This window comes from Megalopta genalis, unplaced genomic scaffold (genome assembly GCF_051020955.1).
Source record: "Megalopta genalis isolate 19385.01 unplaced genomic scaffold, iyMegGena1_principal scaffold0041, whole genome shotgun sequence".
NCBI lineage: Eukaryota > Metazoa > Arthropoda > Insecta > Hymenoptera > Halictidae > Megalopta > Megalopta genalis.
In genome coordinates, this window is record NW_027476110.1 from 542,244 (window position 1) to 614,332 (window position 72,089).

Consider the following 72,089-nt stretch of genomic DNA (forward strand, 5'->3'; position numbering starts at 1 on the left):
GCCGCCGCAGTGGCCTTGGCAGCCGCCTTTTTGGCCTTCTGGCCAACCACCTGGGACCACGCCTCCTGGGGTGGAGGCGCGGCGGAGGGTGGGGCCAATTCTGCTCGAGGTCGAGCGGGCTCCGTCTGGGCCGCTATAGCCGCCCCAGCCTTCCCACCTTTCTTCTTCTTCTTCGCCCTCCGCCCCACCCTGTCCGAAGACTGTGAGGGGACGGACGGCCCAGGGGCCACGGATCGTAGGGCCGAGTCCGTTCGCGGCGCGAGCTCCTTCCTGAATGACGCCAATTTGGCGTCTATCAGGGCGCCTATTTGCGCCAGAAAATCTGCGGGCGCAGCCGCAGGTGGTGGCGAGGACTTTTCTTGCCCAGAGCGATGGCAATCCCGGGCGCCGACGATCGGCGGCGATACTGAGCCCTCTGCCGGGCGCGGCGGCGGAGGCATTGCGGCAGCAGCCGTTCTCGCCTCCACCACCTGCCGGAGCCGGGCCACCTCCGCCTGCAGCTCCGTCATTTGCCCCCTGAGGACGGCATTTTCGGCCTCCAGGACACGCGTGGCTCCGGTAGCCGATCTCACTGCCAGCTCGGACACCCCTACCCTGCCGTTTAAGGCGGCCACCCTCAGGGCGCTGGCCAAGTTGCCCTTCAGCCCCTTCGAAACGCCGGAGATCCTGGCCACCTCATCCAGGCTCTCCAATATAGCGGCCGCGACATCCCGCGTCGGACGGTTGCGGAAATTTTCCGCGATATCCGTCTCGTCCGGAAGCGGGACGCTCGATCGCGATGGTCTCGGCACGGGGGCACCCGGGTCGAATATCGCCGCCACCTCCCTTGCCTCGGCCTCCAGCTGCGAAGGCTCGGCCAGCCTAAGTTTGGCCTCTGCGAGGCCAACATATTCGCCGGTCGTCGGCGGCCGTCCTCTCTTCCTCGCCGACGAAGAGCCCGGGACACTCTGCGATGAGTGGTGGGAGGAGACAGAGAAATCTGACTCCTCCCCGTCATCGCACTCACCAAGGCCCGCAGCGGTCCTCTTTTTACCGCGTGTTGCAGAATGCCTCCGCGACACCGGCTCTGCACATCTTTTGAGGCGCACGATAGGCCCGCGCACCTCCACCTCACGCTCGTTTCCCCCCTCCCCGGTTATTTGTTTAAAAGAATCCATAATTGGTCCCACGAGTGTGGTCGGAAAGAAGGTCACCCCGGGCAGAGCCGCCATACCCGGGGAAGGCTAATACACCCGGGGGTCGCCAGGTACCCCGGGGTTGTCCGCTAAAGATTGGTGCACCCACCAACCATAGCTGACGCTTACTCCAGCTACACCCTCATCACCGCGCAACACTGCTTGGGGCTAGGGATTTTTTAGAGAGGTTGTCATCCTCGCGGCCCGGCCGGTTAAGGCAAGACCCCCGTTCCTGTAAAACATGACCACAGTTAGTGTTGCCGTCAAACTGTTGTCTCTGAGAGACGGGCCGTACCTAAGTCCTTGGTGGACCATACCGGCCGCTCTTGCGACTTGTGCCTGATGTTCGGGCTCTACCTTCGTTCACCATCGTATCAGGGGAAGACAGCGTGCTACTCCCACTGCCACCTCGAGTCCAACCCAATCCAGGCACTCTTACGGAGTAGTGTTAAAGTCTTTTATCTCCGCAAGAGGGGCTTCAGCCTGGCCCGAGGGGACGAACCCCGAGGGGTTCGCCCAGCATGCCGTACATCAATGGAGCTGGACGAGTCCACGCTCCGTATGCAGTTTCGTTCTATGTTCGCTTCTTAGTCTTGCTTACGGATCGTGCGAATTTTCGGAACTCCTGAAACAGCTGCTCTGACACCAGGCTGGCTTTGTCGATTGGCCACTGAAATCCTTCTCGAATCGCCGCCTGGCGTAGGTGTTCCCTGTCCTCTACGTAACGCTGACAATCGTAGAGGACGTGGTTTGGAGTTTCCTCCTCCCCACATTCGCACAACTCGTCGTCGACCAGGGCGAACGTCTTGAGCTTCGCACGGAAGTCTCCGTGTCCGCTCAAGAACTGCGCTACATCATGGTCGACTCTGATCCAGCTCGCTGAGAGACGGTCTGATACCTCGCCGAAGTATTGGAAGGTTTCCCTACCCTTCGTCGAGGACGACCATCTCTGCTGCCACATCTCTAAAGTCGCCTCCCTCAGCCTTCTGCGAACTTGGGCTTCGGTGACGACTTCGTCAGCCAATTCGGCCTGACTCACTTGATAGGTTCCATGTTGGAACCCGAGTTTCTTTCTGGCTTTGTACACGCAGCTGAACTCCGCTTTCGCCAAGTCCACAGGTATCTCCCCGGCGATCACGGGGATCGCATCAGTGGAGACTGTCCTGTAGGCTTTGACGCAGCCAAGCAGAACATGCCTCTGCGCCCTGGTGAGCACTTTACTCGTCCCAGAGGTAAGGCGGTCTGCCCAGCCCGCGGCAGCATACGTGACGATTGGGACAAACAAGCCGCGGTACAAAGTACGCATCGTCCGATATCCCAATCCCCAGTTCGACTTAGCAATCCTTGCTAGCGCATTAAACGTTCGCAAGGACTTAGCATTCAAATACTCGACATGGGAATGGATACCCAGTCTAGAGTCAAAATGCACGCCAAGGTAACGCACAGAGTCCTTGACGGCAATATTCCGACCTCCTACTTTTATCACAGGTGGCCTCTCTCTGTCGAGAGAGCCTTTTAAGAATAACATCTCGGTCTTGGTCGCAGACAGCGACAATTTCTGCTGGTCGCACCAGCGAGAAATGGTGTCCACAACCAATTGGCCATTGCTTTCTAGACCCTTCCTGCTGTTCGCGAAGATCAGGACAAGAAGGTCGTCTGCATAGGCGATGGGCTCGCAAGCGAGCCCGGCGTTCGATAAGAGCTGTAGAACCTCGTCGAAGACTAAGTTCCAACAGCTCGGACCAAGAATTGATCCCTGTGGGCAGCCCTTAGTGACTTTCTTCCGCACTGCACCGCGATCAGACACCATAGTCACCACGCGGCCGTCGAAGTAGTCGACCACCAATCTAAATAGGTTTTTTGGGCAGCCTCGCTTCCTCAACGCGTTGAGTATGCTTGGCCACCAGACATTATCAAAGGCCGCAGCAATGTCGAAGAGCAGACCCACGACGTACTTTTCCTCTCGACCGGACGCAAGCTCCCTCATCTTTACCACGGCATCAGTCGTGGATCGATGCGGCCTGAATCCGTGTTGCCGATCGGAGGCGTAGTCGGGGTGCAAAAACGAACTAGCTAATCGCGTAGCGATTAGCTTCTCCAAGACTTTGCCTACGACCGAAAGCAAGCATATTGGTCTGTAGGACTTTATCTCCGTTTCAGGTTTCTCGGGTCCTTTAAGGATGGTAATGATGGACCCGACTTTCCATTCCACGGGAAAGACTCCGTGTGCCAGGCATCCGTTGTAGAGTCGGAGGAGCTCGCGTGAGATTGTATTACACGAACGTTTTAAAATCTCCGGCTCGATCCGATCTAGGCCTGGACACTTGCCGCTCTTCAGTCGGTTGACCGCCGATCTGAGCTCCGAGAGGGTGAAGGGACTGGCGTCCTCACTCTCCGGCTCGATGGCAGCTTCCCTCCTGACTCGCGCATGATCCGGGGAGTCATTCGCGGGGCTATCGTCCGGAATTAACCCCTCCAGCAGCGCGGAAGCGGTGGAGTCCCAGTCTGTGGTGTAACCCTGGGCAGTGTTACGATTTATATTAGAGATGACCGTGCTGGCTGTCATCTTCTGCCTCGTGATCTTATAAATGAGGCCCCAGGGTTCCTTGTTTCCCTGCTCGGTCACGAATGCACGCCAGCTGTGCGACCGAGCAGTTTTGATGGCGGCTTTGTAGGCCTTTCTCTGTTTAAGATATTCGGTCCTCTTGGCCGCCCTCTGCTCCTCTGAACATGCTGCGTTCTGCGAGGCTCGTCTAAGTTTGTAGACTCGCCTCTTTTGCCTCGTCAGGTCGGCCGTCCACCATGGGACGGATTTTGAATGCCACTGCTTGGTTGGCATCGAGGAGTCGCACGCTTGGACGATCATTCTTTCGATCTCCTGTGCTAGATGTTCGACATCCCCCTTATTGTTCAATGGATTGGGGGATATACTCCTCTTACTTTCCTGCAGCGCCTTGTCGAACTCGGGCCATTTTGCGCTTCGGAGTCGGAACCTTGGTAATAATCCGTTCCGGTTGGTGCTGCTGTTGCTACTAATTTCGGCAGCACCGTCCTCGGCGCAAAAACTCAAAGAAAACTCTATGACTCGGTGGTCGCTGGTCGTCAGGTCCTCGCGGACCTTCCAACCTCGCACCTTGTCGCAAATATCAGGTGTCGATAGTGTGACGTCGATGTATGACTGTCCACTAGGGCTGGAAAACGTCGGAGCGTTTCCAGCCTCGTTCAAGACAACCAAGCCATGGCTCACGATAAACTCTTCGAGTTTACGGCCTCTCACGTCCGTCTCCGCGCTGCCCCACTGGGCTGATTTTGCGTTAACGTCGGCAGAGATAATGACTCGGTTATGCTTAAGTGCGGAAAGAGCTCTCTCCAATCGCGCCAGACCTGATTCAACGTCATCGGAGCATTGAAAGTACTGGCTGATCAGGAAGAAGCTCCCAAACGAACCCGAGATGCTGACACAGGACAAATGCGTGTCGCACAAGTTAGAGACTTTGACCACGGTTAGATCCGGGTTTCTGACCGCTATTGCAGCCATCACCTGTTCGCCTGCCGTGATCAGCCTCGTTCTCAAGCCTAGCCCGGGCACAGTACCCCGCCAGCTATATGGCTCTTGTGCAAGCAACACATCTACCCCTCGCCTATGCATCTCAGTCCGGACTTCGTCGGTCACGTTTCGGGCCCGCTGCATGTTATGCTGCATGACCCGTATGACTCTCGAGCGTCGCCGGTCGTTTGTACTATCCATTCGAGATTCAAATTATTATTCCTGTCTAATGCGAGACATCTCCAAAACCAGCGCTTCCTGATAGGAGGCGCAGGCCGGGTCTCGCGACTTATGGTCGTGTGGCCGCCCTCTGTCTTTGCAGTTGGAACAAACCGGAGGCTTGCTCTTCCTGCTGCAGAGCGCATATCCGTGCCCTTTTTCGGCACAATGTCCGCAGACATCCTCTTTGAATTTACAGCGCTTCGCGGTGTGCCCGAAGCGCTGGCACTTATAGCAACGGGTGACCTGTATGAAGTCCCGCACACGGCAGGAACTCCACCCAAGGTACACCCGGTCCCCTCTCTGCGCCAGCCGCCGACGAATCTGCGGACTGACGGCCACTACCCAGTTGGCTGTCTCCGGGGTCTTGCCAGCCATGCGACTGACCCGAACACCCGAAGGCACATCCTTCTGGGACGCCTCAGAGAGGTTTTGCCTCCAAAGACTGGAGGCAATTTCCTCCTTGCCCATCCCTTTCGGAATGTCATAAATCAGGACCTCGGGGTCCCGTTTGCTGGGCAAGGAGACGGACAGTCCCGCACTCGCCAGCTTCTTATTGCCTACGAAGGCTTTTAGGTCCTCCTTGCGATCGGTTTCGACGACGATGCCACCGGAGTGGATGCGTCGAACCGATCTGACACGGATCGCCTCCTTCGCAGGTTTTACGATCGACAGAACAGCTCTCTTAGTAGCATCGCTGTTCTGTCCTTTATCCTTTGGCGGGAAGATACGCACCACGTATTGTGTCGGTGGTCTTCTCGCCTCCGGAGTCGCTGACTGGTTGACCTTTGCCACTTGGGCGTAGGTCAACTGCGCGGCATTGGAGACCGTCTTCGGGAGGGATCCCTTGGACGGCCCAGGTCGCGCCGCACTCATTACGGCAGGGCGCGCTTTTAGGTCCGCCCTGACCGCGGCGAGTTGCCCTTCGACGAAGCTGTTTCTTTGAATCAGCTCCTGGACCAACTCGTTGAGTGCTCCGACTTCTGCTAGTATCTTCGACCCGGACTCCTTGTTGACTTTCGACTCGGGTCGAAAGCAAAAGGTCCGTATCTCCGATACTCGCCAAACATGACCACAGGTTTACGGTATGTGTCCGACTTTAGTTGGCCCCTCAGCTCAAGCCACTCCGGCATGGTAGAACCTGCCAGGGAATAAATTCCCCGCCGGCACAGCCTTGAGGATCATTAGGGCACGAAGCCCCCCCACCACGACAAGGTAGCGGACTCGGGGGGGAACCTTTTTTTTTTTTTTATTTTACGTGGAGGAAATCTGCTCGCCAGACACCCCCGCCCCGTCCGGGGGAGCGGGACGAGGGTAGTGTGGGGTTTGACCCACTAAAACCTCCACGGCGACCTGAGGACGCAGGACCGATCGCTGGCGATTCAACGGGGGAGCCACGGGAACTCTTGAAGAACACTACCGCGGCCCCCCCTCGCCTGGCCGGCCATCAGGATGGTAACGTTGGCCGGCCGCGTCCAGGGGGGAGATAAATCCTCCCCCCTAGAATCCATTTAAATTCGGCGGCGCGAGGGGTCGCACCCCGCACCGCCCCGACACGGCGACCGCGCGATAGGTGACCAGAGCCCCCGCCCTGATCACAGCGGCCGCCGGGGGGACGACGAGTATACCGGAGGAGGATTACAATTAGTCCTCCAGGCTCTCCAATATAGCGGCCGCGACATCCCGCGTCGGACGGTTGCGGAAATTTTCCGCGATGTCCGTCTCGTCCGGGAGCGGGACGCTCGACCGCGATGGTCTCGGCACGGGGGCACCCGGGTCGAATATCGCCGCCACCTCCCTTGCCTCGGCCTCCAGCTGCGAAGCCTCGGCCAGCCTAAGTTTGGCATCTGCGAGGCCAACATATTCGCCGGTCGTCGGCGGCCGTCCTCTCTTCCTCGCTGACGACGAGCCCGGGACACTCTGCGATGAGTGGTTTGAGGAGACAGAGAAATCTGACTCCTCCCCCTCATCGCACTCACCAAGGCCCGCTGCGGTCCTCTTTTTGCCGCGTGTTGCCGAATGCCTCCGCGACACCGGCTCTGTACATCTTTTGAGGCGCACGATAGGACCGCGCACCTCCACCTCACGCTCGTTTCCCCCCTCCCCGGTTATTTGTTTAAAAGAATCCATAATTGGTCCCACGAGTGTGGTCGGAAAGAAAGGTCACCCCGGGCAGAGCCGCCATACCCGGGGAAGGCTAATACACCCGGGGGTCGCCAGGTACCCCGGGGTTGTCCGCTAAAGATTGGTGCACCCACCAACCATAGCTGGCGCTTACTCCAGCTACACCCTCATCACCGCGCAACACTGTTTGGGGCTAGGGATTTTTTAGAGAGGTTGTCATCCTCGCGGCCCGGCCGGTTAAGGCAAGACCCCCGTTCCTGTAAAACATGACCACAGGTTTACGGTATGTGTCCGACTTTAGTTGGCCCCTCACCTCAAGCCACTCCGGCATGGTAGAACGTGCCAGGGAATAAATTCCCCGCCGGCACAGCCTTGAGGATCATTAGGGCACGAAGCCCCCCCACCACGACAAGGTAGCGGACACGGGGGGGACCTTGACATAACCTTTTTTTTTTTTTTTTTTTTTTTTTATTTTACGTGGAGGAAATCTGCTCGCCAGACACCTCCGCCCCGCCCGGGGGAGCGGGACGAGGGTAGTGTGGGGTTTGACCCACTAAAACCTCCACGGCGACCTGAGGACGCAGGACCGATCGCTGGCGATTCAATGGGGAAGACACGGGAACTCTTGAAGAACACTACCGCGGCTCCCCCTCGCCTGGCCGGCCATCAAGATGGTAACGATGGCCGGCCGCGTCCCGGGGGGAGATAAATCCTCCCCCCTTAAATCCATTTAAATTCGGCGGCGCGAGGGGTCGCAACCCGCACCGCCCCGACACGGCGACCGCGCGATAGGTGACAGGGCCCCCGCCCTGATCACAGCGGCCGCCGGGGGGACGACGAGTATATTGGAGGAGGATCACAGTTAAACCTCGCCTCCCTCAGGCGACTCGTCATCCCCCACTCCCAACAGTGGACGTCCTCCTCTGTTGGCGGGCGGCGGGCAATGAAACCAGCATGTTCTGGTACACCCGCCGCCCGCCTACTCTCAGCTGCCCGGGGTTTCTCGGCGTGGGCGCGCACGCCGTCCCCAGACACGTCCGGCGGGATCTGTAAGCTCCCGATCCCGCTCGGCAGCCTCCTTCAGCGACATAACCTCCTCGCAGAAAGAGATTGCTGCCGCCCACTTCCCCGGGCACTCCAGCATGGCCCCAACTAGGCTGGAGAGTGCGAGGTCGTGGCCGACTTCTCGTTTTAGGACTCGGCGCAGCGCTGAAAAGGCGGGACATTCCTCCAGCGTGTGCTGCGCCGAGTCTTCCTCCGCGCCACAATGGTGGCACACCGTCGTCGCTTCCCGCCCGATGCGACACAGGTAGACACCGAAGCAGCCATGCCCGGTGAACACCTGCGTCGCTCGGTAGGAGAGCCTGCCATGCCGTCTCTCCCGCCACGAGGTGAAGTGCGGCAGGAGAGCCCCGGGGACGCGCTCGCCGGCGTGGGAGCAAAGCTCGGCACGCCATCTGGCGAGCGCTAGTCGCCGGGCCTGGAGCTCGAAGCCCTCGACCGTCTCACGCTCCGGCGGGGCCCCTCGAGCACGGCTGGCGATGCTAGTGCGCCTATAAACATTGGCGCGCACCGCCGCTTGAAGCTCGAAGGGAAGTTCTCCCGTCAGAGCAAGCGCCGCCACGGTAGACGTGGTGCGGTAACCTCCTATGAGGCGGATGGCCATCCGCCTCTGCAGCCGGCGCAACAACAGCGTGTTGCGCCGGCTGGTCATCACGTACGGCGCCCAGATTGGGGCACCGTATAAGGCCATAGACCGCACCACGCCCAGGTATAGGCGGCGCACCAAATCTCCCGGTCCCCCGAGGTTGGGCAGCAGGCGGCCCAAAGAGGCCGCCGCCTTTTCGACTCGGGGGACGAGACGGTCGAGATGCGCATCGAAGCTCCAGCGGCTGTCGAGTATCAGTCCGAGATATTTCAACTCGGACTTCACCTCGACGCAGGCTTCTCCAACCCGGATCCACGATCTGGCCGGTGGCCGAGACCGAGGCCGTCCGTGGAACCAGACAGCCTCGGCCTTCTCCGGGGCTATTTTCAGCCCCAGATCGCGGATCCTCGCGACGACGGCTGCCACCGCAACCTCTGCTCGTCGGATGGTCCTCTCGAAGGTACTCCCGACGGCGACCACCAACGTGTCGTCCGCGTAGCAGACGAGGGTGGCACCGTCGGGCAGGGAGGCCTTCTCCAGGACCGCGTTGTAACCCAGGTCCCACAGGAGCGGTCCTAAAACGGACCCCTGCGGGACCCCGCGGTCCACTTCCCTCCGTATCATCCCGTACCGGCCCGGGTATTCGACCCACCTATCCCGCAGGTAGGCCCCGATCACCCGCATCAGATAGGGAGGCACCTGGTGATAAACGAGGGCCTCCCTAATGGCGGACCAGGGCAGGGTGTTGAACGCATTGACGATGTCAATGGACACCGCCAAGCACACCCCGCCCCTTGCCACGGCATTGTCCGAGAGGGACTTGACACGGTCGATAGCATCGACCGTCGATCGCCCCTCCCGGAAGCCAAACTGGCAGTCCGCCAGATCTGGGCCGTCGCGGGACAGGTGTCTGGAGAGGCGGGCAACAATGATCTTCTCGAAGATCTTGCCCGCCTCATCCAGGAGACAAATGGGCCGGTACGCGGAGGGAGAATCCCCCGGCCTCCCATCCTTCCTCAAGAGGACCATCCGACTTTCTCTCCATAGGTCGGGGAACGTCCCCGACCTCAGGAGCCCAGAGTAGAGGCTCCTCAGCCTCTCCCCCAGGACGCTCGCGGCGAGCAACCAGACCCGGCCGGGGATACCGTCCGGCCCCGGGGCGGTATTCTTGCCCCGGAGCCATTTGACGACCCCGGCCATCTCCTCCGGCGCGACCTCAAGATCCGGGGACCACTCATGTTCCTCTGGCTCAGGGACGAGCCGGGACGCCTCCCCGCTAACGGGGAATAAAGCGTCCACGACCCGCACGAGCAGCCCCGGATCCAGGCTCTCCGTCACGGGGGGCGCCCAGGGACGCAATCGTCCCAATGCCATCTTATATGGGCGCCCCCACGGATCTCGGTTCAGAGAGCCGAGGAGATCGCGCCAGGCCTGGTCCTTCGCTCGCCTGATGGCCAGCTGCAGGGCGACCACCTTCTCCCGATATCGCCCGTACAGTTGGGCAGCCAGCACGTCGTCCGTACGTCGTCGTCGACGGGCGCGAGCGTACTGGCGTCGCGCGCGGACGCACTCGGTGCGTAATTCCGCTATCGCGCGCGACCACCAGTACACCGCCTTCCTCGGGAAGACCCTGGCCCGTGGCATGGCGACGTCGCAAATCGACGTCATTGCGCCCCGGAACCAATGGGCCTCCCCATTCCCGTCGACTGGCCCGGCCGGTGTTGCTGGCCAGGCCACGACGTGTGCTGCCGCCATCAGAGCGTCCTGGTCGAGGCGCTTCAGCGCCCACCGCGGCTGAGGCGAACCTTCATCGGCGGGGCGACGACGGGGTGTCGATGGTGGGGCTGCGGTGAGGTCGAGAACTATGTATCTGTGGTCAGACAACGTCTCGACCCCTTCCGCCACCCTCCACCCCGTAATACGGCGCGCGGCCGGGGGCGTTGCCCACGAAAGGTCAACGATGGACCCCCCGTTATGCCGCACGCACGTATGGACCGAGCCCTTGTTCAGGAGACGGAGCTCCAGTCCCGCCGCCCAATCCAGCACCTCCCGGCCCCTCGAGTCAGTCCCGGGGGAACCCCAAGCCGTGGCCTTGGCATTGAAGTCCCCCAGGACCAGCACCGGACGGGGATGGCAGCGGGAGACGCATCTCCCTACCCCGTCCAGATACTGCTCAAACTCTTCGAGGGACCACCTTGGAGGTGCGTATATCGCCACAACCGCGGTTCCGCCCCAATCAACGGCCACGTATCCCAGGCCGCGCTCGATAACCGAGCACGGCGGGGACCCTGGCCTCCCAGCCCAAATAATCGCGGCGGAGCCAATCGAGTCCCCCATCCAGTGTGGATGTTTGGGGACCCTGTGCGGCTCCGCCACGACTGCCAACCCGGCACCCCGCTCGGCCAGGCATTGAAACAGGAGATCCTGCGCTCTGGCCGAGCAGTTGAGGTTAACTTGTATTATCGGGCCCGGGGGCCCCATTACACAGCCGTGTCCATCGCCGTCACGGCCGCGGGTGCGGTGGCGTCAGGGACATTAGTGGCCCCATCCGCCCTCGTGGGTGCGGCGGTAGCATCAGGCGATGCTACCTTTTCGTTGCTGGACACGGTGGTCGCTGCCTTGGCCATCGTGGTTTCCCTCCCCTTTTTATTATACCTGGCAGACGGCCTTTGGCCGCCTCCCCTGCCCCGCCCCGCACTGGCAGGACAAGCCCGGCTGCCGAGGCGGTGACCAGACGGCTTGCCCGCGCCCGCACAAAGCGGACAATTGGGCGTGGCCGTACAGGCTGCCACCTTATGGTCCCGACTGCCGCATCTATAGCAGCAGTCGGACCTATCCTCGGCAGCAGTGCACCGCTGACTGGTGTGACCAACACCAAGGCAACGGTAACACTGCAGAGGCCGGGCACTCAGGGCCTCCACGGCTGCCTGGGTCCAGCCGACGGTTATCCGGCCGGCGACAGCGACCCTGCGAGCGGCCGCGGCAGGACATCGGACCCAGAGGGTGCCCAATCCCGAGGGGGAAGCCCGGATTTCGCCGGTATTGATGTCGCCCTCGCTGCACCCTCCCACGCGGGCAACAGCCGCAGCGATCTCCGCCGTCGTGGTCGAATCGACTAGGCCGCGCACCCTAAGGTCAGCTTTTTTGACCGGACGCGCGACCTTTACGCCGGTGCCTGCCAGCGCTTCCGCCACTTTTGTGGCGAGGACGGTGGCCTTGGCGGCCCCATCGGTGCCAGGGACCTCCAAAATTAACCCCCCAGTCACCGCCCTTCGCGGCCTCAGCGAGGCGATGCCAATTTCAGCCAGGTCCACCTTGGACCTGGCAGTGGCCATCGCCTGCGCGTAAGTAATGTCCACGCCAGACGGAACCGTTATGGTAACCGCTGCTGTGCGTGGCGGTCGAGGAGGCAGGTGTGTCTTCCTGGGGGCCGCCGGGACCACCCGTCCATTTTTATTCGCCGCCGCAGTGGCCTTGGCAGCCGCCTTTTTGGCCTTCCGGCCAACCACCTGGGACCACGCCTCCTGGGGTGGAGGCGCGGCAGAGGGTAGCGCCGATTCTGCTCGCGGTCGAGCGGGCTCCGTCTGGGCCGCTATAGCCGCCCCAGCTTTCGCACCTTTCTTCTTCTTCTTCGTCTTCCGCCCCACCCTGTCCGAAGACTGTGAGGGGACGGACGGCCCAGGGGCCACCGATCGCAGGGCCGAGACCGTTCGCGGCGCGAGCTCCCTCCTAAATGACGCCAATTTGGCGTCTATCAGGGCGCCTATTTGCGCCAGAAAATCTGCGGGCGCAGCCGCAGGTGGTGGCGAGGACTTTTCTTGCCCGGAGCGATGGCAATCCCGGGCGCCGACGATCGGCGGCGATACTGAGCCCTCTCCCTGGCGCGGCGGCGGAGGCATTGCGGCAGCAGCCGTTCTCGCCTCCACCACCTGCCGGAGTCGGGCCACCTCCGCCTGCAGCTCCATCATTTGCCCCCTGAGGACGGCATTTTCGGCCTCCAGGACACGCGTGGCGTCGGTAGCTGACCTCACTGCCAGCTCGGACACCCCCACCCTGCCGTTTAAGGCGGCCACCCTCAGGGCGCGGGCCAAGTTGCCCTTCAGCCCCTTTGACACACCGGAGATTCTGGCCACCTCATCCAGGCTCTCCAATATAGCGGCCGCGACATCCCGCGTCGGACGGTTGCGGAAATTTTCCGCGATATCCGTCTCGTCCGGGAGCGGAACGCTCGACCGCGATGGTCTCGGCACGGGGGCACCCGGGTCGAATATCGCCGCCACCTCCCTTGCCTCGGCCTCCAACTGCGAGGCCTCGGCCAGCCTAAGTTTGGCCTCTGCGAGGCCAACATATTCGCCGGTCGTCGGCGGCCGTCCTCTCTTCCTCGCTGACGACGAGCCCGGGACACTCTGCGATGAGTGGTGGGAGGAGACAGAGAAATCTGACTCCTCCCCCTCATCGCACTCACCAAGGCCCGCTGCGGTCCTCTTTTTGCCGCGTGTTGCAGAATGCCTCCGCGACACCGGCTCTGCACATCTTTTGAGGCGCACGATAGGCCCGCGCACCTCCACCTCACGCTCGTTTCCCCCCTCCCCGGTTATTTGTTTAAAAGAATCCATAATTGGTCCCACGAGTGTGGTCGGAAAGAAGGTCACCCCGGGCAGAGCCGCCATACCCGGGGAAGGCTAATACACCCGGGGGTCGCCAGGTACCCCGGGTTTGTCCGCTAAAGATTGGTGCACCCACCAACCATAGCTGGCGCTTACTCCAGCTACACCCTCATCACCGCGCAACACTGCTTGGGGCTATGGATTTTTTAGAGAGGTTGTCATCCTCGCGGCCCGGCCGGTTAAGGCAAGACCCCCGTTCCTGTAAAACATGACCACAGGTTTACGGTATGTGTCCGACTTTAGTTGGCCCCTCACCTCAAGCCACTCCGGCATGGTAGAACCTGCCAGGGAATAAATTCCCCGCCGGCACAGCCTTGAGGATCATTAGGGCACGAAGCCCCCCCCCCCCACCACGACAAGGTAGCGGACATGGGGGGGTGGCGAGCGCAACCTTTTTTTTTTTTTTTTTTTATTTTACGTGGAGGAAATCTGCTCGCCAGACACCCCCGCCCCGCCCGGGGGAGCGGGACGAGGGTAGTGTGGGGTTTGACCCACTAAAACCTCCACGGCGACCTGAGGACGCTCTACCGATTGCTGGCGATTCAACGGGGGAGCCACGGAACTCTTGAAGAACACTACCGCGGCTCCCCCTCGCCTGGCCGGCCATCAATATGGTAACGATGGCCGGCCGCGTCCCGGGGGGAGATATAATCCTCCCCCCTAAAATCCATTTAAATTCGGCGGCGCGAGGGGTCGCACCCCGCACCGCCCCGACACGGCGACCGCGCGATAGGTGACCAGGGCCCCCGCCCTGATCACAGCGGCCGCCGGGGGGACGACGAGTATATTGGAGGAGGATCACAATTATCCCTCGCCTCCTTCAGGCGACTCGTCATCCCCCACTCCCAACAGTGGACGTCCCCCTCTGTTGGCGGGCGGCGGGCAATGAAACCAGCATATTCTGGTACACCCGGCGCCCGCCTACTCTCAGCTGCCCGGGGTTTCTCGGCGTGGGCGCGCACGCCGTCCCCGGGCACGTCGGGCGGGATCTGTAAGCTCCCGATCCCGCTCGGCAGCCTCCTTCCGCGACATAACCTCCTCGCAGAAAGAGATTGCTGCCGCCCACTTCCCTGGGCCCTCCAGCATGGCCCCAACTAGGCTGGAGAGTGCGAGGTCGTGGCCGACTTCTCGTTTTAGGACTCGGCGCAGCGCTGAAAAGGCGGGACATTCCTCCAGCGTATGCTGCGCCGAGTCTTCCTCCGCGCCACAGTGGTGGCACACCGTCGTCGCTTCCCTCCCGATGCGACACAGGTAGACACCGAAGCAGCCATGCCCGGTGAACACCTGCGTCGCTCGGTAGGAGAGCCTGCCATGCCGTCTCTCCCGCCACGAGGTGAAGTGCGGCAGGAGAGCCCCAGGGACGCGCTCGCCGGCGTGGGAGCAAAGCTTGGCACGCCATCTGGCGAGCGCTAGTCGCCGGGCCTGGAGCTCGAAGCCCTCGACCGTCTCACGCTCCGGCGGGGCCCCTCGAGCACGGCTTGCGATGCTAGTGCGCCTATAAACACAGGCGCGCACCGCCGCCTGAAGCTCGAAGGGAAGTTCTCCCGCCAGAGCAAGCGCCGCCACGGTAGACGTGGTGCGGTAACCCCCTATGAGGCGGATGGCCATCCGCCTCTGCAGCCGGCGCAACAACAGCGTGTTGCGCCGGCTGGTCATCGCGTACGGCGCCCATATTGGGGCACCGTATAAGGCCATAGACCGCACCACGCCCAGGTATAGGCGGCGCACCAAATCTCCCGGTCCCCCGAGGTTGGGCAGCAGGCGGCCCAAAGAGGCCGCCGCCTTTTCGACTCGGGGGACGAGACGGTCGAGATGCGCATCGAAGCTCCAGCGGCTGTCGAGGATCAGTCCGAGATATTTCAACTCGGACTTCACCTCTACGCAGGCTTCTCCAAACCGGATAATATTTATTTCGGTATAATATTTATTTCTATATAATATATTTATAATATAATATTTATTTCTTTAAAAACAATCTGGGAGTAATGATGAAAAGACCAAGAAAATATGTAGGCCGTGCAATAATGGTGAAGTAGACAGTAACATTCAGCGTGCGAGATCACTGTTATACTAACTACCGTTTGCGTTGCGCTTTTTTTTAATCTGTTTGTCGATGCGATTTTATTACCAATATTATTGAGAGGAGGGAAAGCATCTTCGGCTGTTTAAAACAAAGCGTTGATGCATGACAATAAAGCAACGATTACATTAGGGTATGGAGTTAATCAAAATGACTTCTGAAATAAATTACTTATTTTTCAATGGCCAAAAAAATGTTGCCGTTTAATGGTGTTAATTTTTATTATTCAGGGAAGTTATTATAAATATAAAAAGTTATGACTATAGCAAGTGCTTTGACACATAAATTTAAAATTTTTCAAAAAGTGGAGTTAATCGATGTATGCACTGAACGGCTCAAATAGCACGCAGTAGTAAACTTTTCATTCTTACAAGGCACAGTAACTCGATCGAAAACTACTATTTATATTTTGTTAAATATTTTATGTTCCTTATATATTTCAATTATAATAAAATTAGTAGTTATGTAAAAGACATCAACATATATGACATCAACAACATAAAAGACATCAACATAGAAAACCATATAATTTATCGAAAACTTCAGACGCCACTTTAATGGGCACAGTAAGTGACATACTAATCCTATCTGGCTATCATACAGAACTGAAAATTAACAGTTATGGACCTATATACATAATATCGATTTTAAATGTCGGCATTCAACTATCGCATTTCTCCTTGGTGCTCGAAGACATCGTCGCTACTCGGCAGTTATTTTGTGTGCGTTGAGTTTTTTGTTTCAATTGATGGGTCAAACAGCGCGTTCTAGTCAGCCTGTCGCAGTTACATAAACGGATATAAAGGACATAAAATAGCACGTGTGCATACTTCGAATAAAATATCATTATTTAATTGGATACGCGGTATTGCTTTTTGTTTATTTCCATCATTAAACAATGGAAACTGTTTGATGAGAATTTTTGGATTCTCCATAATTCTTTCACGAACTGAAACCGATGTCATAATTGTTTTCAATCTCTGCTTTATGAAGGTATATTCAAGAATGTAAAAGTTTGAATCTTCAAAATTCTGGCAAAAGTTATCCGCAAATCTATTCGTAGCCTTCATATAAAGATAAAGATAAAAGATGAAAATTATATTCAACGCCACGAATAAATACGCTTTGAATAAAAAATATATGTATTGGAAATGGATGTAAAAAGAAATGTGCACTGATACTTTCTGGTAGAAAAATATCTTTACTTCGCGACATGTGAAGAAGCTTTAAAACCTGGTTTTCTCAAAAACGAAATCCTAAAAAAAAAGAAGTCACTCTATATCTTTTTCATTTCTTTTTTATGAAGAATAACCCGGTGACCGCTTGTATATACTTTCAGGAATACCCTGTACATATTTTTCAACAGGGTGATGCCGCGAATTTTTTTCTCGAGGATTAATCAGCAAGATCATATCGTTGAAAATTGTTGCGAAAATCATAACCATGCATTATGCAAATGGCAGATAATTTCAAAAGATTGCCGAATGATAAAAATGTATTTAAGATGATAAGAAACAATTAGAACAAAAAACTAATAAAGAAACTTCGTAGATAATGACGACTGTTAATAAGTGGAAAGATGAAGCCACAAAACATTAGGCATTCAATATTATTGCTTGATTTATTGACATACATAATTTTTAGTTAAGTGTGCTAACATTTTGTCTGACTGTATTTCCATAAAAATTCTCTTTTTTTAAATAAAATTGTTTACACTTGCGAAATGCAATTTTATTTCATTTGTGTATGTTTATAGTGGTATTTTGCCAATTTATATAGAAACAGTATTTTAGTTGTAATGTTACATAAATAAAAATTACATTAGTTTTAAAGTATGTTATCTTTTTGTTAGATACTGTATTACCCCGAAATGAAAACTAGAGAGCATAATCGGAAACTTGAGACCAAGCATCCACATATTCGACACTTTCCTATCTTTATTTGAAAAACGATTCTATGAATATTGATTTGTTTTTGTTCTGGAACAATGTAGTTACGTGTTGATAATTAAGTGGTATTTTTATTTGTCGGACAAATTCTCGACTAATAAAATTATTTATTTCAAACACATCGAATAAAGATACTTATTTTATTAGGACCCTCCACAATATTGCATAAAGATGAAGAAATATCTTTTGTTCGTAACGTTTCTATAATTTATTATCTAAATAATGTACAACTCTGCTAGGTTGTCATTTGTTTCGCAATTACAAGATGCAAATGAATTTCAGCATAAATTATACTGCAAAAATATCGTACAGTATTTATGATGAAATAGTTGAAAATGTTAAATGCTAGATGTTTTTAATCGAGTAGTACATATATTTAATCGATCCAAAAGTTTCAGTCATATTACTACGAGATCGATTAATATTGTATAAAAAAATAATGCACCGTCAGACATAATAAAATTCGTTTATTAGAAGTAAGTTAAAAAGATTAAATATTTTAATTATGGAAAAAATTATAACTTGAATTACATTGCACAGCTACTACAGTAACTCGAAATTTTATATTATTTTCACGATTCCCTTAGTTTCGTTAATATCATTTATTCCAAGTAGACTAACAAATATACGATCAAACCCTACTAGAAAATCTGAAAAATTTGGAACATTGATTGCAATAGATTCTATGTTGTTGAGGAACAGTCTTCTCTCTATTCCGGTGAAAAAGAAACATATCAATTATTTTTCTTCCTCATTATTTTGAACCACAATTTTCAACAAAGAAGAAGCTGACAAAATTCTTTAATATATTAGGAAAGGTCTATGGTTTATTTAGAAATGGTTTCATAAAAAAGAAACGAAATACGTCGAGATACACCATATGCTGTGCAATGCTTCGTAATTCTCGTTTACGATAAGCATAGTTTCAGGACAGTCCTTCCGTCCTTGACAGCAATTGCAGCGAATACTATTTTATGGCATCTTCAAGTGGCTTTCTCGTTTAGGGTCTCCGACGAGAAGAATCAAGCCGTTAGAGGAATGATTCACAGACGACTCGAGACAATAGATACGAACATGTGTACACTAGAGGCGAGCAGGACAAGGATGGCTCGCAACATCGAGATCCCATCGAATTAGGAAAGGACGAAAGAAATAGTATAAGCTTCTGATAGAATTGTTCGGTACCTACGAATGCATAGAAACATACGCCGCTTAAGTTATATAATCACTTTTAATGAAAAACAGCGATGTATCATTGACTGTAGTTTTCATAACAGTCTAATAAGTTATTGGATAACCCTTGGATTTGAGGACTGCATTGCATCTGTGTGGCATAAATTCAATTAATCGAACACAAAACTCAGTCGGAATTTCTGACCATATTTTCGTGATTGTTTCCATTAATTTTGCTTTATTGTTAAAAGATCCCATTCCCTTGTGATAAATAACCAATTGTCGGATTTCAAAAGACGTATTTCTTCCTTTTCATCCCATTTTCACAAGTAAAGCGTCTGATATCACCAATAATTTCTGTGGTACCGAGTTCTTACAACGAATTTTTATTTATTTATATACAATATGTGTTAGCGGCGTCGTCAATGTAATACAATATTTTACTCTGCCATCTAAGATGTTGTGTCCGAATATTTTTGCGACGTTAAATTTTGTCACAATCTTGTTTATCGCTTATTATACAAAAGAACATGTGCAATAACTAAACAAAATTTATTTTTCTACTTACTTTAAGAAGTGCTTTATTATATGAGAAAACGATTCAATAATACTGCCATAAACAATAAAAGGGAGCAATAATTTTTCTAATAATATCGTGTCCGAATATTAATGGGAGTCACGTGTATCTATTTAATATAAAGAATGTGAAACAAAACTGTAATAAGAAGTATATACATTCGGGTAAACGATGGAATAAAAAATGCTCAAAAATTACTTTTGCCTATATCTTTATCCGAAATATATTTAAAACATTAAGAACTTAATTTTGAAAAAAAATCGAGAAAGAGCAATACTTATGAAAAAAATTAGCCTCATCGGCGCTCGCACAACGTTCAAAAGACTCGTATCTCGCTCGCTCCATCAACCAACGACGTTGTAATCATAACGAAGATTTTGTATATCACGCATATCATAGTTTCATATCTTGAATTTCGTGTTCCTAGTTAAGTAATCGTTTCTTTAAATGTAAAACCGTTTCATACTGCATAATATACTTATTAAGTGGACAATATTATACTTAACCAAGTTAAGTATGGAGAAAATGTCGAAAGTTTGGTTTTTATTTTTTATAACATTGTTTCACCCCCTCAAAAAATCTGGCAGAGATTGCTGACAACATCAGAGATTGCTGCTTTTGGCAATATCCTCCGATAGAATTAAAATGGCGAAGACAAGATTTGTCATTTCCGAAAAATTTGCAACTTTCCGATTTGTTTTTTCGTTCTTTATTTTTTTGTAACCATATTTTACGATCGAAAAATCTGAAAAAATTCTCTAACATGTGGCCTGTTATACAAAATGGATCAAATCTTTTTAAAAATTTTAAAATGCCGTTGTTCATCAGTTGGTAAATATGAACAAAACTTTGAAACTGTTTTAAGTAATTATATTTAATTACATATTTTGAGGTTAGCAATCTGTTGTTAAGAAGATAAAAATTTTTAGGTTAAATCACTGCATACTACGTCGACGTATTTTTCGTTTGCTCTCTAATGCGGCTCGGATTGCGCCGAATGACGTGTTTATGATTAATCTATTAATTTCATCATTTTCCAGTTATTTTACCTTATTATTAATAAAAATATTAATACAACTTCGACAAACACAAAAGTAGACAGCAAATAAAGGACGGATATCATTATAATGCAATGCGACACTTTTTTATTTCTTATTTTTTCTTAACGGTAATTGTAAGATTTTTCTCACTGTAATTGTGAGGTTTTTGTGATTAAATTAAGATCAAATACAATATAATTTTTGTAAGATTATATCTTATAAAATTACAAATTTTATAAAAAATATAAATATACTTTTCATATTAATACTTACTTGATTATAATTTATGGTAAAAAATTTGTTTGTTCTTATTTTAATCAGAGAGAAAAATCTTACAAACACATTTACGCAAATTTTATTTAAAAATAAACAAAAAGAAGGATGTTTCGTCTTTGCATTATGTATTTTGTACCTGTTGTCCCATATTCAAGCCCAGATTAGATTACGATCCATGTGACTCGTTCGACTTTGAATTTTTTCGGCATGTCAAGGGGAGCCCCCAACCCCCCTCAGTAGTAAGTGAGAAACTACCTAGAACTACCATGCCATAACTACACCAAACAAAAATTACGTGTTCTAAGCAAAATGACCTATGCAAACGTAATAAGTGGTACCACTCAAGAAGGAATTGAACGAATTTTCAAGAAACCAATCACATTTCAAGATAGGCGTATACAATCCTGTATGAGTGGAGAGTATTCACAGTCGCGATAACGTGGGAATGATTGGTCTCGAATGTATTTAGAATGTTGATTGTTCGAATGTTGATTCAATTACGAATTATTTTAATCACGAGTGTAATTGAAATACAATATATATTTATGTATAATTATTTGTTGTTTGAAAGTTTAAATGAAAGAGAAAACAATTACATATTAATTATTTGAAATAATAAAATTTGTTTATTAATTACGAATACGATTTCAATTGTTACTTATTAATTATCATTTAATGGTTAAGTATTTATTATTCATGCGGTATACCGTGTCCAATAAATAATAATTACGTCGTAGTTATTAATAATATTTTAATTTATTTATTAAGTACATTGTAATTCGTAATTAATGTAATTGAAATACTTAGTATTTTGTAATTATACTCCTATTGAATTACAAATCACCTTGTATTTTAATTAAATGGCGATCTCAATATCGAATTACATTGTAATTATAATTCCTTGAGAAATTCAAATGTTCACCAGATCCTTATCCTTAACCGATAAGGATTTGATGAATTGTCCGCAAAAGACCGCAATTTCTAAAAAGCATTCAATAAATCGCTCAAGTACTTTTCCAACTAAGGAAAATCCACTGTAGGTTGGTTCCTCAACTTTCTCAACTCAACTTCCAAAGCTATACATTTACGCGCCACGTCGCTGTGCGGGACTCTCGCACATGCGTCGCTTGTCCTCACTCCTTGCGTAGCCTTTTTCGTGAACAGGTTGGTCGTAACATATAAATTCCTTACAAACAACAAATACAAATATGGGAGTGTGGTGACATGAAACAAACATCTGACTTGCAGAATGTCTTGTCGAGCACTGTCGTTCGAGTACGTTCAAGTAGACGCAAGTGTAGCGCGAGGCTACGCCTGCTAACAATGCTGCATGCTCGATAATTTCAATCCCCGATTTACATGGATGGATCTCGATAGGAGTCATATAGTATTACATAAAAGTCATTGACGTACCATATCAGCCGCAAGTTTCGAATTGTTATCCCATTAAAAATAGTATATCATTCCCATTCCTAATTAACCCGCACTTTTTTGCTAATTTTCCTTTCATACGTCAAAATTCAAGTGTTTACCCATTATTTCGTCTATAACCACTAATTCTCCGACTCAGAGAGAGATTTGCTTCGCAAATTCCACTCTCTTTGTTTTATTCACTTCACTGATGTACGGTTGCTTCCTCACAATTTTGCTTTTAAATCCTGCCCAATGTAATCTGAATCGTTCTTGTATGCATTTGATTTTTATTTCGTTCCTGGACTTTTGATACAATCTCAGACGCACTTATATCTGGCTTCTTTTTAATAATCCTAAGAATTTCATGTTTTTGTACTGTTAATTTTTTTGGTCTGCCACTCGGTGCAATATTCTTTCTTTTCTATATTTATTTACTAGGGTAAGTGGGTTATTTACTGTGTTTGTTCCGGCCGAATCGCGGACCGCGAGTCAACGCACGTTCGACATTCGATGTACGCCGTCTCGCCGTTTTTGTCGAATAAACGGCGAGGCGGCAAGACAATAACACGATCGACGTGCGTTGGCCCGACCGTCAAACGCTCGCCTCGGCCATTGTAAACACGCGGCGTTTTGCCTTAGGAGGCAATGACCCGGCCTTCGACGCCTAACGATGCTTCTCCTTGAACATCGGCCAGGTGTCTATATATACTGCCGCAAATTTGATAACGGGGGATTTTTGGTAGACAACGTTATCGCTTATAGACCAGTATTATTCAGCGCCCATGCGCCCATACGAAGCCGTGCTTCCATTTCATAGTCTCAGTGAAGCCGTGCTTCACTTCGTAACAAATTCGTAGCCGTGCTGCAATTTATACGTCGAACGGAGCCGTGCTCCAAGAATTGTAAACGAGGAATGCGGAGTCCAACAAATAAATCGTTGTCGTCTCCTCACGACTTCCGGCGGTTATTTTGTGCCGTGCGCAACAGTGTTCATTAAAGTGTCGTCCTAAGTTTTCGACAAATTAAATGGTTTTCTTAACCCTTATCGCAATTCTTAAAATATTTAAAATATATGTTGATTAGTGGTGTGCGTGAACTCGAGATTTCCCGAAACCCGATGCTTGGAACGGGATGAGAAGATGTGTATCGGGTCGTGACGAGATCGGGACGACAATATTCAAGATTCCTGAAAACATTCGATTTCCTATGCTACCAATTATTACAAAACGACACATCGCCGTACCTAGTACAAAATTGACTAGCGAAAAGATGTTTTCAACAATTGGAAATATCGTTGCAATCGAGAGAACCAAGCTATTACATACTGTCATACGTAGAGAATTTTAAATCAAACTATACATATCTTACTTTTCTGGTTTGTTAAAAAATATAAAATTTTGCAAAATAAACTGCAACAATGGAAATCAAAAATTTTTAACTAGGACCGTATTAAAAAAAAGACACGCTCCCAGTATTTTAAGAAGTACTCGCACACCTCTAACATTGATGTCTATTATATAATATAAATACAAATTTTATGATAACCGAAATATATAAAGAACACAAAATAATTAACAAAATCTAATATAAAAATCAGTTTTCGATCGAATTACTGCGCTCTTAAAAAATGAAAAGTTAATTACTATGTGCCAGTAACTGAGCCTTTTCTAATTACCATGTGCCAATTTCTGATCACTCATCTAGTTACCGTGTGTCGATTTCTGTGCACTGATCTAATTAGATCTAATTTGATGTAATCAGTTCTAGGTAAATACTAAACTTCGAAAATTGTATGAGCTTTAGGTATCATAACTTATTATACATGTTTCAGTACTTGCAATATTATTTTAAAAAAGGAAAGAAAATTACGTGCAGTGTCCATACATTTCACAGACCAAGAAATTAACGTTAAATGCAATACGCAGTTTGTCATAAGAGGGCTCTGTAATCACAACGCACACATAAAAAAAGACATGAAAACTTAAAACAAGACGTAAATGTATCTAGGCAGTGGATTATTTATTATTTTTCTGTAATTTTGTCGAGTTTTATAGATATAATAGTTTATTCTTTTGTTTTGGAAAGCATGTTTTTTGTATCTCTTTCGTCTTTATTTGCAACCTGATTCATAGGGCAAAATGACGTCAAACCATTATTAGAAATTTAAGAAGCTAGTTTCCGCATTTCATAAATCTTAGGATGTTAAACTTTTGATTCGGTTGTGAAAATTACAGATGAAGGGAACTAGTCAAATAAAATGGTTTTAGTTCTGTGACACTATGTTTCCTGAAGCATTCTGTTATATATCTAGAATATATTAGATCAATTGAGAATAAACATAAGAAATTATCGTAAGATCGGCAGTACCCCAAAGTAGCCATGTTGCAGTAACGAGGACAATCGTTTCCGACTTCAAAATGTCGCGGCCACTTAACATATAAGCGCCTTTTTAGTCGACATTTCGAGCTCTACATTTAATTATTATACAATGCACTAAAACACTTGACTGAGCATTCATCGCAGGTAGCTGTTAGGATAGCTGTTAAAGTGATAAGGTACCCTGCGAGTTATTGACCTAAAAATATAAAAATAACTGTCTGTTAAATATGAGTTACCTAGAATCATATGATACAGCAACCATTAACTGCTATTGTAAAAAAATACTTAGTACCTAGAACTGTCGTAATGGGAACGTCAACTTCTGCCAATGAAATTCTTATTCAATGAAGAACGGCTCCATTCCATTCGTAAAGTAATACATTCAAAAATAGCATATCAGTCATCCCTTTCACAATACATACCTGGTTTGTGAGAAATAATATCCACAGCCTGTCTGTAATTTAAATGTCTATAAGCGAAAAATAGTTTATCAAGAAACTTATAAGAAACAGGAATGCCTTGCAGCGACACACGGTCGGCGATCAAATATCCATTCGAACTGTCCGCTTTCAGATGTGAGAAATATCTAATATTTAGGTGAGAAATATTTTCCCTGATGTTTATAAGCCTGGAAATGACTTTATTCTTTTACTATTTTCACGTGTACAGCAAACTTCGCTGATGAAAACGTCGCCAGCCGTGTACCGATACGGAATTATAGTCGTCAATTGTCAACAACTATAAAAACAAGTCGAGAGGATTAGCCTAGCTTCCGATGTAGCTGAGTAGAATCCATTCTTCTTTTAGTTTAATAGCGAGGTTAGGACCTCGTCATCCGGTCTGGTAACGGTCAGATGTAGTTCAGAACAACACTTTTCCGTCAGCCCGGCCGTCTTACGGCGAGGCCATGTCTGTGGACCGTACTGATCTGTTGGTGTGAGTTTTACGATGTACCCGCGGTGACGTTTGTATAAATGGACCTCAAAGGTCGTTACGTTACCTTTCATTTGGCATCCTTATGGGCATTCTTACACTATTGTTTCAGATGCATCGTAATCGGCTGATATTGGCTAATGAGACCGGCGATACCGATGCTGCAACAAAGCATCCCGGAGGATCGAGAGCTTCCGAAATATTGAACCGAAAGAAACAGAACGTTGCGATCATTCTCCAGCATTCCAGGAACGTGTCCAGGAAGAAATAAAAGAAGATCGCGGAGACACCGCAGATATGTATCAGTTTCGATCGTGAATGTACACATGACCATTTTTATATCTTTACATTTTTACATTTTTATTAAATTATTTCGTCATTAAAGTTATACTTCGAATACGCCCATCCCAATCCTACAAATACTCTGGCGGACAAAATGATAAGGAACCTCAAGATTTTTGAGTATGAACATCTATTTGTTCATATACATGGAAAATGAATACACGACAAAATATGGTAGCAATTTTGACGTAATACATGAAGAAATTAAATAAATCGTTCGATTCATTTGTTATTTATGCAAAAAAGTGAAATTTTGTGTGGACGAAATGATAAGGTACTTTAAATATGAAACGAAAATGCTTTGACGTTGTCCCCGTTTTGACCGGTGGTCAAGCTGGAAAATAAGGCCAACTCCGGGATTTTACAGGCTCCTAGACAGACCACCCGACATAATGCACGATATTCGGGAATTCGATTCGTGACGCAGGAAAATTCGTTCGGGTAGAGTGCCAGGCGAGCCCACCTGAGACGCATTCGATCAGCCTATCTTTCGGACATCCGATCCCTTTTACCTGCGCTATCATGTACGCCGTTATAATTGTACATGCATTCGATCACGTACGCCACAATGACAAAAGGTATAAAGAGTAATAAAACAGTCGTTCATTGGTAATCAAGCATAATAAATTTCTTACCTTACTTATTAGCTCTGTATTATTACGCCACGGCTAACATACATAAATTACTGAATAAAACCGCGCAAGTAACATGCAAATACGAGGCATAATTCGCTGATCACAGCACAATACACGTGTGCCAATAATTAGGCCAGTATCCTCCCCCTCCCCTATATGTACTTCGTTTATGCTAAAGTAGCGACTACCATTTGGGACCAATTGTTTTTTTCCACCTTGTGCCATCCACGTAGACCGAGAATTTTTCTCATCAAGTATACTTAAAACCATTTATTTGTTGATCGCGTCTGCGATTCTGTAATAAAGACTCGACGTGTTTACATATATTTAATCGTTTATTTAGGTTCAACCATTCCGACTAACAGTCTCCCATTCTGGGATAGTTCCAGCCCCGAACAGAAATGAATAACACATGGAAGGGATGAAGCTGGGTTATGTTAGAGGAGGAGGAAACACAAATTTTTTGAAAAGATGATTATTTATTGTATAATAAGGATGACGAAGAATTATGACAGAGGAAGAAAATTGTAACTTTGTTTTTAAAAATTCATTATTTAATTATTTATTTTTATTGGGATTATGGCTTGGATTATTTATTTACTGTACAAAGTTTTACTAAAACTTTTATTATAATTTTTATTTTAAAGAAGATATATGTACGTTATGCACGAACGACTGATCGCCCAATTTCAACTAACAGACCGCGACTGAATATCGTCCGCGTATATACCTTTTTGATGTGATCCTCTCCACCAATTAAAGACGGTCATTTATTGCGTTTTACATTGTATGCTACCGCTGGTGTGCTCTAACCACACCGGCGATAATGGGTGTGTATCGCGGTGTGTATTTATAAGTTACAGTTTATATTACCGCCTGTGCGCGCTTAAGAAACCGGCGCAATGAAATCTGATAATTTCGAACTTCAGTCCCAAGTAAAGTATAAATTAATTTTTGTCCGAGGCTACAGTTACTTTTTCAACAATTTTAGATTACAACTATTACTACTACTACTACTATTGGTTGTCCTTTTAATAAATATATGTACTATTAACTCTGAATACACTGGGTAATGATATAATGAGTAAAAGAAAAGTGATAATAATAGAGTACATCTATATCGGCCATGAATTGAATTTTGATGAAATCGAATCGATTATGAATTGGGTACGAGGTGTGAAATCCAATCGAATAAAAAAATGGATCGTGTGCTACGAATTAGTTCGCGGTCAATTAGTATAACAACAATCCACCACCGTCCCTGATAGATCCGCATTTTTTAAAAATTGCTACGCAATACATCGTTCATTTCTAGCACATGTTTATATATTTTGCATGTTTGTATTTTTTCAGAAGTAAACAAGCTGTAGGAACAAAAATGATGCGCAACGCAGGAGTCGACGAAATGAAGATTATGCAAGAAATGCTCGAAAAATCTCAAACCCATATTCATTGCCAGAAAGCATTTCATCATCGAGGCAGGGATGCAGAAGAAATCACGTGCACGATCCATCATCGCCGAAGGATTCAACATTGTGGACTTACGGTCCGTGGTCGAACAAGCTTAGTGATAGGATATTACTCACGAACGTTTGCGTGTTCCACCGGTTTAAGGAGCTCAGGATTAACAACAACAATGTGCGTCCCGACATTTCACCGGGACGTTCGAGCGACTCAAATGAGTTGCGAGCTAAGATATCTTGACGCAGTATTGGAACCTAATACTTTAGAAGAGACATTGACAATTAAACAATATCAAGACCATACGATTCGTGGATTAAGAAATAGATTGGAAACAAGCGAGAAAAAACATTATGAATTAAGGGACGGTTAGTTTATAGGAAAATAGAAAAATTAATAATGATAAATTGTTATTTTACGTACCCGCGTGTTTAGAAAATAATATTATTAGGCTAATGACAATTATATAAATATATATAAATATATATAAATTAAATAATATATAAGTATATATAGATTATTAGGCTCATGACAATTTGGGGCATGTAGGTATTGACAAAGTCATCGATGACATAAGACAAATATACTGGTTTCCGGAAATGCGACAAAAGATTAAACAATATATTAACAATTGTTTGAAATGTATTGAATTTTAGCTAATTAGTGGTAGACAGGAGAGGTTTTTGCATAGTTTACCTAAAGGTGACCTACCATTTCAGACAATTCATGTGGATCATTACGGAGAAGTGTGGAAAAGGTTTTATATATGTTTTGGCAGTAGTGGATGGGTTTATACCAAATTCGTTAGACTGTTTGCTTGTAGATCGACAAGATCTGAAGAAGTGATTCGAAATTTGACAGAGTTTGAAATGAAGCATTGTGTCAGATTGTTCGAAAACTAAAACGATACCGCATTGTGAATAAGTTTAAGTTTGTGTGTGTTTGTATGCGTATTTGTTGCATTCCGTAAGACTTATTTTTATTATTTCTTATTTACGTTTTGTGTAATATGAATTGTATATTTTTTAAGATCTAACTCTTGGAAATAAAGTTGTGATTCTTTGGTGACCATGGATGTTCATTCTACAGTTCAGGATTGGCCGAACTGTAGAATGAATCGTGTTAGCTGTTTGATGCGATCGATAAGAAGATTGTTTAATACATTACGATGTTTATTCGAGCCGAGCCTTTGTGAAATAAACAATTTAAAACTTCGACTCAGAATAATAAATTTGCCGATTCATTTCCTACAGTATCATGATACAAATGTCGAGCGATCAGATCTGGGATGAGATCCTGACTACAGGAATCCTTCCCAACTCCCCAATAGTTCAAGAAATCGAGCCAACAACAAAACTATATCAGTCACCTCCTACGAAAATGCCAAACGAGAATACGCCCCAACCAAGGACCAAGCCATAATACTGCATGCTGTAGATGGTATTACCGTCAGGGACTATACATTAGCCATAGGAAAGATAATAGGCCCCAGATCTATCAAATACATATCGAGAATTTCAAACGGTAGGGTATGCACATACCTAGATAACAAAGAAACTGTCAGCAACATAACAGCAAAATTTAAATCAATTACTATCAGCAACACAAATATTGAAATCCGTCCTATGATTTCGCCGACCCAACGTATCGAGCTGTCAAATGTAGCATCGATCATCCCAAATTCAGTAATTGAAAATGCATTTAGAACCAATAACATCAAACTCTGCTCAAGAATAACCGACCTGAGAGCAGAGATATCTGACCCGGAATTTGTGCAGCTTCAGACGTCAAGTATACGTCGATATCGACGTCCTGAACAAATTTCCAAGCACATTCTTAATTAATTTTGACGATACCCTACACAGAATTTGTGCCTCTACTGACAAACAGATTTGCTTATTATATAAAAGAATATGCGCAGTAAATAAACAAAATTTATGTTTCTACTAACTATAAGAAGTGCTTTATTATATGAGAAAACTATTGATTCAATAATACTATCATAAATAATAAAAGGGAGTAATAATTTTTATAATAATATCGTGTCCGAATATTAATGCGAGTCACTGTACTTGAAAGCAGTAATCACAGACCCAGATTTTGCAAACATATTAAGTTTCAGAAGAAGACAAGTCTACAAACTTGTTTATAACAAGTCTCTGAATATTCACCACTTCAGAGAAACAGATCTGCTTCAATTGTAATCAATCAAGCTATAAGCAATGTCCTAACAATACAAACACGAACGAAAACGGTTCCCAAACCGATCCGAATATAAATCCCCTCCCCCCGCATTAACGTATCAATCATCAATGATATATTCATATCGGTCAACGTATTGTCGAATATCAAGAAGGCAGGACAAATACAATGGAAATAGAGACAGAAAAATCCAACACAAACAAAACGGAGAATAAGAGACCGCTATCTATAACATCAGAAGAAAGCCATATCAACCCAATAAAATTAGCGACTTGAATTTCAAGATCTCTGCTCCAATAACATTAAAAAAAGATTAATCAAACGAACAGAACCACCCTTTTGCAACACGTGCAACCAAACTATGTCGACCAACCACGTCCTTTTCGAATGCAGAAAATACGAAATATCAAGACAAAAATACATGATACTACTCGTCGTAAAATTCCTAAAGGAAACCAACATCTACCAAGAAATAAAAACAAGAAACAGGACAATAAACCGTCGCTAATGGCATGAAGGTCGATGCGACGTTAAACCTGAAAAAAAGATTCTTGGTCTTTTCCACAACAGTTTTCTTGTACAAATTCGTTGTATATTACCATCGCTTATCAAAAATGAATATCACGAGCCAGGCTCGCGAACGAGAGTTAGTCGCGATTCTTATAATTGTTGTTACAAAGCAGTTTAGTTATTAAAATTTAAGAAATCCCTACAAAATGCAAAATACGAAAGGGTTAGATAAAAGCAATGATAACGAATCCAGTGATAGTAACGTGTTTGCGCCAATCACAAAGCGTGTAAGGCGTATGATTATAGTTGGGAGTAGTGAAGAGAAAGGTACGACAATCATGGATTTGCCAGAAAGTGAAAAACACACCAATAGTTTGGAAGTATTCTGAACATCATGGAATAAAATCATCTATTTTAAATAATTTAAGCGAGAATCTAACAATGCTAGACCTATTTTTTATTACATTTGATAACAAGTTTCGGGAAATGCTGACCATGAAAACAAATCGCTTCGCACATCAGACAATTCACGACGAGCATAAAGACGGCATGTGGACGACACTTGGTATCCTGTTATCTTAGATGAAATAAAGGCCCATTATGCACTGTGAATTTTGATGGGTCAAGTGAAAAAAATCAAATATTTAACTGTATTGAACTAGAAGAGCTGTAGTAGAAACGCCAATATTTAGACAAACGATGCCTTTTAAGAGATTTCGGCAAATTTCGAGATTTTTACATTTCTCTGATAATGAAACTGCTGATAGTAATGACCGACTTCGAAAGATAAAAGCTATCATCAACCTTTGGAATGAAAAATTTAAAGAAATTTACACACCCAATGAATATGCCAGTATAGACGAATCCTTAATGAAATATAAAGAGCGCGCGTTTAGCGTACAAACAATTCAATCCATCCAAAAGAGCCTGATTTGTATTAAAAATTTACAAATTGTACGAGGCAAGTACCGGTTTCTGTCACGGATTTAAAATATATACTGGCCAGTACAAAATTGATCGAAATGATAGTGCGTTAGAGAACGTTGTGATAGAGCTGTCAAAATTTATAATAAACAAGGAATATACTTTGTCTCTGGATAACTGGTACTCTTCACCAAATCTGTTTTTAAAAATTACACCAGAAAAAGGCAAACGTAATCGAGACAGTGCGCAAGAACAGGAAAAATATGCCAAACGCCAATCAAAAGCATATTTTGAAGAAAGGAGAATGTATATGAAGATGTTGCAATAATTTGATAGCTGTGAGGTGGAAGGACAAGCGCGACGTGTATATGATATCAATGAAACACGAAACTGCAGAGCTGGTCGAGTAATCAAACAAAGAATTACAGAAAGTAATGAAGCCTAAGTGTATTCTGGAATATAACAAGGTTATGGGTGCAGTTGATCATCAAGATCAGTTGTTTGCCTGTTTCCGAATCATGAAAAAAGTCATCGAAGGATGCCGAAAACTTTTCTTTTGCATGTCAGATATGACTCTGTTCAATACCTACATTATAAATAAAGCTATTCACAGTTGAAAAAGGGAGACTTATGTTGATTACAGTATAAATATAGCAGAAGCAATTTCACAAATTGTCGAATTACCGGACTACAAAATGCGTGGAAAATTTAGATCAGTTGAAACACCTCTTCGACTCCAAGTTCATACATAAATATAAAATTCGAAGCGAAACGAAGTGAGAATGCGCGAAAGGTAAAGTAGCTTCTGCCGGAATGTTTTAAGAAGTATCATACCGTGGAGGATTTTTAGAGTTGTACGTATTTTCTTATTAGATATTCATTCAAGGTAAACATTTTTTATGATTGATTTTTTTTTGTTTATAATATGCTATGTAACAACAAAAATGATTTCTGAGGGTGAAAAAATAATGTATGTAAAATTTCAAAGCGACTGGATAACGGTAACCCGTGTCGCATCGGGTTCAAAGATTTGAAATTTCTATTAAGTACGTTAATTTTAATATAAATGTGTACCACTGTTTTAGAGGCGGTACAAAATATTTTTTATAATGAAAATGTAATCTTACATGTATATAATATTATCGTGACTTAATTTAAAATTATACGTTATAATAAAATTAATTGAAATATCTTATAAAATGTCACATACTGGTCAATATACGGCTTTTATTCAGATTGATTTGCTGGCATCTGGATGACGTCACCGATAATCTTCTAATACTTGTAAAATAAATTGTTTATTATATTCATTTTTCATTATAATAAGCTATTACATTCCGTGATAAACTTCAAGCCTCGTCTTACACTGTCATTAACTAATTTTAAATTCCTTACTATTTCTAAGGCTCTTTTATACGTTTCATCGCTTTTCGGAATGGAGGATTATTATATAAAAATGCTCATTCCATTCAATCAGACACGAGACAGCTTGAACATGATTAACTAGACATTATAAGTACGATTATAGGAGAACGATGCACCCCGATACATGTCATACAATTTTTATTAGGCTCTCAGGAGGAAGAAAGAAGAAACGTAAATGAAGAAACGAAAGAACTTCAAGAAGAACAGCAAGATATGATTTTTCACAGTAACGAAATTGTGAACAGAAATTACGTATTCTAATCGAGAGAATAACATTTGAAACTGCACACGCTCCGACAAACTCTCCTCACTCTCTTTCATTTCTCAAGGCCCATACCCAATAATAACAATCACATTCACATTCTCCCTGTTTTTTATTATGTTGACTTATATGTCTAGTCATGTTTGGAATAATAGAAAATGTTACCTTTTATCTTTTGTAATAAACTTGTTCCGTTCCGTAGGACCTCCCGTAGAATCCTCATCCGCGGCATAAATTCGCTAACGAGCGAACGCAATCGCGGGTCGAAAAAGCTCGACTCGCTTCGCACACACATTTTGATCCTTCGAGCCGGATCCGCGACACATTCCGGTCCCTCGAGCCGGATAAGTGCGAAACAAACTGGTTTAATTGATTCGGTTAATCTCCCGACCACAAGTCTGGAAATATGTAGTCCTATGCTTTTCTGGCCAGTGCTCAGTCGATACACTTGACTAAACCAATTTCACACCAACCGATGATTTTCGAAAAAGAATTTCATAATTTTGGTATTCTAAATAATGTTGTATACATAATAAATCTCACAGGTGTATTTTAAAAATTGGTGAAAAAAATTTCTTTAATGATATTACAATAATTTAAATCTCTGTAGTTTCGGGAAAATACTCTATATACTATATTGTAGTACCATATAGTGTTTGTTTTAATTAGTTTTATTTATTTTGATCTTATTTTTATTAATAAATATTTAGCGTTATTTATAAAACTTACATTTGTAGGATAGTAATGCATAAATGCTAACTGAAAACGTGATCATTTTTTTAAATCATTATACTCGAGGTAGGAAAGTTAATTCTTAATACTATCAATTCAAATGAATTCTGCAGTATTTATGGAGTATATTTTGATTCCAATAGATCATTTTGGACATATGTCGCACAATGTGGTCATCGAGACGAGCTTTTCTATTTCTTCCATCAAATGTGTCGACCCGATGTCGCGTTCAATGATGGTTCGTGAAAGAAATTATTCGTAATGAGACTTAATTCTGTTTGTACTATACACAGTATTGTACTATAAGGAAATTATACATATATCTGTTTGAACCGTTCAAACGAACACGGTAACTCCTACTAACGTATAGTTTAAAGCTAACGAGAAGACTTTTGCGACCAACGTGTCCGCACTGTGTATAGTCGCCTTCTCGTCAAGTCGGAACAATGCATATAGCGGCTTGAGTACGAATCATGCATAATTAAAGTGTGGATAGTAAAGTATTACTATATTACTTTCATGCATGCTATAGCGAAGACAACCTGCAAAATTGACATCACTTTTATCAACACTAAATTAAATCGTGGGTTTAAACATGAATGTTGAGTATTATCAAAATCTGAATCATAATAACGTTCTATGTGAAATATATAATAGAATGAACCATCTACATCTTACAGTTGTATATATTTGCGTAACCGGCGTATGAAGTTTTGGAAATATGTAGTACTCAGGAAGGCTCATAAAGTACAAAAATAAGTTAAATGTTCGACAATTTTCAAAATTACTAGTTCGTTATTCTTATAAAAGTTTATGTTGCAAATATATCTTTTCGTTGGGAACTCTAGTAGTGTTGGAAGGATGAATTGGATAGTGGACGGTATAGTAAAGAACGCTAGTGTAATAACACTAAATATATTTTAACCAATAAGATTTGTACAGAGCAGCATAATATACAATAGGATGATAAAATCTAATGATGTATCATGAAGGTCACGAATTTATACGATCAAGCGATCAATTTATGATTACAAAGCTGTAGCGAAACTTGCAAGTGCAATTGATTACAGCTAAGCTAGGCTGCAAGCACAAAAGTATACAGACACTGGACTGCAAGAGCAGAGAACTTAGAGTTATATATACTAGCGCAACTATATGTATCTACGTAACAGTAGTTGATAACTAATGCCACGCTCGCGGTGTGAGGGCCTATTTATTTCGTTGTGAATATTGAAAACTAAGCAGCACTGAAAGTTCGTTACAGTGCACGAAGGCAATGACCTAACGAAGAGCGCTGCATGGGAAACAACGAAAAATAGGTAACGGATTTGATATTGGGATTATTGGAAGGTGATAAATACATTGCGACGCTGCAAAAAAAGACTGCTTGAAGTGTTTACTACGGGTTGTCTACCTGGACGGGCGTCAAACTCGAACAGCTGAGCTCGACTTAAAGTAAAAAAACTAACGTCGCGCTAGAGTTCTTATGCATCGATCCAAGTGATACCAGTAAAGAGGAGGTAATGGACTGGCGATCTAAAATTGATCGATTTGATTTTGGAGATACGGGGCCATTTTGCTTGACAAATTTCCAATATTCGGAATCAGTAACGGAATCGCCAACATCTAATTTCACCACAAATGAAGAGTTGCATTAAATGGAACATTCAGATTGAGAATACTCCATTTTTTATTACTGCAGAGCTATGCATTCTTGGTAGTTTGCAGAACATTTCTAGTACTCTACGCGCTCGAAATAACTAAATGTTTTCCTGAAATGGTTATAATATGGAGGAAGAAAAGCAGTGTAACAATAGTCGTTGGTTTCATTAGTCGAAGACAACTATGGCTGGATACGACAACGATACTTACCTAAGTATTAATTACAGGCAAATATAGCCATTTTCAAAAAATGATAAGTTAACTTCACAACTATCGACTTCAATTTCAGGGTTACAAAATTTTCAGGGTTACATAATTCAGGGTTACAAAATTTTAAATAGTGTACATAACTAGAAAAGTAACGCGCAGTGGATTCATTCTTGGTAAACTGGCAACAAATATTAATCACATAATGAAAAATAGCAAGAATGCACGATTCCCCCCCCCCGTGTCCGCTACCTTGTCGTGGTGGGGGGGCTTCGTGCCCCAATGATCCTCAAGGCTGTGCCGGCGGGGATTTTATTCCCTGGCAGGTCCTACCTAGCCGGAGTGGCTTGAGGTGAGGGGCCAACTAAAGTCGGACACATACCGTAAACCTGTGGTCATGTTTTACAGGAACGGGGGTCTTGCCTTAGCCGGCTGGACCGCGAGGATGACAACCTCTCTAAAAAATCCCTAGCCCCAAGCAGCGTTGCGCGGTGAAGAGGGCGTAGCTGGAGTCAGCGCCAGCTATGGTTGGTGGGTGCACCAATCGTTAGCGGACAACCCCGGGGTACCTGGCGATCCCCCGGGCGTATTAGCCTTCCCCGGGTATGGCGGCTCTACCCGGGGTGACCTCCTTTCCGACCACACTCGTGGGATTTATCATGGATAGTTCACAAAATAAAAAAACCGGGGAGGGGGGAAACGAGAGGGAGGAGGAGGCGCGCGTAGCTAGCGTGCGCCTCGAGCGCATGGATGGGTCGGTGTTGCGGGAACTTCCCGCAACACGCGGCAGAGAGAGGTCCGCTTTGGACCTTGGCGAATGCGATGCGGGAGAGGAGTCCGACCACTCGGTCTCCTTTCACCGCTCTTCGCAGAGCGCCTCTGGCTCCTCAACAGGGAGGAAGCGGGGAAGGCCGCCAACTACTGGGCAGTACGTTGGCCTCTATGAGGCCAAACGTAAGTTGACGGAGGCCAACAAGGGCCTCATCGCGGCGATCTTCGACCCGGTGGCCCCGGGGCCGCAGCCCGGGAGATCGGTCGACCCACTTCCGGACGAGGTGGAGGTCGCCGCGAATCTTCGCAGTCGTCCGACGCGGGACGTGGCGGCGTCAATAATGGAGAGCCTGGCCGAAGTGGCCAGGATCTCCAGCGCAACAAGGGAGTTGCGGCCAGCCACGGTGCGGGTCCTGCAGGCGGCGGCCCTGAACAGCCGGGCCGGCGTTGCGGAGCTGACCATGAGGTCAGCTTCCGACGCCACCCGGCTGTTGGAAGCAGAGAACGCTCTCCTCAGAGAGCAGATGGCGGAGTTGCGGACCGAGGTGGCCCGACTCCGTCAGGCGGTGGAGGCGAAGCCGGCAGCAGCCGAGATGCCTCCGCCGCCGGCTCCTGAGGGGGGCACGGGGCCGCTGGTTGGCGCCGGCGCCCGAGGGCCCCAACGCCCTGGGCGAGGGAAGCCCTTGCCGGCGTCCGCAGCGGCGCCGGCAAACTTGCTGCAACAGATCGGCTCCCTGATCGATGCCAAGCTGGCATCGTTCAGGAGGGAGCTGATCCCGCGGATGCAGGATCCGCGGTCGGTGCCGCCAGTGCCACCCGCCCCCAGCCCGTCGATAGGCAAGAAAGGGGGGAGAAAGGGTGGCAGTGGAGGAGGGGCTGCGTCCGCTAAGGCGGCGCAGATACAGCCCCCACAGCAGAGGGCTGCCTCTGCTGTTGTGCCGCCCTCCACCACACCTCCTACTGAGCTGTGGTCGAGGGTAGTTGGCCGAAGGGCCAAAAAGGCGGCTGCCGCAGCTAAACCTGCGGCGGCTGCCAAGGCCTCTTCGGCCGGGAGGGCGGCGAAACGGGTGGCACCGGCTGCCCCGAAGAGGGCTCCCCTGCCGCCGCGTCCGCCCCGCACGGCTGCCGTTACGATAACGGTACCGGCCGGCGGGGCGATGACGTACGCCGAGGCGATGGCCACTGCCAGGTCGAAGGTTGACCTGGCAGAGATTGGCATCGCCTCGTTAAAGCCCAGGAGAGCGGTGACGGGGGGAATCATTTTGGAGGTCCCCGGGGCTGATGGGGCAGCTAAGGCCACTGCCCTAGCTGCGAAGATGGCGGACGCGCTGGCGGGAACCGGCGTGAAGGTCGCGCGCCCAATTAAGAAGGCCGATCTAAGGGTGCGCGGCCTGGTCGACTCGACCACGCCGGAGGAGGTTGCCGTGGCCGTCGCCCATGTGGGAGGGTGCGACCGGGGGATGTTAAGACCGGCGAAATCCGGTCTTCCCCCTCCGGTTTGGGCACCCTCTGGGTCCAGTGCCCTGCTGCGGCCGCGCGTAAAGTTGCGGTCGCGGGCAAGCTCACGGTCGGCTGGACCCGGGCGACGGTGGAGGCCCTCAGCGCCCGGCCCCTGCAGTGCTATCGCTGCCTTGGCCTAGGCCACACAACTCAGCGATGCACTGTGGACGAGGATCGTTCCGACTGCTGCTTTGGGTGCGGCAGTCGGGACCACAAGGTGGCCGGCTGTACGGCGAAGCCCAACTGCCCGCTCTGTGCGGGAGCGGGCAAGCCGGCCGGCCACCGCCTCGGTAGCCGGGCGTGCCCCGCCAGCGCGAAACGCGGCAGGGGCAGCAGGGGGAGAAAATCCGCGGTGGCCAAGGCGACGGCCACCGTGGCTACTAAGCCAAAGGTGGCACCCAAAGGTGCCACCGTCGCGCCCGCGGGGGCGGATGGGGCCAAAGAGGCCCCAGACGCCACCGCTCCCGCGGCGGCGATGGAGGTGGAGGCCTGCCCGTAATGGGGCCCAAGGGCCCTATAATACAGGCCAACCTGAACCGCTCGGCCAGAGCACAGGACCTCCTGGTGCAATTCCTGGCCGAGCGGGGTGCCGGGTTGGCCGTAGCGGCGGAGCCGTACAGGATTCCCGATCATCCACATTGGATGGGGGACCTGAGCGGCTCCGCCGTTATAATATGGGTAGGCCGGCCGGGGTCCCCGGCGTGCTCCGTTATCGAGCGCGGCCGGGGATACCTGGCCGTTGACTGGGGCGGCACCGCGGTTGTGGCGATCTATGCACCTCCAAGGTGGTCCCTCGAGGAGTTTGTGCAGTATCTGGACGGGGTGGGGAGATGCGTCTCCCGCTGCCAGCCCCGTCCGGTGCTGGTCCTGGGGGACTTCAACGCCAAGTCGCCGGCTTGGGGTTCCCCCAGGACGAACCCGAGGGGCCGGGAGGTGCTTGACTGGGCGGCGGGACTCGAGCTCCGTCTTTTAAACACGGGCTCGGTCCATACGTGCGTGCGGCATAATGGGGGGTCCATCGTTGACCTTTCATGGGCAACGCCCCCCGCCGCGCGCCGTATTACGGGGTGGAGGGTGGCGGAGGAGGTCGAGACACTGTCTGACCACAGGTACATTGTTCTCGGCCTCTCCGCCGCCCCATCGACGCCCCGACGTCGCCCCGCTGATGAGGGATCGCCTCAGCCGCGGTGGGCGCTAAAGCGCCTCGACCAGGACGCCCTGATGGCGGCAGCCCACGTCGTGGCCTGGCCAGCAACACCGGCCGGGCCAGTCGACGGGACAAGGGAGGCCCAATGGTTCCGGGGCGCAATGACGTCCATTTGCGACGTCGCCATGCCCCGGGCCAGGGTTTTCCCGAGGAAGGCGGTGTACTGGTGGTCGCGCGCGATAGCGGATTTGCGCACAGAGTGCGTTCGCGCGCGATAGCGGATTTGCGCACAGAGTGCGTTCGCGCGCGACGCCAGTACGCCCGCGCCCGTCGACGACGGCGTTCCGACGTGGAGCTGGCTATCCAGCTGTATGGGCGATACAGGGAGAAGGTGGTCGCCCTGCAGCTGGCCATCAGGCAAGCAAAGAGCCAGGCCTGGCGCGACCTCCTCGGCACTATCAACCGAGATCCATGGGGGCGCCCATATAAAATGGCGATGGGACGATTACGTCCCTGGGCGCCCCCTCTGACGGAGAGCCTGGATCCGGGGATGCTCGGACGGGTCGTGGACGCGCTATTCCCCGTCAGCGGGGAGGCGTCCCGGCCCGTCCCTCAGCTAGAGGGACACGAGTGGTCCCCGGATCTGGAGGTCGCGCCGGAGGAAATGGCCGGGGTAGTCAAATGGCTCCGGGGCAAGAATACTGCCCCGGGGCCGGACGGTATCCCCGGCCGGGTCTGGCTGCTTGCCATGGGCGTCCTGGGCGAGAGGCTTAGAGGCCTCTACTCCGGGCTCCTGAGGTCCGGGGTGTTCCCGGACCTCTGGAGGAGAAGTCGGATGGTCCTCTTAAGGAAGGATGGGAGGCCTGCGGATTCTCCCTCCGCGTACCGGCCCATTTGCCTCCTGGACGAGGTGGGCAAGATCTTTGAAAAGATCATTGCTGCCCGCCTCGCCAGGCACCTGTCCCGCGTTGGCCCCGATCTGGCGGACTGCCAGTTCGGCTTCCGGGAGGGGCGATCGACGGTCGATGCAATCGACCGTCTAAAGTCCCTCTCGGACAATGCCGTGGCACGGGGCGGGGTGTGCTTGGCGGTGTCGATAGACATCGTCAATGCGTTTAACACCCTGCCCTGGTCCGCCATTAGGGAGGCCCTGGTTGAACACCAGGTGCCTCCCTATCTGAGGCGGGTAATCGGGGCCTACCTGCGGGGCAGGTGGGTGGAATACCCGGGCCGGTACGGGACGATACGGAGGGAAGTGGACTGCGGGGTCCCACAGGGGTCCGTGTTAGGACCACTCCTGTGGGACCTGGGATATAACGCAGTCCTGAAGGCCTCCCTACCCGACGGTGCCACCCTCATCTGCTATGCAGATGACACATTGGTAGTCGCCGTCGGGGACACCTTCGAGAGGACCATCCGACGAGCGGAAGTTGCGGTGGCAGCCGTCGTCGCGAGGATCCACGGTCTGGGGCTGAAGGTGGCCCCGGAGAAGGCCGAGGCCGTCTGGTTTGGACGGCCTTGGTCTCGGCCACGGGCCAGATCGTGGATCTGGGTTGGAGGAGCCTGCGTCGAGGTGAAGTCCGAGATCAAGTATCTCGGACTGATCCTCGACAGCCACTGGAGGTTCGGAGCACATTTCGGCCGCCTCGTCCCCCGAGTTGAGAGGGCGGCGGCCGCGTTAGGCCGCCTGTTGCCCAATATCGGGGGACCGGGCGATATGGTGCGCCGCCTATACCTAGGCGTGGTGCGGTCAATGGTATTATACGGCGCCCCGATTTGGGCGCCGTCCGTGAGGGCAAGCCGGCGCAGCACATTGTTGTTGCGCCGGCTTCAGAGGCAAATGGCCCTTCGCCTCATACGGGGGTACCGCACCACGTCTACCGTGGCGGCGCTTGCTCTGGCGGGAGAAATTCCCTTCGAGCTGCAGGCGGCGATGCGCGCCTATGTCTATAGGCGCATATGCATCGCTGGCCGGGCTCGGGGGGACCCGCCGGAGCAAGAGGCGGTCGAGGGCTTCGAGCTCCAGGCCCGGGGACTAGCGCTCGCCAGGTGGCATGCGGAGCTTTGTTCCCATGCCGCCGAGCGCGTCCCCGGGGCTCTCCTGCCGCACTTCACCACGTGGCGGGAGAGGCGGTTTGGCAGGCTCTCCTACCGTGCGACGCAGGTATTCACCGGGCATGGCTGCTTCGGTGTCTACCTGTGTCGCATCGGTCGGGAAGCGACGACGGTGTGCCACCACTGTGGCGCGGAGGAGGACTCGGCGCAGCATACACTGGAGGTGTGCCCCGCCTTTTCAGTGCTGCGCCGAGTCCTAACTAGGGAAGTTGGTGGCGACCTCGCTCTCTCCAGCTTAGTTGGGGCCATGCTGGAGAGCCCGACAAAATGGGCGGCAGCCATAGCCTTCTGCGAACAGGTAATGTTGCAGAAGGAGGCTGCCGAGCGGGGTCGCCGTGAGCGGGGGGTGCGGCGTGTGCGCCCACGCCTAGAGCCCCCCCCCCGAGTAGCTGATACTAGGCGGGCGGCGGGTGTACCGGACCATGCCGGTTTAATTGCCCGCCGCCCGCCAACCGAGGATGCCCTATTTTAAAGTGGGGGCGACAAAACCGTCGCCCCCGACGGCCGCTGGTGCGGCCGTCGTGAAGAGGCGGTGTGGGGTGCGGTCCCCCGCACCGCCGAATCAAGATGATTCATGGGGGGGAGGATTAATCTCCCCCCGGGACGCGGCCGGCCACCGCTCCATCGTGGTGGCCGGCCAGGCGAGGGGGAGCTGCGGTCGTGTTCTTGAAGAGTTCCCGTGGCTCCCCCGTTAATCGCCAGCGCCCTAGGCCGCCGTGGGGATTTTAGCGGGTCGAACCCCGCACTACCCCCCCTCCGCCCTTCGGGCGGAGCGGGGGTGTCTGACCTGCAGATTTCCCCCACGTTAAAAAAAAAAAAAAAAAAAAAAAAAAGAATGCACGATTCCTAGTAAATATTGAAGTGGAAATACAGAAAGCAGGAATTTGCTTGCTTGATGATTTACAGTTTTTGCCGTCAACAAAAACCGATTGGGTCAACATGGAAGTTGAGTGATGCCGTTTTCATGTCAAGATTCACGTCAGAGTTCAGCAGATATCCAGATGACTATTGCGGAAGTAACCAACAAGAAAAGTAAGACTACATTGATCTGAATTTCGACGTACTTTTGAAGCAAGGCTTTGAGAATTGTGCAGTAATAGTACCAAGAGTCATTGAAATCTGGATCGGTAATTTTTATTTACTCGTCATTATATGCTGTTGCCTTCCATTAATTAAAAACTTGCAACCATATTTGGATAACAAGCAATACAGCTTCAGAGGATTGATTTCTACATTCAAATCCTACTGCCACTAGAGATATTGCTTTCTCGAGATCGTTGATCAATTTACTGTCTGCTTCCTATTCTGACACGATTAAATCAAATACTCTAGATTTATAAAAATCCATGTTTAAAATGTTCAAGTTGGAACATTCATTCGATGAAATTGATAATGCAGATTGTCTAGTTGTAGCAACTTTTGCGAGGACAAAACCTTGTTGTTGTCTATTAAGTAAGCTGCAAAGTTAAAAAGTAGGTGCGTCGAATCTTTTCAAGCAAACTCAAGCATTTATAGCATTGCAGAGTTAATGCAATTAATAAACTTATTTCTGAGGTTTTTCATAGTAGTGTTATTGGTTTAAACAGAACTATGATTTATATCGGACAGTATTTATCGCAGTTATTCTTCTGAAATGGAATCGCGTTGTATATTATGTGCTCGAGTACGAACGCTGTGTATTTCGAACCTGTAATTTGGTACTATCACTCATTGTGAGACACTGCATTGGTTTAGGTTGAAGTACGGAAAAAAGACTCGGTCAGGAAAGTAATTTTTCATTCTTATTGGAGGTTTTGTAAACGTTTTTAAAAAAGACAGAAATTGTAAATATTTATTGTTTACATAACAGTGCAATACATTTCTCGCAATATTTTGGGTCGTAACATTCCAATTTCAAAAAATCCTTCTCGCTAACATTGTTTTTATGTGAAATGAAGTCATTTGCATAATTTGGGCTTGATCGAGTTTCGGAGATGCGTTCGAGACTAGTTTCGGAATGACAATATCTTTTTCAGTAAACTTGACAATTTAGAATTTGACGAACGTCATCAATTAAATTGTTAGAATATTCAAAAATCTTATTTCTCTATAATCATAAACAAATTATTTTTGATGATATAATTAAATAAGTCAATGCGGGTGAACACCTGGGGCGAATTTTACTTCTGTATTCTATCGTATTCTGTAGATGCTATTTTTATCGCTGGTATACAGGGTTTCTCAAAATAATGTTACTTGAATTGACCTCAGGAACCCTCCATTTCCGCAAGTAACATAATTTTGGGACACCCTCTATATGGTGTCAGAATGTTCACTTTACTGTACACTAGAGGTAAGCAGGGATCTGAGATTTCAGGTTAGAGTCGGGTCGAAAATTTTCTTTGAGTTTGGGTCAGAACCCGAAACTTTGAGTCCCGAAATGTTCAGAAATATAGTGTATATTACATATTACATGTTACTCGTGAACTCGCCATGAAATCTATATAGCGGGGCAGTGTCCTTCGGGAGCCGGTTTTGCAAGTAGCGCCTTGCTTCTAGGCTCCTGGTGAAACGCTGACGAGTGGTTTTTTTTGGTTTATGCTGTGATGTTGGATCCGTTGCTGCCTGTAATCCAGACTTATCAAGTGAATTACGTGATTGTGGGTACCTGCAGGATGTAAAAAATTCATTTTAATGAGTGACTGAAGGAGAAAAATTTGCAAAAAAACTCCGGCTTGAGAGGATGCCGTTGAATAATATGGTGAATAATATGATTATATTGTTACGGTGACTTGTCCAAATCAAGTCGCTGTAATGTGAAACTGCCCTGTTGTGAACAACTCCTTAAAAAATAATAGAAGATAGGTGTTGCCACGGAAGAGTGTTACCAACGGACAATCGGAGAGTCGAAGTCGGACCGTCGAACGAGCAACATTTCAAATTGAAAGACCTGAAATATAATCGTATCGAGTTGTATTATAGTTTATATTCTTTATTGTAAATGTATATAAAATGCCGCGACGCGAGAGAAACGGAGAGACTCGCAACAATATGATACGTAGAGGATAGGTGTGGAGAGGAAAGGAGGGTAGGGTGAGTCAGCGATGAGGAAGTGGGGTTGTTGGATTGAGTGAGTAGTGGTGTATTACCATTTGTTGCTTTGGGTGTGATGGGGTCAAGTCAAGTTGAATTAGGATTGTACGTGGAAAAGTGCTGAGAGTTGGAGTTAACTATTTGTGTTAAGGCTCAAGAATTGGTAGGTTTCAAGATTATTGGAGTTGGGTGGAAGGGAGGGAAAGAGGAGTTCGTTGTTATGATTGTTGTACTTTGTTGAGCTTGTAGCTCCTGTAGTGGTTGTTGCTCTAGATGACGTGGAGAACTTCAACGTTGAGTGTTCTGTTGAGCAGAGGGAGTGTACAAGATCTGTGTGTATGGGCTATAATTGCCGCAGTTTGTTGGTTAAAGTTGCTTGAGATGCGTCAGGGACGGAGGTAAATGAAATGTAATTATTGGACGTGCGAATTGTAAAAAGAGATAATAGGAGTGCAATGCATGCAACCGCGCAGGAACATTTGCTATGTTACGAGCCGAGGGCCAGGCAGCTTTGCGTGGTCAGAGGTTCGATGCGATTGGGATTTTTTATAAGGGAGATTGCGTGGACCAGCCGATGCTTCTTTCAGCACGGATGGCTACCTAGTAATCAGGATAGGATTTGGATAAATTGGATAGGATGAATAGAATAGATGATAGAATAGAATAGAATAGAGTAGTATGCCTCGTAACTTTTGCAAGAAAATTGAAGATACACCTCGAGTAGTTGTTTATTGGTTAAATATTTGTATATTATTAAATAATTAATAAAATATCATAAGTTAATTATATTTAAGAATAATGTTAAGATGTAAAGATTTATAAATTTAGATTACTTCTTTTGAAGTAGAATTGTTAATTAATCTATGAATATATAAAGATATTTATTAAATATTAATTATTTGTTTAATGGATCCATTTAAATATATCTATGAGGACAGATAATATTTCTAAATTTATAGTTGATCTATTAAAAATATATATTAATAAATTTAATAATCCTGTGATTTATATTTTATAAATTTATAATATATATTATATAATTCTCTAATTACAGTTAATTAATAAAATATTTGAATAAAATATAGATATTAATATATATTATAATAAAACGTAAATATATATTTAAATATGTATTTATTATACAGGTTGTCCCAAAAATGTCTCGCAATACGGAAATGTGGGGTAGCTGAGAACATTCTAAGTAACTTTTTCCTTCGCGAAAATGCAATCTGCAGCTTTGTTTACGAGTTATTAACGAAAAACACTGACCAATGGGAGGTGACGGCGCGAAGTTCGAGAGCCCGGAGCACGAGACTTTGACAGAAGGTCCGGACGGACTCGAGCCGCGTTCGAAGTACTGAACAAGTCACGAAGCGTGAACTTTCCGGATTTTTTTTTACTATGTGAAAGTGATATTTTTAAACAAAGAGCTGGTCATCTTTATTTTAGAACGTCTGAATAATATTTACCATTTTAATTTTCTAGTGTGCATGACACCTCATGTGTACCATATGAAATTTTTATGCAAGGTGTACAGTGAAGATTAACAAAGTTCGTAAATGATATTTTAATTTAAATAATTCCGTGTCCGAACAGAACTCAACGAATGATTTGCAAAGCTGATTTAATAATAAATAATCGCATTAAGAGACGTAAAGGATTTGTTTATTAGATCGATTTATTATCGATTATCGTGAGAATGTATCGATGTCCTCTATTGTCTCTAGCATATCGTTGAACCTCGACGATGTCGGCTTGCCAGAGATTGTTACGTAAAGCAATACCAAGAAGTATAAAAAAAGAAGGAGTTGAGCCGTTGCCCAACTCTCTAACTTTTTATTACAAATAATACAAGTTTTATACGATTTACAATAGTTTATACCGAGTACAATAGTTCCGTAGCTGGTGGAGGATTCGTCAAGGCTGAGGTTTGGGGCGTTGGAGACTGGTATTTATATCGGTCTTTGTCAGAGGTTGGTGCTTCCAGAACATTCGGCGACGGGGCCATGTGCAGGATCTTGGGTGGGTTATCTTCCGGATGACGTAGTGTCTGTGTGTAACATGAGAATGTATTAAGGCCCTTACAAGATCGTCGAGTCCTCGCACGATCACTCGCCTGCGCAGGAAGAAACGCCTCGCCGGAGCATGCATTTCGTTCACCAACTTTACTTTATCATCGCTCATGATTACCACTGACACCTCTCTCTCTCTCTCTCTCTTGCTTTATCAGGTTCGCGGTCGCTTCAAAACGAAAGATGAACGAATTCTTCGTTTTACTTTATGCTACCGAGGTTTCTCGGTTCAATCATTATCTTCTTCATCTATGTTTCAACTCAATATATGAAAATCTATCGTTGCAATTTTCGTCCACAGATATCGCTTGATTGGTTTCGCAGCAATTCCAACGAATACTCGTTCTATCGAACCACCTGTTAAATTTATCAATAGGCATTTCATTCATTACTGCAGTAACGAGTATCGAACGATTTAATTTATAATCAATCCGACTTTTTCGAAGTTCTTCGATTGCAGATATTATTTCGTTGTCGTGACCAGTGGGCCCGGCATTATTCGATGCCATCAGCAATTTCAAACGATCCACCAGCTTGTTCGGATCGTCCCAATGCACGTAATCGATCGGATTGTTGGTTACACGCATCATCGTTGGAATTTGTATACCCTTTCCGCGCAACGTCGAAAACATTGGTCCTATGATAGTTTTGTACTATTAACCCTTATTCCCCATTATCTGGTTACGTCGCTGATGCGCGAGCATAGCGATGAGAATGTTACTGTAAATATTCTTATCGACCTCGATGTACAGGTTTTCGTCGGGTATTCTTTTAAATATCAATTCGTAGAGACCTGGAGTTCCCTCGTACCTAATTTTATTGATAACGATATCGTCGTTGCTTTCAACATCAAACGTGGTGTTTCCAAGTATCAGTTTGTCATTGTGAAAATACACTCCGTATACGTTGTCCAAATTTTTCGGTGGTCCACTAAAGAAATTGCGCAAGTATTTGCTTGCTAAAGGTCCAAGATTGTTGAACAAATGTTCGTATTCGTCGCGGTGCGTTTCAGGACTTTTCAAAATGTTTCGCACCGATAATTCCAACGATGCTGTGGCCATTGGAGACGATTCGAAAGCTTTCTCCTGTTGCGCCGAAAGTATCGTAGGTATCGGTTCGAGCGCCTTATTGCCACCCGCGTCGTTATCGTCACTGTTGCCACTGTCGTTGTCGCCGTCGTCGTCGTACAACACATAGTCGATGTCATCGTTGGTAGGAACAGAGGAATATATTTTCTTTTTCTTCTTCAAATGCATCCTTGGCGTTAAAGCTGCTTCGTCATGCTTCCTCTTCTTCCATTCTCTTTCCACCTTCTTGGTAGAGAGCAGCGACTGCGTTTGTGGATCCGACGGCCGATCCACAATCGGCGTATTATCGTTCGCTTCCGTAACTGTATTTTGAACCAGCTGTTTCAACGGCTCCACGATCGGACATAAATTCATCTCAATGTTCAACTCCGTATCCATTTTCCCAACCTTCAGGGCTAAACTCTTTTTACGTATGACGTCACTGGTGTTGGCTATTTCTTTGGTTATCGCGGCTCGCCGGTTTTCCTTAGACCGACGCATATCGAGCGGTACGATGCGACTCCGACGACTCTTGCTGTCCAAATGAGCCCCCGATCACAGCACGACGAATTCGTTAAATCCGCGCCAGTGACGACCACGATTCGCAGGACTGTCGTTGTCGATTACAAGGAATCCATACTTGTTTCGCTAACACCTCGTACAAAGTGCGTTGAAAGTTTCGAACGACATATCTGTATTCACATGATCCTGATGAACGTGTCGCAGATTCGTGACATCTTGATTGAATAGAACCACCAGATTCGCATTGTTGCGAATCAAATGTTTGGATATTCTCGCGTACGATTGCGACAGATAGAAACAATCGACGTGCGAATGTCTGCCTATCGCGAAATATTCTCTCATGACATCGCGTTGTCCGAGTAGGCAAAATAACCTACTTCCCCCACGGACGAGAGCAAGTTGCTCAAGTATTGATACTGTGGTTAACGCAGCGATTTCGAATACACGTACACGTTTGCGAATCGCAGCCAATTCGGACTTTCCAACAGACTAATCATAACATTCGTTTTACCACATCCTCACGGGTCGCTTATTACGCACCTTACAGTACTATGTCGTGGTCGTCGAACGTGCGGCAGATCGGAACCTGGATATTCAAGGACTGTCGTACGAAACTGTAGATATCAGTCTCCCCGTATTCCAATGATAGATCGCATCTCCATGTAAATTGACGTGCGTACATTTTTTTCTTTTTTCATAATCAACAGAAAAATAAAACAAACCTTGGCATAACAGCTCCATATACCATTTACAGACTGGTAAAAACAACTCTGTATACCGTTACACACTGGTAAAAACAGCTCTCTATACCGTTACAGACTGGTAAAAACAGCTCTGATGAGATTAGGTATGGGTCTGAAGAAAAACAGGAAGAAGGAGGAGGACCGACGAACGGTCAAAGGAAAGAGAAAGAAGGTAGAAACAGTATCGAAAGAATTCTACCGATCGCCAAACGAGGCGGTTTTCTACCGCTGTTGTTACCCGCTTTGGGAGATTTGGAAGCGTTGACAGATGGCGCTGCTGGGGTGATCAAAACAATAAACGATGCGAAAACTGCGAAGAAACAAATGGAAGAAGCGCGACGACACAATCGCGCTATAGAGGGTCGCGGAGTGTATCTCGCGCCGTACAAACGTGGAAAAGGAATGAAGAAGAAAAAAAAAGTCAAAAGAAAGTAAAGAAGATAACTCGACGACGGACGTTGAATTGAAAATCGCCTGTAAAAAATTACCGCATTATCGCGGAGTTTTCATGCGCGATGAAATGCCGAAACAAATATGGGTAAATGAACGAGGAATAGTGAATCTGGATAGCGGTCATGGTTCAGGAACGCACTGGGTCGCGTATATAAAGCATGATTCGCAAGTCAGTTACTTCGATAGTTTTGGAGATCTTCGACCACCGATCGAATTAATTCGTTATTTCCGACCATCACGTACAATCACAAGATTTATCAAAGTTACAACGAAAGCGTGTGCGGGCAGTTGTGTGAGAAATTTCTGCGAGGAACTCTAATATAGTCCGTCGCAAGAATGTCATACACGTTCACGTTATCGGGAAGAAGTAGCGTGTTATCATCCAAGTACTTCCCGCCTATAGATCTCAACAATGCCGATTACGAACTGGGCCTGCTCGATTTGCAACCTTATTACACGATACCAAACATCAGTTTAAATATCGGTATTGGGATTATGGCTTGGATTATTTTTCAAATAAATCTGATATTAATTCTTTTCCTTAAAAAGCTTTATTTTTACTTTTATTTGAGAGAAGGTATATGTACGAACTGACTGAGCGAACAAAATCAACTGAGAGACCGACAACTGAAAATCGCCTGCTTATATTCCTTTTTTGATATGGTCTTCTCCACCAATCAGAGACGGTCATTCATCGCGTTTTACATTGTATACGCGGTACTGGGATCACTAACGGTCAGAGCACGGTGTGTTCTAACGACACCGGCGATGGTATATGGCGGTATCTTTGATATACAGTTTACATCACCGTCGGTGCGTGTTGACGGAACCGGCGGAAACGTAATCTGATATTTTCGAATCTCAGTCCTAAGTAAACTATAGATTAATTTTTGTCCGAGGCTAAAGTTTCTTTTTAAACAATCGGAAACAATAAATTCTATTTCGGCGACGAGGGTAAGGAGATAATCATCCCGGACGGCTCGTACGAACTGGAGGCGATCAACGCTTACTTGAGGCGTGAGATGAGCGCGCGGTATCCTTCTCCAGCCAAAGATAACAACAATGTAGAATATCCGCTGATCCTACGAGCGATCAACAACACTATGAAAAGCGAAATTAAAAGCGCATGTAAGATAGATTTTACGAAACCTTACACCGTTGGTCCAATCCTAGGATTCTCTAGGAAACGCATTCTATCACCGAACACGTGGCATGTATCGCACACTTCCGTGAATATCATTAACACGAATATTATTCGAATAGAATGCAACGTAACCACCGGTTCGTACGATAACGGTAAACTGATTCACACGATACATGAATTCACGCCTAACATGTCGCCGGGGTATAAAATATCGGAAACACCGGCACGAGTCATTTACCTTCCGATCGTTACACGATCAATGGACGATTTAACGATTTGCATCGTGGACCAGTCTGGACGTTTGATTGATTTTCGAAACGAAGAAATCACGGTACGGCTGCACGTTCGTCGCACCGTCTCATAACCTTGATATAGCCGTTATGTTAATTCATAATAATAATAATACGATATCGAATACGTCAAACATAAAAAACGGCGCGCCGTTTTGAAATAACAACAACAATAAGGAGAAGAAGAAGACGAGGAAACTAACAGAAAGGTGGAATATCTGCGATCTTTGGGACTCATCGTTACCAAGTAATCGAACTCGCTTCACCGCCATGTCCGACGACATTTTGAACATCTCTGAGGCACCAATCTTCGACAATCGAATAACTACGATCGACCTGCACACCTACAATCCGTACGCCAACACAACGTTTGGAAACAGCGATGAGATAAGAATACCCATTTCTATACGTGGAGGGAAGACTCAGCCTACCGGGAGGATCGACCAACGTCACGGTGGCTCTAGAGAACAATGCGGTAGCGTTTATTTTCGACGAGATACATTACGAACTGATCGGAGTGGAAATCGATCGGTCCAGAAATCCCGGTACAACGACGACCTTGAAGAATACATCAGTCTAAACATTACGAAGAGCAACGCGCTGTCCAACGCGGGCTGGATATACAGAAACTCTCACCGCAACGCCTACGAATTTGCTAGATTTCAACTTTTGCGTGCCTATGAACACATTGCTAGGCTTCTGCGAAGATTACAAACGCGTTGTAATAAATGCTCGGCACGGATTGATTTTGATTCGCGCGCGCAACGACGCTAACGTGTTACGAAGCTGGTCTGACAATGCGAAACCTGTCCTGGATTTGCATAAAATTCAATGGAGAATGCCGCACGTCGCTTTGGATGAAATACACAAGTTGTCGATGCTGCGTATTCTTGAGAGCGAAAGATCGATCAGCACGAGTTTCCATTGGTGGTAACTGTACAAATATCCGATGCTGCAAACAACCACGAAGCACAAAAACCGCGGTACGTGACATTCGCGTTACAAATCGAAAGGAAAAACGATTTAAAGAAAAACTCTACCCAATTCGATTCGTGCTTATTATCCAATATTCGACTTTACTTGAACTCGGAAATGTATCCCTATTTTCGATTGATGCGTATGCTTTTACACAGCAAATTTACAAATTAAAAAATATTTTAAACTTTGTATTACATTTTTTTTATTCATCGTTGACGCCACCACCCTCGTTGTCGTCGTCATCGTTGATGGACAAAACGGACATTGCGCGCTAAACATATATTATAATCAAGCGTTTTTTAAAATAAATTTTTAATTTCATTAATTTTCAAACTCACAATTATTGCACACGCCTCTGTCTTCTCCTCCGTCGTATGGTAAAGGATGCCTCACTCGTCCACGCTTCTTGGCGGTTCGAGGATAACGTAACGTCGTTCGAAGATCGTACAGACAATTCCTGGAGCAAAAGCGATGCTCCAACATGGGTTTGTTCCCGGCTTCCCACCAATAGACGGCTTCCTACGAAATCATCCTCCCTCAGATAATAAAATCCAGCGATCGCGAGCTCCTCCGGCTTAATAAACGGGATCGGCTAATTTTCAAAGCTGCGAAGCCTGTCCTCTTCGCACCGATAATCCATACGTTCCTACGTTCTCTCTCTCCCTCTCTCTCTCTCTCTCTCTCTCTCTCTCTACAAAAAGGCGCGATAGAAATAAAAATTAATTGTAACTAAAAAGAAAAGAAAAAAAATGTGTTACCTTTCGATTTCATTAGCCACATCCAAAATACATGAACTTCGCTCAAACAACAATGATAGTGAATCTTCTCTTTCGAAGTTCGCGTCCAGCAATGGAGCCTGCATGGTATGTGGTATTCTTGATACATCGGTTCCGCGATCAATGAATTGAATTTCGGACAGCCGAGATATTCCAAATTGAAACTGCGAACTCCTATTTTATTTAAAATATTTTTTAAATATTTGTACGCGACGACGGGATCCTTGTAGTCTCGAACGAAATTTTTTATAATAGTGCCAATGTCCTCTTGTTGATAATTCTTTTTCCCCTATAAATTTTTAAATAGAATCCCGTGCACGAAATTCGAGACATGCCATGCAGACTTCTGATCGCTTCTGGATAAACCCATGTAGCGAACGCGCAATTCGAATTCAAATAATTCATATTCAGCGGTATGAGCATTTACGATGGCTAATTCTTTACAATTAAATTTGTTGGCTACGAAGAAACCGTCCATATCGACAATAAAATCTATTGCGGGCATCTTAAACGTAAACTTACTTTTTGCAAAATATATGTCTATAGCAACACGCACCTTTCCACTGTACGACAACGATTTAATTTGCTCCGCGTTATGCTTCATCTATTTATTAACATGCACGCACGCGCACTTCACTCTCCACAACGTCGTAAAAATGCAAGCGCTCCCTCTCTAATCTACCCCTCCCTCTCTCGCTCTCTCACTCTAAAACATTTCCTACAGTGTAAAAATGCAAGCGCGATAAAATAACGCCACATGATATTAAATTCAATAAGACAAGAAGACTGCATAGAAATCGTCTCCAAACTCGTTACAAATGCGATGCATTCATCGTGTGCGACGGAAACCGTTGCGAAAAAATGGTTAAACATTATAATTAAAGACATTATTTTATGTCGGATAATATCACTTTAATTAGTATATACTTTCATATATTTTATCATTAAATTAAGAATATATGGTTACTTTTGTTTAAATCAAAACAACTACCGTGAGAACTGTTTCTAGATCAAGATTTAGAAAGGTTTTAACTATTTGTATTGTTCTGCCTCTGTTGCTCTCTCTTTCGATGATTAGAGGAGCTTGCCAGACAAATATTATCTGAAGCAGAACTACATACTAAAGGAGATGATAAAGATCCAACGGCGAGAGAGAAAGAGCACTGAGAAATTTCTTTGAAATTCTTTTTAACCTCTTTGAAGTAGGTTTGCAACTGAAAGTCTACCAAATGCTCAAAGAGAAGAACGAAACAAACCTGATTGCTGTAACAATGAAGTTTTTGCATGATTAGCTTAAGAAATTAATCAAAAAGATTTCCAAATATGATGATTTGTGTTGGGACAAAAGGTTGGACAGAAGAGGAGCTTGCAAGACCGAGATTGCAGAATCTATAGCCTACGTATTAGCTGCCGTGGGTAAAGTAGATTATTATTTTTTTTTTTTTTGAGGACCTGATTACAGGTAGTAGAGGATTCAGTATAAAGTCTTTACAGGAAAGTTGCAAGCAATATGCGCAACAAGTTAATCAGTCAAAGGAAGGGTCATGTTTGGGTAATGCTTTAAAAGGAGAATATGAAAGCTTTGTGAATATATTCCACACATTGAATTTACTGCAGAAGACATTGAAAATATGGGTTCCGGTTCAGAAATAAGAAATCTAAAGTTGAAAAATGTTCTATGCGGAAGTCCTGAAATTGAAGGAAAATTGATATATGAAAAGTATGGCGCAAAAATTAGGTAAGGTGGATCCAGGTGATAATATTATTTATATGATGAATTACAGGAACCATTTTGTACCACTTCTTAGTAATATTGAAAAAGATATAAAGAGAAACATGAAAGTTTCTAGAGAGGAAGCTCGTGGTAATGTGATATAGATTCAAACTCGAACAATATTTCCAAATCTTACGCAACTACGAGATATTAAAAATAACTCACACATACAAAGTGGTCATTCAAGGAGTACAAGTAAGGAAAATCGTGAAATTGGTGCAAGCTCTAGAAAACGTAAACATACTGTTACGGACAAAGATAGTAAGGTACCAAAAAGTGGGCACATTGATATAAATGATACTAGCAATGAGGATTCGGAATTTCTTAATGATTTACAAGATGGATCTAGACGGGATGGAATGAGTAATGCTTATCAACGTATTCCCCATCAATTGATTGGACTTATGTATCAATTAGACTTGTCGATTCTCTGCTTACTAAGGAAGTCCATATATAAACATAAATATCCTTCATTATCGTTAGCGTTTGAAAAGTCTGATATTGATAAGTTTAGTAACATTGTTCTTTGCTACGAGAAGAGGTCTATTAATCTACAAATTGACGGTCTATTAATCACAAATATTATACAGATAATAATATTAGTTATGCTAGATTATTTACTAAAGAAAATCGAAGTTTTTCCAAGAATAATTACCTTAATAGTTTTGTTAAACATATAATCTCTAAGACAGATGATTTATCAAATGATATAGAATACCTTGTTATCTACAGGGTGTTCTACAATTATTTTAACAGCCGAAAAAGAGGGGTAGCTGAGGTCATTTGAAGTAACTTTTTCCTTTGCGAAAATGCAATCTGCGGCTTTGTTTACGAGTTATTAACGAAAAACACTGGCCAATGAGAGGTAACGGTGCGAAAGAGAGAGAGTCCGCAGCACGAGGCTTTGACAGAAGGTCGGGACGGACTCGAGCCGCGTTCGAAGTATTGAACAAGTCACGAAGCGTGAACTTCCCGGATTTTTTTTATTACGTAAAAGTGATATTTTTAAGAAAAACGCTGTTCATCTCTACTTTAGAACGTCTCAAGAATATTTACTAATTTTTCAGACTCGAAATTATACGTAGTTTAACCGTGACAGCCGTTTTAATTTTCTGGTGTGCATGACACCTCGTGTGTACCATATGAAATTTGTATGCAAGATGTACAGTGAAGATTAACGAATGATTTGCAAAGCTGATTTAATAATAAATAACCGCGTTAAGGGACGTAAAGGATTAGTTTATTAGAGAAATATGAAAAATATTATCAGTAAGAAACTCACCCATTTAGTTGAGAATGCATTTGCTGACTCGTATGTACTGACCTCGTACAACTAACAGCTGATCCCAGGTCGGTGGCCGCAATATTCGAGGGATACTGTCGGAAGAACCTCTGGTATGGTTATCAAACATTGATCAGTTAATTAATCACTAATAATCCAAATCACTTGTGGATATTAAGAAAGATCACTGAGACTCGTTCGCGTATAATCGTTTATTCGACGCGTTCGTTCGGAAGTCCACGTTTCACTGCCGAAAAATTCAGGCCTTGACTGTGGGCCCTTGTTGTTCGTCATTCGGCCGTCCGAGGAAATGACACCCGATACCATTTTCTTCGCACGGCCATTAATTACGTTCTAAGAGCGCAGGATACCGTCGGTGACAGCGGGTCAGTCGCAGTTTACGTCTCTGCATATCTTGTTTATTTCATATGGTGGTACCCTGCGCTTCGAAGAAAACGGTATCGGGTGTCATTTCCTCGGACGACCGAACAACGAACAACAAGGGCCCATGGTCGCGGTCTGAATTTTTCGGCAGTGAAACGTCAACTCCCGAACAAACGCGTCAAATAAAAGATTATCCGCGAACGAGTCTCAGTGATCTTTCATAATATCCACAAGTGATTCGGATTGTCAGTGATTAATTAAGTGATCAGTGTTTGGTGACAGTGCACTGAAAGATCAGCTGTACAGTATACGAGGTCAGTGCCCTTCGACATCGTGAGCCACAATTTCAGCCAGCAAATACATCCTCAACTAAGTGGGTGAGTTTCTTATTAATAATATTTTTCACATTTCTCTAATAAACAAATCTTTACGTCCCTTAACGCGATTAATTATTATTAAATCAGCTTTGCAATTCATTCGTTAATCTTCACTGTACACCTTGCATAAAAATTTCATATAGTACACACGAGGTGTCATGCACATCAGAAAATTAAAACGGCTGTCACGGTTAAACTACATATTATTTCGGGTCTGAAAAATTAGTAAATATTATTCAGACGTTCTAAAGTAAAGGTGAACAGCGTTCTTTTTTAAAATATCACTATTATGTAGTAAAAAAAATCCGGAAAGTTCTCGCTTCGAGACTTGTTCAATACTTCGAACGCGGCTCGAGTCCGTCCCAACCTATTGTCAAAGTCTCGCGTGCTGCGGATTATGTCGTGGACTCTCTCTCTCTCTCTCTCTCTCACTCTCTCTCTCTCGCACCGTCACCTCTCATTGGCCAGTGTTTTTCGTTAATAACTCGTAAACAAAGCCGCAGATTGCATTTTCGCAAAGAAAAAAGTTACTTCAAATGACCTCAGCTACCCCTCATTTTCGGCTGTTAAAATAATTGTGGAACACCCTGTATACTAATTTAGGCTTGAATCTTGCGAAAGGAAAAAGATTAAAAAGGGGACGATTTAAAAACTTTTATCCGTCCAAATTTGATAGCATGGAAGAACGTGATATCATATTAAGAGACTTTTTGTTTATAAATGATAATATACAAGGGCGTGGTTTTTAACAATTTGCGCGAGATAAAATAATAAGAGAAGAACTTTTAAAGCGATTAGAATTTTCGTCTGCTATGCAGACAGTAATAAAAGATAGAAAATATTCCCAGAAAGAAATAAAAGAAGCATTTTTGGATACATTAGTATTTGCAGTTAATCAACCTGATAGAGAAGAAGTGAACAGCATTATCAAAAGTGAAATGGAAAAAAATAGTAAAGTTCACGACGGTTATGTAGCATTACAAATCAGTTGTTCCGTTCTCGTAGAACGTTTCATGCCAATACAACTATCCGCAGTTTTCAACCCATAAAACAAGCAATCAGACACTCCACAGCACATCTGCGCCGCACATTTGCTCCGGCACGGAAGAACAAATTCCGTCGAGTTTTCGTCGACCAGGTTTACAACACGGATTCGACAATAGAATAAAGACCTTTTTTACGTTTAGCGACCATCCGGCCTCCAAAACTAATTTTCGGCTATTCCACCAACCATAATGTGTCGTAAACCTAGGATTTCCGAAGGGTCATCTCGAGCCGAGTGCGTAACACGGTACTCGAGGCTACCGTGAGTTGACCTGGAGGAATTTCCGTTGTGTCGTGGAAGGCGGCGGAAACCCTTCGACCGTGTCATAAAACAATCACGTCCTCTCCGAGACCAGTCGCTCTCGGGGAGTTGCTAAAATTTAAAAGGGCACTGATTGGACAAACGTTGCTTTACGATGCTTTATGTTTGTTCCGGCCGAATCGCGGACCGCGGGTCAACGCACGTTCGACATTCGATGTACGCCGTCTCGCCGTTTTTGTCGAATAAACGGCGAGGCGGCAAGACAATAACCCGATCGACGTGCGTTGGCCCGACCGTCAAACGCTCGCCTCGGCCGTTGTAAACACGCGGCGTTTTGCCTTAGGAGGCAATGACCCGGCCTTCGACACCTGACGATGCTTCTCCTTGAACATCGGCCAGGTGTCTATATATACTACCGCAAATTCGATAACGGATGGAATTGTCAACAATTTCAGTGCAGATACCATTACAAGTTTTATTCAGCGCCCTTGCGCCCGTACGAAGCCGAGCTTCATTTTTATAGTCTGTGCGAAGTCGTGCTTCATTTCATACTAAGTTCGAAGCCGTGCGTCAAATTTAACCTCTGAACGGAGCCGTGCTCCAAACATTGTAAACGAGGACTGTGGAGTCCAACAAATAAATCGTTGTCGTCTCCTCACGACTTCTGGCGGTTATTTTTGTGCCGTGCGCAACAATGTTCTTCGCTTTGTTCCGCGTTGTTGCTTAAAAAAGTATTACGATGTTTTACGTTGTTATACATTGTTTTTACGTTGTTTTATATTGTTTTATATTGCTTTACGTTGTGCTACGTTGATTTCTTTGCTTCGCATTGAAGATTTACGTTGTTTTACGTTGCATTACTTTGGTTGCTTCGTTTCGCGTTGTTGTTTATAACAGTATTATGTTGTTTTACGTTATTATACATTGTTTTTACGTTTTTAATATTGTTTTACATTACGATCACATTACGTTGTGTGTTTTTTGGGTCGCAATGATGATTTACGATGTTTTAAGATGCATTACGTTGGTTGCTTTGTTCCGGGTTTTTGTTTAAAACAGTTTTAGCTTCAGATTAAGACTATACGTACGATTTGTCTTCAAATTCTGCCGAAACATACGATTAAGCTTCAAATTTAGAAGATACATTTGATTTAGCCTCAGTCTCAGCTGAAACTCATGATATAGCTTGAAGATCATCCGACACATATGAGTTAGCTTCAATTTAAGATTAAACTTACGAGTAGTCCTCACATTCTGCCGAAACATACGGTTATGTTTCGAATTTTGCAGATATAGTTGTTTTAGCTTCAGATTCAGCCGATACTCATGATATTGCTTCAAGGTCGACCGATACATATGAGTTAGCTTTAATTTGAGACTAAACGAAAGATTTGTCCTCAAATTCTGCCGAGACATACAATTAAGATTCAAATTTAGAACATGCTGCTGATTTAGATTCAGATTCAGCCGATACTTATGATAGAGCTTCAAATTCAGAAGAAACATACGATTTAGCTTCTAATTCATACTATACGTGCGATTTGTCTTCAGATTGAGCCTAAACATAAGATTAAGCTTCAAATTTAGAAGATACAGCTGATTTAGCTCTAGATTCAGCCGATACTCATAATATAGCTACCAGCTCAGCCGAAACAAATGAGTTAGCTGCAATTTTAGACTAAGCGTACGATTTAGTTTCAATTTCAGTAGATACATAAGACAAAGCGTCAAATTTAGCAGCTACAGCGGATTTAGCCTAAGTCTCAGCACTACCCTGCTCTTCTCTGCTCTTCTCTGCTCTTCTCTGCTATTCTCTGCTCTTCTGTGCTCTTCTCTGCTCTTCTCTGCTCTTCTCTGCTCCTCTGTGCTCTTCTCTACTCTTCTCTGATCTTCTCTGCTCTTCTCTGCTCTTCTCTGCTGCTCTCTGCTCATCTCTGCTCTTCTCTGCTCTGCTTTTCTCTGCTCTTCTCTGCTCTGCTCTTCGCTGCTCTTCTCTGCTCTGCTCTGCTCTGCTGTTCTCTGGTCTGCTCTTCTCTGCTCTGCTCTGCTCTCCTCTGCTCTGCTCTCCTCTGCTCTGCTCTTCTCTGCTCTGCTGTGCTCTTCTCTACTCTTATCTGCCCTGCTCTGCTCTCCTCTGCTCTGCTCTGATCTGCTCTGCTCTCCTCTGCTCGGCTCTGCTCTGCGCTTTTCAGCTCTGATCTTCTCTGCTCTTCTGTGCTCTACTCTGCTCTTCCCTGCTCTGCTCTTCTCTGCACTGCTCTTCTCTGCCCTGCTCTGATCTGCCCTGCTCTTCTCTGCTCTGCTCTGATCTTCTCTGCTCTTCTCTGCTCTGCTCTTCTCTGCTCAGCTCTGCACTTCTCTGCTCTGCTCTGCTCTGCTCTGCTCTTCTCTGCCCTGCTGTGCCCTTCTCTGCTCTTCTCTGCTCTGCTCTTCTCTGCTCATCTCTTCTCTGCTCTTATCTGCTCTGCTCTGTTCTTCTTTGCTCTGCTCTGCTCTGCTCTGCTCTTCTCTGCCCTGCTGTGCCCTTCTCTGCTCTTCTCTGCTCTGCTCTTCTCTGCTCATCTCTTCTCTGCTCTTATCTGCTCTGCTCTGTTCTTCTTTGCTCTGCTCTGCTCTTCTCTGCTCTTCTCTGCTCTTCTCTGCTCTTCTCTGGTCTGCACTTCTCTGCTCTTCTCTGCTCTGCTCTTCTCTGCTCTTCTCTGCTCTGCTCTTCGCTGCTCTTCTCTGCTCTGCTCTGCTCTGCTGTTCTCTGGTCTGCTCTTCTCTGCTCTTCTCTGCTCTTCTCTGCTCTTCTCTGCTCTGCTCTTCTCTGCTCTGCTCTGATCTTCTCTGCTCTCCTCTGCTCTGCACTTCTCTGCTCTTCTCTGCTCTTCTCTGCTCTGCTCTTCTCTGCTCATCTCTTCTCTGCTCTTATCTGCTCTGCTCTGTTCTTCTTTGCTCTGCTCTGCTCTGCTCTGCTCTGCTCTTCTCTGCTCTGCTCTGATCTTCTCTGCTCTCCTCTGGTCTGCACTTCTCTGCTCTTCTCTGCTCTGCTCTTCTCTGCTCTTCTCTGCTCTGCTCTTCGCTGCTCTTCTCTGCTCTGCTCTGCTCTGCTGTTCTCTGGTCTGCTCTTCTCTGCTCTTCTCCGCTCTTCTCTGCTCTGCTCTTCTCTGCTCTGCTCTGATCTTCTCTGCTCTCCTCTGCTCTGCACATCTCTGCTCTTCTCTGCTCTCCTCTTCTCAGATCTTCTCTGCTCTGCTGTTCTCTGCACTGCTCTTCTCAGCACTGCTCTTCTCTGCCCTGCTCTACTCTTCTCTGCACCACTCTGCTCTGCTCTTCTCTGGTCTTCTCTGCTCTGCTCTTCTCTGCTCTTCTCTGCTCTTCCCTGCTCTGTTCTTCTCTGCTCTTCTCTGCTCTTCTCTGCTCTTCTCTGCTCTTCTCTGCTCTGCACTGTTCTGCTCCGCTCTTCTCTTCACTGCTCTTCTCTGGTCTGTTCTTCTTTGCTCTTCTCCGCTCTTCTCTGCTCTGCTCTTCTCTGCTCTGCTCTGATCTTCTCTGCTCTCCTCTGCTCTGCACATCTCTGCTCTTCTCTGCTCTCCTCTTCTCAGATCTTCTCTGCTCTGCTGTTCTCTGCACTGCTCTTCTCAGCACTGCTCTTCTCTGCCCTGCTCTACTCTTCTCTGCACCACTCTGCTCTGCTCTTCTCTGGTCTTCTCTGCTCTGCTCTTCTCTGCTCTTCTCTGCTCTTCCCTGCTCTGTTCTTCTCTGCTCTTCTCTGCTCTTCTCTGCTCTTCTCTGCTCTTCTCTGCTCTGCACTGTTCTGCTCCGCTCTTCTCTTCACTGCTCTTCTCTGGTCTGTTCTTCTTTGCTCTGCTCTTCTCTGCTCTGCTCTGCTCTGCACTGCACTGCTCTGCTCTGCTCTTCTCTGCTCTGTTCTTCTTTGCTCTGCTCTGGACTGCTCTTCTCTGCTCTGCTCTGTTCTGCTCTACTCTGCTCTGCTCTGATCTGTCTGCTCTTCTCTGCTCTGGTCTGCTCTGTTGTGCTCTCCACTGCTATGCTCTGCTCTGCTCTGCTCTTCTCTGATCTGCTCTTCTTTGCTCTTCTCTGCTCTTCTCTGCTCTTCTCTGCTCTTCTCTGCTATTCTCTGCTCTTCTGTGCTCTTCTCTGCTCTTCTCTGCTCTTCTGTGCTCCTCTGTGCTCTTCTCTACACTTCTCTGATCTTCTCTCCTCTTCTCTGCTGCTCTCTGCTCATCTCTGCTCTTCTCTGCTCTGCTTTTCTCTCCTCTTCTCTGCTCTGCTCTTCGCAGCTATTCTCTGCTCTGCTCTGCTCTGCTGTTCTCTGGTCTGCTCTTCTCTGCTCTGCTCTGCTCTCCTCTGGTCTGCTCTCCTCTGCTCTGCTCTCCTCTGCTCTGCTCTTCTCTGCTCTGCTGTGCTCTTCTCTGCTCTTATCTGCCCTGCTCTGCTCTCCTCTGCTCTGCTCTGATCTGCTCTGCTCTCCTCTGCTCGGCTCTGCTCTGCGCTTTTCAGCTCTGATCATTTCTGCTGTTCTGTGCTCTACTCTGTTCTTCCCTGCTCTGCTCTTCTCTGCACTGCTCTTCTCTGCCCTGCTCTGATCTGCTCTGCTCTTCTCTGCTCTGCTCTGATCTTCTCTGCTCTTCTCTGCTCTGCTCTTCTCAGATCTTCTCTGCTCTGCTGTTCTCTGCACTGCTCTTCTCAGCTCTGCTCTTCTCAGCGCTGCTCTTCTCTGCTCTGCTGTTCTCTGCTCAGCTCTGCACTTCTCTGCTCTGCTCTGCTCTGCTCTACTCTTCTCTGCCCTGCTGTGCCCTTCTCTGCTCTTCTCTGCTCTGCTCTTCTCTGCTCATCTCTTCTCTGCTCTTATCTGCTCTGCTCTGTTCTTCTTTGCTCTGCTCTGCTCTTCTCTGCTCTTCTCTGCTCTTCTCTGCTCTGCTCTGCTCTTCTCTGCTCTGCTCTGATCTTCTCTGCTCTCCTCTGGTCTGCACTTCTCTGCTCTTCTCTGCTCTGCTCTTCTCTGCTCTTCTCTGCTCTGCTCTTCGCTGCTCTTCTCTGCACTGCTCTGCTCCGCTGTTCTCTGGTCTGCTCTTCTCTGCTCTTCTCCGCTCTTCTCTGCACTGCTCTGCTCTTCTCTGCTTTGCTCTGATCTTCTCTGCTCTCCTCTGCTCTGCACTTCTCTGCTCTTCTCTGCTCTGCACTTCTCAGATCTTCTCTGCTCTGCTGTTCTCTGCACTGCTCTTCTCAGCACTGCACTTCTCTGCCCTGCTCTACACTTCTCTGCACCACTCTGCTCTGCTCTTCTCTGGTCTCCTCTGCTCTGCTCTTCTCTGCTCTTCCCTGCTCTGCTCTTCTCTGCTCTTCTCTGCTCTTCTCTGCTCTTCTCTGCTCTTCTCTTCTCTGCTCTGCTCTGCTCGGCCTTTCTCTGCTCTGCTTTGCTCTGATCTGCTCTGCTCTTCTCTGCTCTGCTCTGCTCTTCTCTGCTCTGCTCTTCTCTGCTCTGCTCTGCTCTGCTCTTCTCTGCTCTGCTCTTCTTCGCTATTCTCTGCTCTGCTCTTCTTCGCTATTCTCTGCTCTGCACTCCTCTGCTCTGCTCTTCTCTGCTCTGCTCTTCTCTGCTCAGCTCTGCACTTCTCTGCTCTGCTCTGCTCTGCTCTGCTCTTCTCTGCCCTGCTGTGCCCTTCTCTGGTCTTCTCTGCTCTGCTCTTCTCTGCTCATCTCTTCTCTGCTCTTCTCTGCTCTTCTCTGCTCTGCTCTGCTCTTCTCTGCTCTGCTCTGATCTTCTCTGCTCTCCTCTGGTCTGCACTTCTCTGCTCTGCTCTGCTCTGCTCTTCTCTGCTCTTCTCTGCTCTGCTCTTCGCTGCTCTTCTCTGCACTGCTCTGCTCCGCTGTTCTCTGGTCTGCTCTTCTCTGCTCTTCTCCGCTCTTCTCTGCACTGCTCTGCTCTTCTCTGCTCTGCTCTGATCTTCTCTGCTCTCCTCTGCTCTGCACTTCTCTGCTCTTCTCTGCTCTGCACTTCTCAGATCTTCTCTGCTCTGCTGTTCTCTGCACTGCTATTCTCAGCACTGCACTTCTCTGCCCTGCTCTACACTTCTCTGCACCACTCTGCTCTGCTCTTCTCTGGTCTCCTCTGCTCTGCTCTTCTCTGCTCTTCCCTGCTCTGCTCTTCTCTGCTCTTCTCTGCTCTTCTCTGCTCTTCTCTGCTCTTCTCTGCTCTTCTCTTCTCTGCTCTGCTCGGCCTTTCTCTGCTCTGCTTTGCTCTGATCTGCTCTGCTCTTCTCTGCTCTGCTCTGCTCTTCTCTGCTCTGCTCTTCTCTGCTCTGCTCTGCTCTACTCTGCCCTTCTCTGCTCTTCTCTGCTCTCCACTTCTCTGCCCTTTTCTGCTCTGCTCTTCTCTGCTCTGCTCGGCCCTTCTCTGCTCTGCTCTGACCTGCTCTGCTCTTCTCTGCTCTGCTCTGCTATTCTCTGCACTGCTATTCTCTGCACTGCTCTAAAGTCCTCTGCTCTGCTCTGGTCTGCTCTTCTCTGCTCTGCTCTGTTCTGTTGTACTCTGCACTTCTCTGCTCTGCACTGCTCTTCTCTGCTCTGCTCTGCTCTGCTCTTCTCTGCGCTGTTCTGCTCTGCTCTGTTCTGCTCTGCTCTGATCTGTCTGCTCTTCTCTGTTCTTCTCTGCTCTCCTCTGCTTTCCTCTGCTCTTGTCCGCTCTTCTCTGCTCTGCTCTGCTCTTCACTTCTCTGCTCTTCTCTGCTCTGGTCTGCTCTGATCTGCTCTGATCTGCTCTGATCTGCTCTTCTCTGCTCTGCTCTGCTGTGCTCTGCTCTTCTCTGCCCTGCTGTGCTCTGCTCTTCTGTGCCTTGCTGTGCTCTTCACTGCTCTTCTCTGCTCTGCTCTCCTCTGCTCTTCTCTTCTCTGCTCTTCTCTGCTCTTCTCTGCTCTTCTCTGCTCTGCTCTGCACTGCTCTTCTCTGCTCTTCTCTGATCTGCTCTTCTGTGCTCAGCTCTGGTCTGCTCTTCTCTGTTCTCCTCTACTCTGCTCTGATCTGTCTGCTCTCCTCTGCTCTTCACTGCTCTTCTCAGCTCTGCTCTTCACTGCTCTTCTCAGCTCTGCTCTACTCTTCTGTGCACTGCTCTGTTCTTCTCTGCTCTGCTCTGCTCTGCTCTGCTCATCTCTGCTCTTCTCTGCTCTTCTCTGCAGTTCTCTGGTCTGCCCTTCTCTGATCTGCTCCCCTCTACTCTGCTCTGCTCTGATCTGCTCTGCTCTTCTCTGCTTTGCACTGCTCTGCTCTGCTCTGCTCTTCACTGCTCTTCTCTGCTCTGCTCTGCTCTGCTCTTCTCTGCTCTGCTCTGATCTGTCTGCTCTTCTCTGCTCTTCTCTGCTCTGCTCTTCGCTGCTCTTCTCTGCTCTGCTCTGCTCTGCTGTTCTCTGGTCTGCTCTTCTCTGCTCTTCTCCGCTCTTCTCTGCTCTGCTCTTCTCTGCTCTGCTCTGATCTTCTCTGCTCTCCTCTGCTCTGCACATCTCTGCTCTTCTCTGCTCTCCTCTTCTCAGATCTTCTCTGCTCTGCTGTTCTCTGCACTGCTCTTCTCAGCACTGCTCTTCTCTGCCCTGCTCTACTCTTCTCTGCACCACTCTGCTCTGCTCTTCTCTGGTCTTCTCTGCTCTGCTCTTCTCTGCTCTTCTCTGCTCTTCCCTGCTCTGTTCTTCTCTGCTCTTCTCTGCTCTTCTCTGCTCTTCTCTGCTCTGCACTGTTCTGCTCTGCTCTTCTCTTCACTGCTCTTCTCTGGTCTGTTCTTCTCTGCTCTGCTCTTCTCTGCTCTGCTCTGCTCTGCTCTGCTCTACTCTGCCCTTCTCTGCTCTTCTCTGCTCTCCACTTCTCTGCCCTTTTCTGCTCTGCTCTTCTCTGCTCTGCTCGGCCCTTCTCTGCTCTGCTCTGACCTGCTCTGCTCTTCTCTGCTCTGCTCTGCTATTCTCTGCACTGCTATTCTCTGCACTGCTCTAAAGTCCTCTGCTCTGCTCTGGTCTGCTCTTCTCTGCTCTGCTCTGTTCTGTTGTACTCTGCACTTCTCTGCTCTGCACTGCTCTTCTCTGCTCTGCTCTGCTCTGCTCTTCTCTGCGCTGTTCTGCTCTGCTCTGTTCTGCTCTGCTCTGATCTGTCTGCTCTTCTCTGTTCTTCTCTGCTCTCCTCTGCTTTCCTCTGCTCTTGTCCGCTCTTCTCTGCTCTGCTCTGCTCTTCACTTCTCTGCTCTTCTCTGCTCTGGTCTGCTCTAATCTGCTCTGATCTGCTCTGATCTGCTCTTCTCTGCTCTGCTCTGCTGTGCTCTGCTCTTCTCTGCCCTGCTGTGCTCTGCTCTTCTGTGCCTTGCTGTGCTCTTCCCTGCTCTTCTCTGCTCTGCTCTCCTCTGCTCTTCTCTTCTCTGCTCTTCTCTGCTCTTCTCTGCTCTTCTCTGCTCTGCTCTGCACTGCTCTTCTCTGCTCTTCTCTGCTCTTGTATGCTCTTCTCCGCTCTTCTCAGCTCTTCCCTGCTCTTCTCTGCACTCCTCTGCTCTTCTCTGTCTCTTCTCTTCTCTGCTCTGCTCTGCACTTCTCTGCTCTGCTCTGCTCTGCTCTGCACTTATCTGCACTTCTCTGCTGCTCTCTGCTCTGCTCTGCTCTGCTCTGCTCTGATCTGTCTGCTCTCCTCTGCTCTTCACTGCTCTTCTCAGCTCTGCTCTTCACTGCTCTTCTCAGCTCTGCTCTACTCTTCTGTGCACTGCTCTGTTCTTCTCTGCTCTGCTCTGCTCTGCTCTGCTCATCTCTGCTCTTCTCTGCTCTTCTCTGCAGTTCTCTGGTCTGCCCTTCTCTGATCTGCTCCCCTCTACTCTGCTCTGCTCTGATCTGCTCTGCTCTTCTCTGCTTTGCACTGCTCTGCTCTGCTCTGCTCTTCACTGCTCTTCTCTGCTCTGCTCTGCTCTGCTCTTCTCTGCTCTGCTCTTCTCTGCTCTTCTCTGCTCTTGTATGCTCTTCTCCGCTCTTCTCAGCTCTTCCCTGCTCTTCTCTGCACTCCTCTGCTCTGCTCTTCTCTGTCTCTTCTCTTCTCTGCTCTGCTCTGCACTTCTCTGCTCTGCTCTGCTCTGCTCTGCACTTCTCTGCACTTCTCTGCTGCTCTCTGCTCTGCTCTGCTCTGCTCTGCTCTGATCTGCTCTGCTCTTCTCTGCTTTGCACTGCTCTGCTCTGCTCTGCTCTTCTCTGCTCTTCTCTGCTCTGCTCTGCTCTGCTCTTCTCTGCTCTGCTCTTGTATGCTCTTCTCCGCTCTTCTCAGCTCTTCCCTGCTCTTCTCTGCACTCCTCTGCTCTTCTCTGTCTCTTCTCTTCTCTGCTCTGCTCTGCACTTCTCTGCTCTGCTCTGCTCTGCTCTGCACTTCTCTGCACTTCTCTGCTCCTCTCTGCTCTGCTCTGCTCTGCTCTGCTCTGCTCTGCTCTGCTCTGCTCTTCTTCGCTATTCTCTGCTCTGCTCTTCTTCGCTATTCTCTGCTCTGCACTCCTCTGCTCTGCTCTTCTCTGCTCTGCTCTTCTCTGCTCTTCTCTGCTCTGCTCTGCTCTTCTCTGCTCTGCTCTTCTCTGCTCTTCTCTGCTCTTGTATGCTCTTCTCCGCTCTTCTCAGCTCTTCCCTGCTCTTCCCTGCTCTTCTCTGCACTCCTCTGGTCTTCTCTGCTCTTCTCTTCTCTGCTCTGCTCTGCTCTGCTCTGCCCTTCTCTGCTCTTCTCTGCTCTTCTCTGCTCTGCTCTTCTCTGCTCTTCTCTGCTCTTGTATGCTCTTCTCCGCTCTTCTCAGCTCTTCCCTGCTCTTCTCTGCACTCCTCTGCTCTTCTCTGTCTCTTCTCTTCTCTGCTCTGCTCTGCACTTCTCTGCTCTGCTCTGCTCTGCTCTGCACTTCTCTGCACTTCTCTGCACCTCTCTGCTCTGCTCTGCTCTGCTCTGCTCTGCTCTGCTCTGATCTGCTCTGCTCTTCTCTGCTTTGCACTGCTCTGCTCTGCTCTGCTCTTCTCTGCTCTTCTCTGCTCTGCTCTGCTCTGCTCTTCTCTGCTCTGCTCTTGTATGCTCTTCTCCGCTCTTCTCAGCTCTTCCCTGCTCTTCTCTGCACTCCTCTGCTCTTCTCTGTCTCTTCTCTTCTCTGCTCTGCTCTGCACTTCTCAGCTCTGCTCTGCTCTGCTCTGCACTTCTCTGCACTTCTCTGCTCCTCTCTGCTCTGCTCTGCTCTGCTCTGCTCTGCTCTGCTCTGCTCTTCTTCGCTATTCTCTGCTCTGCTCTTCTTCGCTATTCTCTGCTCTGCACTCCTCTGCTCTGCTCTTCTCTGCTCTGCTCTTCTCTGCTCTTCTCTGCTCTTCTCTGCTCTGCTCTGCTCTGCTCTTCTCTGCTCTGCTCTTCTCTGCTCTTCTCTGCTCTTGTATGCTCTTCTCCGCTCTTCTCAGCTCTTCCCTGCTCTTCCCTGCTCTTCTCTGCACTCCTCTGGTCTTCTCTGCTCTTCTCTTCTCTGCTCTGCTCTGCTCTGCTCTGCCCTTCTCTGCTCTTCTCTGCTCTGCTCTGCTCTTCTCCGCTCTTCTCTGCTCTGCTCTTCTCTGTTCTTCTCTGCTCTCATCTGCTCTTCTCTGCTCTTCTCAGCTCTTCTGTGCTCTTCTCTGCTCTGCTCTTCTCTGCACTTCTCTGCTCTGCTCTTCTCTGCTCTGATCTGCTCTGCTCTGCTCTGGTCTGCTCTGCTCTTCTCTGGTCTGCTGACCTCTGGTCTGATCTGGTATGCTGTTCTCTGCTCTGCTCTGCTCTGCAGTTCTCTGCTCTGCTCTTCTCTGATCTTCTCTGCTCTGCTCTTCTCTGCCCTGCTCTGCTCTGCTCTTCTCTGCGCTGCTCTGCTCTGCTCTGATTTGCTCTGCTCTGCTCTGCTCTGCTCTGCTCTGCTCTGCTCAGCTCTTCTCTGCTCTGCTCTTCTCCGCTCTTCTCTGCTCTGCTCAGCTCTTCTCTGCTCTGCTCTTCTCCGCTCGGGGCAGACCAGATAACTGCAGCCCATAAAAATTCAACGAATAACAGTTATCTTGTCTGCCCCGGGGCTCGCGATTCTCTAAAGGAAAAACAAACTGATCTGTGGGAAACCACGCGTCAGTCCTCGGCCACTTACCCGGCAATATATATATTTTGTCTGCGATCCAGGAAACCAAACACTATTGGGGCCTCGAGTGCCTGGTCGTGTGTATTTCGTCAGTCGAAGGCGCGACACAATCGCCGCTCGCACTTAACATAATTTACTACAAACGCACAACTGTTTGTTTCTCTTAGTACGACATTGACAGTATGCATCGTTAGCCCGTCGACCGGATTTATGGCCATAGAAAACGAATTATGTTTTTTCCCCAATTCATGCGACTGTCCGCTGTGGGTCCTATCGGCAGACCAGACCACCCGCGGGCCACGTGAAAATATTGGAAATGCGGTCTAATTATCATAATACAAAATATTTAATTTTATTGATTGAAACTACTGAAAATTTAAATATTCTAATTTTAAAAGTCCAATTTTAAATTAGTTTTAAAATAAATTTATCCAGTTAAGTTAAATTATATTACAACAAAGTAATAAAATTGTTATGAAATACAAATCATTTAATTTTACTGATTAATTTTAATAAAACTTTAAATCTTCAATTATCATAAATCTAAACTTAATTCTTTACACGACTTTAATACTTTATATGACAATGAACCATTATTTATTTCATTTATTATTGAATACCCTAAACTAACCAATTCAATTTGATGTAGAATAAATGAATAAATATATTTAAAAGTATGAAATAATAATGTCCGTAAAAAAGAAAAGAAAAAAAAATTCCAATAAAAAATGTAACAACTAACAATGCCAAAGTTAGGATTTTCTTCCAACATAAACTCATCAATTCAGTATTAATAATTATTATGATACATAACAGAAATATTAAATTAACTCTTTTACTTTCGAGATAATTAAAAACACTAAGTTTATTTTAATTAACCCTGATACAAAAAGTACGAAAAAATCACTTTTACTTATACTAATATTACTTTCTTCTTCTACAACACACGCACACACATTTTAAAATCATTAAATTTATTCGTAAATAAATACTATAACTTATAATCATGTAATTCCTTTTTTCAAATATATTAAATTAAGAAATCAATAATATTTATAATTTGTGCAAATAATAAAATTTTCCTCATTCAGAATCCTTTCAATGTAAATGAAACACTTATTGTTAAACTAAAATTTTAATGAAAACATTTTCCCATACTTTTACAACGTTACGATTTATTCCATTTATAATGAAATTGGCGGGCAATTTGTACGGTTCACATAAATTTATTCAACCTAGATAATTATTAAAATTTACTATCGAGATAACTGAAGCCCCTAAAAATTCTTAAAATTAACGAATAACAGCAGTTTAACTGTTGGTGCTGGCGCACTAAATTTATCATTATTTAATTTAAATTTCTTATTCAAACTTTCATGTAATATTAAAAATTAATCTCTACTTTTCACTCGTATGAAAACTATTTAAATTTTTAGATGAATTCATAAATTGTATGTATGAAAAATATTCTATAGCCAATTTTTTAGCCGCAGTTAAAATAATATATATATATATATATATATATATATATATATATATATATATATATATATATATATATATATATATTCTCACTCCAACAAAGCAAATTAATTCATAATTAACAGTTCAATATAATTCAATCAAATGAACCTAAATAAAATAAATGATATTATTACAATCATAGTACTAATTAGCTATAACTCAATTATTTATTTCTACGAAAATTACCCCGTAACTGTATATTAGAAATCAAATTCAATTATTCAATTAGATAATTTCATATCTCTCGAACCGAAATCAAAATAAAAATTAAATTCAACTCTATTATAAATTAATCCCACATTAGTAATCAACATAAAATTCATCTTAAATAAGTCTAAACTCTAATATATAATATTATATTTTTTAAATAATAGATACGTATACAATAAATTTTGTATTATTTTACTTCGTGATAGTCAGAGATAACCACAGCTTGCAACGGGGTTGAAATTTTGCGCAGCTAGGTTTTTGATGACCGGTGGGCCGTATTGCTATGCAACAAATCGTTGCTACTTGTATTGTCATCGTTATCATTTGCAAGTGTTCAATTAAAATGGAAAGATTGAACGGCTTACTGCAGGTTATGATTCGAAATGGTTGCAACGGCACAGTGACTGGCTCACATTATTTAATTAATAATATCAATTTATTTAGATCGAACGGTATAGTACTCATTTGAAAAACCTGTAAGGACAATTTTGGCCATCTTGAATCGGCTACGCTCTTTGCAGAAGATTGAAGAGAAAACGTTTGTTGCAAACAAATGCAGAATACATATTGAAATGATATCTGCAGTGGGCCCTCACCGTGGGAGGGAATGAATTGTCGGACGCGGAAATTGTAACCTTCCCATCTGCGTGCCGTACGCGGCCGGGTCTCAAGGACCGCTCGTAAAAGCAACGAGTTCCAGATCCTCGGCCTTCTAATTTCTTTCTTTAGGGACACACGAAGGCAATCAGCTTTCTTTACGACAATAATCCTAAAATTTTCTTTCGACCCCATCTGTTCGTCAAACAATACGAACATCCGTCCATACAACCGGGAAAGCATTTGTACGTGACGAAGATCCCAAAAAAAGGAAGGGATATCTCGATGTCAGTGTTTTCGATGATACAGAAATTTACGTGAAATATAAATGACGTATAAATGACACTAATCAGCCACTTCGACCCGTCGATTTTGTTTTGCAACTTCATTCTAATGATTGAATATGGACTACAGCATATGTCAATATCATAAAAATCCAAGAAATGGAAGTACAAAAGCGAGAAAGCGAAAAAATGTATTTCCAGCATTAATGAGAACTTTTGCTCTTACCATTTAAATTATATCGAAACATATTACCGAAATCATAGTAACGAAACAAAATGCTCACTTACCTCTCCTTCATAATTTTTCTTTTGCTGTATCTTGGTGTGGTCAAGGTCAGTTTTTTCGATGCACCCCCCTTCATACGTCTAAACAATTGGGAAGAAACCACATCCTCCCAATTCATTGAATTCACAACCTTTGGCATCGTTTCGCTACACTTTTGAAATTGTTAAATTTATCTGTTTCTATTGTTTACAATGAAATGTAGTAGAATAATGCCGAATAGAGTAGAATATAAAAGTAGAATCAAAAATAATAGAATTGAATAAAATAAAATAGAATGAAGTAGAATGAAATAGAATGAAATAGAAAAAATCTAAAATTATAAGAAATAAACATCGCGCGCTTTGCACTCCTAGACCGTATCACTTGGAGAACAAATCACGACTGAACGCGACGTAAAAACGCAGAGAACAGCTGAATGCGAGTCACGTTACGATACTACTAATACATGTAGCTTTATCGCCTACGAAAGTGTAAACAAATCATTTTCGAACTGCAAACAGCGGTAGCGGGAAATTCGAAATAGGGAAAGCAACCGTTGTGTGGGATCATGATTTGGACCAGGGTATGCTTGCGATGCTACCATTGGACATTGCCATTGGCAGACAACCAATGATATTTTTTGAACCATTGGCAGACAACCAATGATACTATTTCAACCATTGGCAGACAACCAATGATATTATTTGAACCATTGGCAGACAACCAATGATACTATTTGAACCATTGGCAAACA